Source organism: Oryctolagus cuniculus, chromosome 5 (assembly GCF_964237555.1).
Source record: "Oryctolagus cuniculus chromosome 5, mOryCun1.1, whole genome shotgun sequence".
NCBI classification, from domain to species: Eukaryota; Metazoa; Chordata; class Mammalia; order Lagomorpha; family Leporidae; genus Oryctolagus; species Oryctolagus cuniculus.
The window spans coordinates 111,438,597-111,510,685 of NC_091436.1; the positions used below are offsets into that span (position 1 = coordinate 111,438,597).

At 38.6% G+C, this 72,089-nt stretch overlaps 1 long non-coding RNA gene across 1 annotated transcript; it reads right to left on the reverse strand.

Annotated features, from left to right (window-relative positions):
- Positions 1-15,560: 15,560 nt before the first annotated feature.
- Positions 15,561-53,492, reverse strand: LOC138849745 (uncharacterized). The gene is made up of 2 exons (XR_011388874.1): positions 53,183-53,492; positions 15,561-15,718 (listed from the first exon to the last, which is right to left on the reverse strand). It is a non-coding gene; the product is annotated as an uncharacterized lncRNA (long non-coding RNA).
- Between the last annotated feature and the right edge of the window lie 18,597 nt (positions 53,493-72,089).

The window sequence follows — 72,089 nt, forward strand, 5'->3', positions numbered from 1 at the left end:
TGGTATGTTGTGCTGTTATCCTCATTTACTTCCAGAAAGTTTTTGATTTCTCTTTTGATTTCTTCTATGACCCATTGTTCATTCAGGAGCATGTTGTTCAATCTCCATGTGTTTGTGTATGCTCTAGGGATTCCTGAGTTGCTAATTTCCAACTTCATTCCTTTATGGTCTGAGAAGCTGCATGGTATGATTCTAATTCTTTTGAATTTGCTGAGACTTGCTTTATGGCCTAGTATGTGGTCAATCCTAGAGAAGCTTCCATGTACTGCTGAGAAGAATGTAAAATCTTTAGCTGTAGGATTGAAAGTTCTGTATATATCTGTTAGATCCATTTGGGCTATAGTGTCGTTTAAATCTACTGTATCCTTGTTGATCTTCTGTCCTATTGATCTGTCTATTTCTGAGAGTGGAGTATTGAAGTCCCCCAGTACTACTGTATTGGGGTCTAAGTCTCCCTTTAAGTCCGTTAATAAATCTTTTAGATAAACTGGTGCCCTGTAGTTAGGTGCATATACATTGATAATTGTTATATCTTCCTGTTGAATTGATCCCTTAATCATGATATAGTGTCCCTCTTTGTCTCTCTTAACAGTTTTTGTGGTAAAGTTTATGTTGTCCGATATTAAGATGGCTACGCCCGCTCTTTTTTCATTTCTGTTGGCATGGTATATCTTTTTCCAGCCTTTCACTTTCAGTCTGTATGCATCTTTGTTGGAAAGATGTGTTTCTTGTAAGCAGCAAATAGATGGGTTTTGTTCCTTAACCCAATCAGCCAATCGGTGTCTTTTAACTGGACAGTTCAGGCCATTCACGTTCAAAGTGACTAATGATAAGTGGTAACTTTGCCCTGCCATTTGCCAAAGATAAGTTCTAATATATGCTTTGAATTCCCTGTGATCTTTTGCTGTGAGGTTTCCTTCCTTGGTTTCCTTCCTTTACCTTCTTTCATATTGATGACCGTGTTTCTGTGTTTCTGTGTGTAACACATCTTTAAGCATCTTTTGCAGGGCTGGACGAGTGGCAACAAATTCTTTCAATTTCTGTTTGCAATGAAAAGTCTTTATTTCACCTTCATTCACAAATGATAGCTTTGCAGGATATAATATTCTGGGCTGGCAGTTGTTCTCTCTTAGTACCTGGGCTATATCTCGCCATTCCCTCCTAGCTTTTAGAGTTTCTGCAACAGACTGCAGAAGAAAAACCATATGATTATCTCAATAGATGCCGAGAAAGCATTTGATAAAATACAACACCCTTTCATGATGAAAACTCTAAGCAAACTGGGTTTGGAAGGAACATTCCTCAATACAATCAAAGCAATCTATGAAAAACCCACAGCCAGCATCCTATTGAATGGGGAAAAGTTGGAAGCATTTCCACTGAGATCTGGAACCAGACAGGGATGCCCACTCTCACCACTGCTATTCAATATAGTTCTGGAGGTTCTAGCCAGAGCTATTAGGCAAGAAAAAGAAATGAAAGGGATACAAATTGGGAAGGAAGAACTCAAACTATCCCTCTTTGCAGATGACATGATTCTGTATCTAGGGGACCCAAAGAACTCTACTAAGAGACTATTGGAACTCATAGAAGAGTTTGGCAAAGTAGCAGGGTATAAAATCAATGCACAAAAATCAACAGCCTTTGTATACACAGACAATGCCATGGCTGAGGAAGAACTTCTAAGATCAATCCCATTCACAATAGCTACAAAAACAATCAAATACCTTGGAATAAACTTAACCAAAGACGTTAAAGATCTCTACGATGAAAATTACAAAACCTTAAAGAAAGAAATAGAAGAGGATACCAAGAAATGGAAAAATCTTCCATGCTCATGGATTGGAAGAATCAATATCATCAAAATGTCCATTCTCCCAAAAGCAATTTACAGATTCAATGCAATACCAATCAAGATACCGAAGACCTTCTTCTCAGATCTGGAAAAATTGGTGCTGAAATTTATATGGAGGCACAAGAGACCTCGAATAGCTAAAGCAATCTTGGACAACAAAAACAAAGCCGGAGGCATCACAATACCAGATTTCAGGACATACTACAGGGCAGTTGTAATCAAAACAGCATGATACTGGTACAGAAACAGATGGATAGACCAATGGAACAGAATTGAAACACCAGAAATCAACCCAAACATCTACAGCCAACTTATATTTGATCAAGGATCTAAAACTAATTCCTGGAGCAAGGACAGTCTATTCAATAAATGGTGCTGGGAAAATTGGATTTCCACGTGCAGAATCATGAAGCAAGACCCCTACCTTACACCTTACACAAAAATCCACTCAACATGGATTAAAGACCTAAATCTATGACCTGACACCAGCAAGTTATTAGAGAACATTGGAGAAACCCTTCAAGATATTGGCACAGGCAAAGAATTTCTGGAAAAGACCCGGGAGGCACAGGCAGTCAAAGCCAAAATCAACTATTGGGATTGCATCAAATTGAGAAGTTTCTGTACTTCAAAAGAAACAGTCAGGAGAGTGAAGAGACAACCGACAGAATGGGAAAAAATATTTGCAAACTATGCAACAGATAAAGGGTTAATAACCAGAATCTACAAAGAGATCAAGAAACTCCACAAAAACAAAACCAACAACCCACTTAAGAGATGGGCCAAGGACCTCAATAGACATTTTTCAAAAGAGGAAATCCAAATGGCCAACAGGCACATGAAAAAATGTTCAAGGTCATTAGCAATCAGGGAAATGCAAATCAAAACCACAATGAGGTTTCACCTCACCCCGGTTAGAATGGCTCACATGCAGAAATCTACCAACAACAGATGCTGGCGAGGATGTAGGGAAAAAGGGACACTAACCCACTGTTGGTGGGAATGCAAACTGGTCAAGCCACTATGGAAGTCAGTCTGGAGATTCCTCAGAAACCTGAAGATAACCCTGCCGTTCGACCCAGCCATCCCACTCCTTGGAATTTACCCAAAGGAATTTAAATTGGCAAATAAAAAAGAGGTCTGCACCCTAATGTTTATTGCAGCACAATTCACAATAGCTAAGACCTGGAACCAACCTAAATGCCCATCAACGATAGACTGGATAAAGAAATTATGGGATATGTACTCTTTAGAATACTATACCACAGTAAGAAACAACGAAATCCAGTCATTTGCAACAAAATGGAGGAATCTGGAACACATCATGCTGAGTGAAATAAGCCAGTCCCAAAGGGACAAATACCATATGTTCTCCCTGATCGGTGACGACTGACTGAACACCAAGAGGGAAACCTGTTGGAGTGAGGTGGACACTATGGGAAACGGTGACTTGATCAGCATAGCCCTGACTGTTAATGAACAACTTAATACATTATCCCTCTTAGTAGTTTTTTTATCTGTTCTACTTAATATGACTGGTTTAGATCTGTAATTGATGCACAGTTATTCTTAAGTGTTGAAAATTAACTGAAATGTGATCCCTGTTGAACATGGTGGTGGGAATGGGAGAGGGAAGAGATGTATAATTTGGGACATGCTCAGGCTGACTTGCCCCAAGTGGTGGAGTTGGAAGCATACCAGGGGATTCCAATTCAATCCCATCGAGGTGGCATGTACCAATGCCATCTCACTGTTCCAGGTGATCAGTTTCAGTTCACAGTTGGTCATGGTGAAGGGACTGGGAGTCAAAGGGAGCACATAGACAAGTCTAGTACCTGCTAACGCTAACTAATGGAGTAAATAAAGGGGAGAGTGATCCAACATGGGAAGTGAGATACTCAGCAGACTCATAGAATGGCAGATGTCCTAAATAGCACTCTGGCCTCAGAATCAGCCCTAAAGGCATTCGGAGCTGGCTGAAAAGCCCATGAGAGTATTTCAGGCATGGAAAGCCAAGACACTCTGGCAAAAGATCTCTGCGAGTGAGATCCCAGTGGAAAGAACAGGTCATCAAAGAAGGAGGTACCTTTCTCTGAAGGGAGGAGAGAACCTCCACTTTGACTATGACCTTGTCTAAACAAGATAAGAGTCGGAGAACTCAGAGGGCTTCCATAGCCTTGGAAACTCATGACTGGAGCATAGGGAGATTACTGATGCCATAGACAGGAGTGTCAATTGGTAAAGTCAACAACAGGAGTCACTGTGCACTTACTCCTCATGTAGGATCTCTATCCTTAATGTGCGGTACATTGAGATTTAATGCTATAACGAGTACTCAAACAATATATTTCACTTTGTGTTTCTATGGGGGTGCAAACTGTTGAAATCCTTACTTAATGCATACTAAACTGATCCTCTGTAAAAAAAAAAAAAAAAAAAAAAAAAAAAAAAAAAGAAATTATCAATTCCCAACTTGACTCTCACTGGGATTAAACATGACAATAGGTCTGCTCTGATTTAATCATCATTTAAAAAAAATCATCTATTATTTTTCACTTTATGTTTCTGTGTGGGAGCAAACTGTTGAAATCCATACTTAATGTACACTAAGCTGATCTTCTGTATATTAAGATAATCGAAAATGAATCTTGATGTGAATGGAAGGGGAGAGGGAGTGGGAAAGGGGAGGGTTGTGGGTGGGAGGGACGGTATGGGGAGGAAGCCATTGTAATCCATAAGTCGTACTTTGGAAAATTATATGCATTAAATAAAAGTTTAAAAAAAAATACTATACCTGACTTCAAATATACTACAAGCTACATTAATAAAAGCAGCATGGTACTGACATAAAAACAGACATTCAGACCAATGGAACAGAGTTAAGAATCCAGAAATAAATCTACATATATACATTTAACCAATTTTTTGGAAAGGTAATGAGAATATACACAGGAGAAAGCAAAAGCTCTTCAATAAATATTGCAGGGAAACTGGGGTGAAAACCAAGTGAAAATGGATCAATGACTTAAATGTAAAGCCTAAAACTAAGAAACTACTAGAAGACATAGAGGAAATGCTTCAGGACACTTGTCTGGGGCCTGTGCTGTTGCATAGCAGGTAAAACCACCACCTGCAGTGCTGGCATCCCATGTGAGTGTCGGTTCAAGTCCCGGCTGCTCCACTTCCAATCCAGCTCTCTGCTATGGCCTGGAAAAGCAGTAGAAGATGGCCCAACTCATTGGGCCCCTGCTCTTGCATGGGAAACCAGGAAGAAGCTGCTGGCTCCTGGCTTCAGATGAGCACAGCTCTGGCCATTGCAGGCAACTGGGAGTGAACCAGCAGATGGAAGACTTCTCTCTCTCTCTGCCTCTTCTTCTCTGTGTGGTTCTGACTTTCAAATAAATAAATCTTTATAAAATAAATAAATAAATCTTTATAAAAAGAATGGATACTAACAAAAGACAAAAATGAACACATGTTGCAAAGATGTAGAGAAAGGAGAAGTCTCATACACTCTTGAAAAGGATACAGAGATTCCTCAAAAATTAGAAATAAAATTACCAGATGATACAGTAATCCAACCAGAATACTAAACCATTCAAAGAAAAGTAAAGCACTATTTACTTTTTACTATTTACCAAAACATAGAATCAACCTAGGTTTCCATTGACAGTTGAATATAGAAAGAAATTATTTATTTACACAATGGAATATTGTTAAGACACCCCCAGTGATTGTCACCAACCACGGGAAGACAGGTGCAAGACTCCAGGGGGTGAAAAGGAGGGCAGAAACAAATATAAGACGTTGCCTTGGATCTCTGGGCTGGACCTGCCACAAAGATACTCAACACATGATTTGGACAGCCACCAGGCTGCAACCTGTGTTTCAGCCTCAGCCTGCGTCATCACCAGCTGTGTGCGTGCCTGGCATGCACCTCAGTCTGTGCAAGGCCCCTGTAGCTGTGTGTCTCTTGTGTGAGTTAGCTTAGTGTCAACCTGCACAGTCAAGGGATAGCATTCGCTACTGATCTCCCACCCTAAGGAGACAAAAAGAAGTGAGACTTTAATCACAGAAGAGAAGGGTGGCAATATGAGCTCAGGGCTTTCCCTTGTAACTCAGTGCTATTCCTGCTGTTCTTAGACCCAGCGTCAGAGCACGAAGTCTACGAAGCCCAGGCTACTACTTGTAGATGGAGCCTCTGGATGTGCCCTGGCATCAGGCACCTGTGTCCCATTAGGACAGACTCAAGTTTCAGCCTGTACTGCTATCAGCCTCATGTGGGCCTCACACCCATGAGATCACACAGAGCCCTGTGGTTGTAAAATTCAGGTGATACCCAGTTTAGTATTGGCCTAGGCATTCAAGGGACTGCCTTTACCATCCTCTCTTAACCTCAGTAATCAAATATACACCAAGATATATTATAACCCACCTCTCTGAGGCTAAATATAAAGAGATGAGTCTCAACATTTCAATAGAAAAGAAACAAATAACACAGAAGGATGGCCCAATTTTCCGGACTGCAGACAACTCATCAGAAAAATTACAGGTCAGGAGAGAGTGGGGGGGCTGGCACTGTGGTGCAGTGGGTTAACACCCTGGTCTGAAGCGTTGGCATCCCATATGGTCACCAGTTTGAGACCCAGCTGCTCCACTAGCCATCCAGCTCTCTGACATGGCCTGGGAAAGCAGTAGAAGATGACCCAAGTCCTTGGGCCCCTGCACCCACATGAGACCTGGAGAAGCGCCTGGCTCCTGGCTTCAGATCAATACAGCTCTGGCCATTACGGCCAGTTGGGGAGTGAACCAGCAGATGGAAGACCTGTCTCTCTCTCTCTCTCTCTCTCTCTCTCTCTGCCTCTCCTCTCTCAGTGTAACTCTGACTTTCAAATAAATCTTAACAAAAAAAAAGAGAGAGTGGAATGAGACTCTCACAGTATTGAAGGAATAAAACTGCTAGCCAAAAACACTGTACCCAACTAAATCATCTATATATATTAAACAGGGACAAACATGTCCAGTTAAGAAAACACTGAGGCCGGTGCCACGGCTCAGTAGGCTAATCCTTCACCTGCGGCACCGGCACACCAGGTTCTAGTCCCAGTCGGGGCACTGGATTCTGTCCCAGTTGCTCCTCTTCCAGTACAGCTCTCTGCTGTGGCCCTGGAGGATGGCCCAAGTGCTTGGGCCCTGCACCCACATGGGAGACCAGGAGAAGCACCTGGCTCCTGGCTTTGGATAGGTGTGGTGTGCAACACGCTGGCCGCAGCGGCCATTGGAGGGTGAACCAATGGCAAAAGGAAGACCTTTCTCTCTCTCTCTCTCACAGTCCACTCTGCCTGTCAAAAAAAAGGGAAGGGAAGGGAAGGGAAGGGAAGGGAAGGGAAGGGAAGGGAAGGGAAGGGAAGGGAAGGGAAGGGAAGGGAAGGGAAGGCTGAGAGAATTTATCACCACTAGACCTGTCCTACAACAATCCTAAACACAGTACTTCTAATTGAAATAAACAGATGCTAATGAGTATGAAGATGATATTAAGAGTTAGGAAATTCCCTGGAATACAAATACAGAACTCTAATATTGTAAACACGGCAAACAGACCATTCATACCTTTAGCACGAAGATTAAAAACAATTTTAAATAATAACTACATTAATATGTTAAGGGGCAGGTAGTATAGAAAGAGATAAAAGGGGACATCAAAAATTTAAATGTGGAGAGGAACAGAGTACAAGTATAGGGTTTGTTTTTTTAACCATTGTTTGCTTTTTTGCTTCTTTTCCTAATTATATAACCAATTTTGTTATGATCATTTCCAAATGACTTGTTATAATGAAAAACAGGTATTTTGTAAACCTCTTAGTAACTACAAAAAAATACCTGATTCCCAATATCAAAGTACCTAAATGTGTAAATATTAATATAATCAATATGTCTCCCAACAAAATAATAATAGGGTACTATAATATTTCATGTTCAGCACAGACAGATCACTCAGTCAGAAAAAAAAAAAAAAAAAACAAAAAAAAAAACAAAAAAAGAAGCATCAAAGTTAAACTGAAACCCTAGACTAGCTGCATCCAACAGGCATCCACAGAACATTTCATCCAACAGCTGCAAAATACACATCTTCTCAACAGCATCTGGAATGAGTTCCTGTCTCCTGGCTTCCAGCTGGCTCAACCAAAGCTGATACAGACATTTGAAAAGTTAACTAGTGGATGGGAGATCTCTCTCTCCCTCTCTCAGCTTTCAAATAAAATAAAATAAAATAAATAAAAATTAAACTAAGTAAATCCTAAATGATGATACAATATTCACAAATTATATGTATTTGCTATTATAATTTTCTAAAATATATCTTAATTTCATATGAAATTTTCTTAGCTTTTTAAATAAATGGACAAAAGCTAACATAGCTAAGTGATTAACAAATTTTCTCCACAGGTAAAGAAAAAAATTATTTTTAAATTCCACTTTCCTTGAAAAGAGCAAAAAGCTTAAAGATTTACCTATTAACTTTTCACAAAAGTTACTCCTATTATCTCTCTTTAATAATCATATAGGAGTTTTCTTATTTTGAATCTACAATAAATGATCTTGCTTGCTGCCAAAAAAGCAAAACCTAAGCAAATAAGACACTCCTGCAACAATATTTTTTCTAAAATTTCCAAAATTTTACAGGACCTGGGAAAGGGTTTTCTTCTCATGTCTCTTAATTCAAAATTGTCAATACCTGGGCATAGCAGATAAAGCTGCCTGCAGTGCCAGCATCCCATATGGATGCCAGTTCAAGTCCAGGCTGCTCCACTTCCCATCCAGCTCTCTGCTGCGGCCTGGGAAAGCAGTAGAAGATGGCCCAAGGACTTGGCACCCATCTGGGAGACACGGAAGAAGTTCCTGGCTCCTTTTGGATCGGCACAGCTCCGGCTGTTGCGACCTTTGGGGAGTGAACCAGCAGATGGAAGACTTTTCTTTCTCTCTGCCTCTGCCTCTCCTTCTCTCTCTGTGTAACTCTGACTTTCAAATAAATAAATAAAGCTTTAAAATAAAATCGTCAATACCTAAGAAATGTCATATTTGTATGAGTATGTGTTACAACATACATTACATTTGTTTATGGAATCTTTTTTAAAAGGTTTAAATTATTTTCAAACTCATACATGCTTTTATACATTATTAATAAAAACAATTGATATTTAAGAAAAAATATTTTGTGCATTATAGTATCTTCCAAAAAATATCAAAATATGATTTGTGATGTACAGTGAAAGGGAGATGTTCTCATTGCACGAACTGTAAGCTGGGGATCCTGATTTAGGAATGTAAAAGGTGGACAGGAGAGAAAATACAGAAACAAAAATTACAAAAGGAAATATCTCTTGTAATCTGCTTCTGTTTTCAGATATGTGTGTGTGTGTGCATGCGCATGTATGTAAGAGAGAGTGTGAGTTGATACTGACATTGTCAGAGATTGAAAACAAAAAATGATCACAACAGTTCACAATGGCTTCTTCCATGAGATGTAGAATCTATTTCCTTTCTCCTGAAGCTGTGCATATTCATATGACTTCTTTGGTCAACAAACTTTAGCAAGCATGAGATCTATAAAGGATTTCATTATAGAAAGAACTTTGTTGAAAAGTCACACTAAGAAAACCAAAAGGAAAGGTGAGCATCACACCAAAGTTACACACAACACCTAAGAAACAGAATTACATTCAACCAGCAGCCTTTTTACTCTGCATTAACTATTTGAAGCTAAAGCAAATTTGAGAGCACAGGGAGGGAGTAAAAGCAAAGATGAGGGAATCAGAGATTCTATACTCTATATTCCATACCATAGAAAAGTAAGCAAAGACTATTAATTCCAGGAAACTCCTTCAGGAAGTTTTTTTGGCCTTTTGTGTTATTCTTAACTTAGGCTGTTCCTTTTTTCTCCCCACCAAGAGGTTTAATTTTTCAATTTGAAGCACTATTGGTATAAAACATGCCTCATTAGCTTGTGGGAGGTAGCTGGTATTCATTAATTCAGTTCTCACTTCATTTGCTTTGCACACAGTCATAATTAGTTTCCAAATAACTTAGGTAACTTCAATAGATTTATGACTATAATTTTACTCTACATTTGCTTTTTTATTTCTTTTTTTTTTTTTACTTTTCTGATATTCTATAAAGGTTAAATTTTAAAAGGACAAAGTTTCTTTGGGGAGTGACTTAATGTTAAAAATTTCTTGAATTCAATTGTCATATGACTAATGCAAAGAGATTTTGACATTTTAGTAATTCCCTTACCTTACAAACTGATAAACAAACAATTGAATTCTTAAATTTGTTGAAATATATTGTAAATAAAATTCAAACAAAGAGTTTATCCAGCATTGTTGTGCCATTTCAGTGGCCTGTATTTATTGCATAAACCTATATAGAACATGCCTATGTTACATTTTTGAACTACAGTTTTCACATGAGAATTATCAACAAAAATCAAGGTCACGAGTTGATACTGATATTGTGGTAGTTTGAAAACAAACTAAACAAAACGAAAAATAATCACAAGAGTTTGCCAGTGTTCCTTCTAGGTAACAATAGAATCTATATCTCTTTCTTCTGAATCTCAGCTTAACCGGGTATCTTCTTTGACCAAGACCACAGTAAACATGGGATGGGCAAAGAAAGTCACGAAAGAAGCTTACCTATTGGAGTTTTAGCTTTACTTGTTACCCTCAGAACCCTGTAAAGAAGCCTGGGCTAGCTTGGGAGATATTTGACCCAGAAACCATGGTCATGCAAGCCAAATTCCACACTTAAGAATAAAACCATCTAGAATCAACCAGATAAAGCTGACACGTCAATTGACTGCATTCACAAGTATGAACCCAGTTGAGACCATAAGAACTGTCCAGTTAACTAAGTCTAGCCCAAACTATGGACTACCAGATTTGTAAGAAGCTAATGTTTTAACAGCGATGATTTAGGTTATTTGTAGCACAGTAAATCTTCTTGATACAGTTAATATTTTTTAAAGTATCAAAATAAATAAATGTAAAGGCCTTTTCTTCATAATAGTGAGATTTTAGAATCAATGAAAACAAAAACTGATTAAAAGAACCCTAGGAAAATATAGAAAGTTCCCTGTGATATAACTTAAAATGAATCTACCAAAAGAAAATTTAATATATTCATTAGTTATCTACTATATATTCAATATGGTAAATACAGTAAGACACACAGAGGACAGATAAACAACCAAATTGGCTAGAATTTTACACTGAAGAACTGACTTCCTCAGAAAGATACCATGAAGAAATTTTACCTACCTCCATAAGTAAATAAAGAAAAGAAAAGTAAGCAATATGTGTGACATCTGGAACTCCACAAAATAAAGTTTCTACTATCTACCCATAAATGAGCCTCCTATGTCTTCACAGAGGCATATTTAGTCTAACTTTAAGTAGAACTTAACAAGTTGGATTAATTGGTTTCCAAGAAAAATCATATTAAAGCATCAAATGAAAAAGAAAATCATTTACACACATGCATACTGATACCAAAGAGCTGCTATGAAAAAAATTAATAGAAAAAATTCACACAATAAATTCAAGAAACATCTGAAACCCCTGGAAAGCCCTGTCTTCTTCAAGGATTCCCAGTGCAACATACATACCGTGCATTAGTTCATATTCCCTGTGATGATTTAGGTCTTCAGACACCTGTTAAACGATGTCTGGCTATATTTTACTTAAAAGATCAGGGATTCTCAACAAGAAAAAAGCATTCGAATTCAAAATGGACACAGGACTTGAATAAATATCTCTCCAAAGAAGCTAAATAGTAACCAGGAAGCACTTTAAAATATGCTCAACATCGGCATTATTCAGGGAAATGCAAATCCAGAACTCAATGAGACACCACTTCACACTCATTAGGATGATTACTTTCCAAACACAGCAAAAAATAACAAATATTGGCACAGATACAGAGAAATCAGAACTCTTGCGTATTGCTGCTGTAAAGATAAAATGGTGAAGATAGAATGATGTTTTCTCAAAAAATATAGAATTAGCATGTGACCTACAATTCCACTTACGTATATATACACAAAAGAATCAAAAGCAAGGACTGCGACAGATACCTGTGTACAGCACCACTGGTCACAACAGCCAAAAGGTGGAAACAACACAAAAGTCCATCAATAGATGAATGGATAAACAAAACGTAGTCAACACATATGCTGAAATATTATTTAGTTTTAAAAATGAATAAATTTTTTATTACTTACAAATTTTTATTAATGTATTAAGTATGCATTAGTATAGGGTACAATGCAATATTTCACCATATTTATACAGAATAAACCAATTAAACTAAGCAACTGATTTTACTTCTTTTTCTTCCTGTTTGGAATTTACCAGAGCTTCTCTTCCATTTCTTCATACAGTATATAATTCATTATTGTGAACTATAGTCACCCCACTGTACTATAGAACACTAAAATGTTCCTTCTGAAAGGAAAGGTCACCACAAAACACACCAAACACAGGAGTAAAGGAAAAGGTTTACTGTTGGGTGGGGAAACCCAACAGGCTGCCTCCCCATGTACAAGAGCACAGCAGCCTATGCTGGGAGAACAGGTCTTATACAGCTTTGCAGAGGTAAGGAAGTGGGAGCAGCAAATCCCATTAGGGTGGGGGTAGAGCTGACACTTGTGATTGGGCCATTTAGTCACCTGACTTCTAGTAAGCCAGGCCTGGCTTAGGAAGATGGTACCATTTTACTAACAATTTGTTGAATGTGTTTTAGTATGCAGGGTCTTAGTCCACCTGACCGAGGATGGACTGGGTCTGAAGAAAGGTAAGTGCGCTGCTCACCCATTCCTCAGTCCCCGATCCCGGAGACAGTCAGACGCAGTGGGGAATCAAGTCAAGTAAGCAAGAACTCATTTATTGCATGCCTAGAAAAGCCTTTTAAAGCACAAGACCGCAGGATTACTGGGGCAGGGCATAAGGACTAACCAATTACTTAAAAGGTCATTTTACAGGGCGATTTTTTACAGGTCCAGCCATATGTCTGTACACTCGTCATCAGTTGTCGTCACTTCCCTTGATGCTGCATGGCCAATCGGCTTTGGTGGTAAACAACTCTGGGTACCACCCACCTTACTTCCTTTGGGCGCCATCTTTGAATTGCCTTGTGTGCCTAATTTCCCCTCAAGTACCATTATCCCTTATGCTCTATTCCTCCTCCCCTTTGAGGATGTACATGGGCCAGTAGGGAGTTATGTTGGGACCATGTCTCAGAAGCTACGTTTAGCAAGATAAAAGTGCCAGGAAATAGTGACTCCACCCTTCTGAGTTTTTAATTTATAATGAGAATAGAAAGCAGTTAGCAAACCACAGGCTTCTGGTCTTTTGATGGGTTTGTCCCCACCCTCTGATTGTTAGATGCTGTTCTGTTTTTTTCCCCCAAATTATGCTTACAAGACAGTTTCTTGGGTCTGCCTCTCTAGGAGCCCCCTTCCGGCTGTCTGCTGCAGCAGGAGGTTTCTGACTTAAATGAATCTTGCTTTGCTCATTGCCTTCGTCCTCATGGACATTCTTCCTGTACCAAGGTCACACTTTTTCACTGCCCACAACACCAGGATTACTGGGTAACACACAGCAGGTTTCCCTGACACTAGACTCCCCCCATCCACTTGGTGTACATTAATGTGAGGAATCAGATGGATTAATAGGCAGTCAGGGTGGTCCCAGTGGAATTTGGGGTGTAGAATGCTTGTTTCCCCCAAAAAGTTTATCTTTAGCAAAAACAAAATGCCTGCCCTCCTTCCTTAAGAATCTCCAAATTTACCATGACAATAGCAAGGGAGTGAAGATCCCATCCATCAGAGCTCAAAGTTTATTGTCAGAGCAAGTTACCTATTGACCTATCCCACCCTCCTGGATGGTTTTTTGTTTTAGCTCCAGTAAGCCAGATAGGATAAAGGATTGTAAATCAGGTCTTTTGATTGGTTTTGTCCCTGCCTTGTAATAACTGAATGTTAATCTGATTGTCAAGTTTTTTTTCTTCAAAACTGTACTTAAAAACCCCAATGCAACAGGGTCCTTTGGGTATTTTCCTATCTTAGAAGGCCCCCTCCATGCTGCTCTGGCTAGATGTCATTGACTCTAATAAATCTTGCTTTTAAATCTGCTGATCCACTTGGAAATTCTTCTTCCATATGAGACAAAGAACTGAGCTAATAATTTATTTGCCACTGTTTTTCCAAAACATTATGTTACTGAAGGACCCCCAAAGCGGTGCCCTTTTGTGACGACCCCAGAAACACAGACTCCAGGCCAGGCGATGTAAAAAGCAAGAGGCAGTTTTATTTCATTTGCGCAAATGGGCCCTCTGCTGGCTGCTGCAAGCAGCAAGAAAGAGAGGAGCCCCGAGCAGTTATCTCACACAGCTTTTAAGGGGAAAAACCACAAAATTAACATACCATAGGGTGGCGAAGGTTCATTGGGCAACTACAAGGGGAGGAGGTCGTTGAGGAGGAGGAGAAACGGGTGGCTACGTGCCCTACGTGCCTCGCGGTTTCTTTGTTAAGCTTGAGCAAGCACAGGGGAGGGGGCTTATGTGCATACCAGGATGTTTTGTCGCCCTTATCTCTGGGTAGTAGCTATCTGCTTTCTCTGTGAACTAGTTTACTCCCCATTTTCCCAGGACTGTTTCTGGAATTGCTTGTCTCAGTTCCTGTTCTTTTTATTTTATTAAGGCCATTTTTATGGCGGCTCTCGGCCACTCCCTTCATTACTAAAATTATTTTCTTTTTAAAAATATTTATTTTCAAAAGGTAGCATTACAAAGCAAAAGAGAGAAAGGCAGAGGCAGGCAGAGATCTTCTATCTACTGGGTCATGCCTCAAATGGCTGCAATGAGTAGAGCTGGGCTAATCCAAAGCCAGGAGCCAGGAGCTTCATCCGGGTCTTCCATGTGGGTGCAAAGGCCCAAGGACTTGGGCCATCCTCCACTGCTTTCCCAGCACGTTAGCAGGCACTTGTATCAGAAGAGAAGTAGCCAAGTCTCAAACCAGTGTCCACATGGGATACCAGTGCCATAGGCAGCAGCTTTACTCACTACTCTGAAGTAGGTAGGCATATAGGTCAAAAATCCATTAGGTTTGTGAACTGAAAGACCAGCTTTTGCCACACCCCTGTGTGACCTCACACCCTACCTGATACCTTCACCACACCCCTGTGTGACCTCATGCTCCTACCTTGCCACATCTGGGTGCCCACCAGCCAATCAGGTTAATTAGCCACTCCCCTTTGGAAGTGGGTTAAAAGCCTAGGACATGGTGTGTCCGCCCCTCTCTTCTTTTCCCTGGCCTCTTGCCAGGAGGGGGTTTGCTGTAGCCCTGTGCCCCTAGGCTTCCTGGCCTAGATGCTCTTCCACCTGGCTGGCTCCTGGTGCTCGATATGAACCCAGATTTATGCCTCTCTCTCTTCGATAAAGCTCTCACTTTCCTATGCATCTTTCGCACTAAATCCTAAAATTCATGTGGAAGCACAAATGACCCTGAATAGCCAAAGCAATCTTGAACAGAAAGAGCAAAGTTGGAAGCATGGCAGTAACTTTCAATATATACTTTGGAGCAATTTTAACCAAAACAGTGTGATATTGGCATAAAAACAGACACACAGACCAATGGAACATAATGGAGACTTCAAAAGTTAATCCATTTATTTATAGCCAACCAATCTTTGACAAAGATGCCAAGGACATTCACCAAAGAAAGGCAGTCTTTGCAATAAACAGTGCTTGGAAAATTGGATTTCCATACGTAGAAGACTGCAATTCAACTTCGTACTTCTTATCCTATACAAAAATGAATTCAAGATTAATAAATATCTAAATGAAACTACTGAAATAAAACATTCATGATAGCTTAGGCAACATTTTTTTTAATAAGACCCCTAAAGCAGAGGCAACAAAAACAAAAATAGAAAAATGAGATTATATCAGACTAAGAACCCTCTAAACTACAAAGGAACAATCATCAGAGTAAAGATAAACCCACAGAATGGGAGAAAATATTTATAAACTATGCATATGACAAAGGATTAATATCCAGAATATATAAGGAACTGAAAGGATTCAACAAGAACAAAAACAATCCAGTTAAGAAATAGACAAAAGTTCTGAATTGACATATCTAAGAAACACAGATGGCCTATAAATGCATGACAACTGTTTCAATATCTCTAGCCGTCATGGAAATGCAAGTTAAAATCTCAGTCTAATTAGAATGGCTATAATAAAAAAAATTGCTGGTAAAAATGAAAAATGTCAGGAAAAGGGACCTTTATATTGTTGGTGGGAATATAATTAGTAAAGGCATTATGGAGAACATTATGGAGGTTCCTCAAAAAATAAAAAACAGACCTATTATATGAGCCTGGTATCCCAATTATGAGTACTTATAAAGAAAGTGAAATCACCATGTCAAATTCTACACTCCTGTATTCACTTCAGCTTTATTCACAATAGCCAAGGTATGGAATCAACACTGGTACCCATTAATGGATTAATGGATAAAGAAAATATAGTGTACATGCACAGTAGAATATTACTGTCATAACAGGAATCAAATTCTGATATTTATCCAAAATGGATGGAACTGGAGATTTTTATGTTAATTGAAAAAGACCAGACACAGAAAGACAAATAGTGAATTTTCTAATATATGGAAATTTTAAAGACAGTTGACCTGAATTAGAATAGTGATGACTAAAGGTTACAAAGCGTGGGGGTGTTACAGGGAAAATGGAGGCAAAGACAATGATCTTGGTTCTTGCCTCAAGTAGAAGAATCTCCATACAGACAAGGCAGTGAGCAAATCAAGATTTACTTAAGTCAGAATTTTCTGCCTTAGCAACCAGAAGGGGGGCTCCAAGAAAGTAAGACCCAAGAAACTGATGATGGAGTCTTTTAAGCATAATTTTGGGGAAAAAACAATCAGAGGATGGGGACAAAACCCTGAATCAAAAGGCTGGAATTGTAATCCTGTCAAGCTTGCTCATGAAAAAACAAAGTCAGCAGTAGGGAATGACTGGGAAATTCTCCTTTCTATGGTCATGATAAACTCAGAAGGGTAGAATCACTACTTCCTTGTTATTATAAAACCAAAAACTCAGAGTAGGATTGACACGTTTGTCCTGCTAAAGGCAGTTTCTGAGGAGAAGCATGTATTTTGTATCCTCTTAAAAAGACTTTCTCTTTCCTAGCCCAACCTAACTGGACCTATCTACTTCATCACAGTGTCAGGAGAACACTAAGAACCCAAACTAGAATTATGATGTTGTGAAGGAAATAGAGATGAAGAGCATAAAAGACATTTCAAAATAAAATAATGAACTCTGAGATTTACTGAAGTCAGAAATAAATATATTTTATCCAACATCATACGCACGCTATTTGGGTCTAGAGTTAAGACTATGTAATTATAAGCCTGGAACACTGTGTACAGAAAAGACCACAAACTAAAATTTAAAGACGGCTGGCGCCGTGGCTCAATAGGCTAATCCTCCACCTATTGGCAACAGCACACTGGGTTCTAGTCCTGGTCAGGGCGCCGGATTCTGTCCCGGTTGCCCCTCTTCCAGGCCAGCTCTCTGCTGTGGCCCGGGAGTGCAGTGGAGGATGGCCTAAGTGCTTGGGCCCTGCACCACATGGGAGACCAGGAGAAGCACCTGGCTCCTGCCTTTGGATTGGTGCGGTGTGCCGGCTGCAGCGCGCCAGCCGTGGCGGCCATTGGAGGGTGAACCAACGGCAAAAGGAAGACCTTTCTGTCTGTCTCTCTCTCACTATCCACTCTGCCTGTAAAAAAAAAAAAAAAAAAAAAAAAAAAAAAAAAAAAAAAAAAAAAAATTAAAGACAAGATTGTTGTTATAAAACTGTATTACAATAAGGAAGTTAGTGAATGCTTAATAACCAGGTGCTGGGAACCAATCAATATTAGTGCTTCTTTATTCTCCATTTTACAAATGACAAAACTAAGGCTGTGAAAAAAATAAATGACTTGATCAACATCCCTCAGTCTTTAAGTAAAGAAGCATGCAGTTATTTTAATAGTAAAATAATGTATATAAAAAAAGTTTTTACTGTTCAAGAAAGAAAAATTTTTCAGTTACTACAATTCCAAATAACTACAATATAGAACAGAAGCATAAACTCAATATTAAAGAGATTAATATTGACTGATAGCATCCCATGGAGTATTGCCTAGAGTTTCCCAATCTGAGATGGTGTTCAACTTTTTAAAGAGTTACTTTATTTATTTGAAAGGCTGAGTGACAAAGAGAGAATGAGAGATAGTGAGAAAGAGATCATCCACCCGCTAGTTCACCCCCCAAAATGGCTGCCACTCCCCAGGGCTAGACCAGGCTGCAACCAGGAGCCAGGAATTCCATCCCGGTCTCCTATGTGGTTGGCAGGGACCCAAGAACTCAGGCCATTATCTGCTGCCTTCTCAGGCACATTAGCAAGGAACTAGATCAAGCCAAGCAGGCAGGACTCAAACAAGCACTCTGAATATGGGATACCAGTGTCACAGTTGGCAGTTTAACCAGCTACACCAAAATTCCAGCCTCAGTTTTTAAATATAACATATTATAGTACAGGGTGTACTGAAAACTAGCCATGGTCCAACCAATGTATCTCCAAGTTTCAGCTTAGCATACTAAAATAAAATGTGCTTTAGTTTACAGTAGCATGTTCTAACATTAAATAAAAACAGAATAGTAATCCTAATATTACAACCAAAATATGTTATCTGGTCATTTAATATAGAATAAAATTCTGAAGTTAAGGAGGTAAAGTTCTAAGAAATACAGATAGAATTTATAGGCTGTGTTCCAAGAATGTTGGCTACTTGCTTCTGAACTACAGTGGTTTCTTCATTCTCACCTAATTATTAAAACCATTCATATTCACAAAGACAATTCAGAAGTTTTCTACCCAGACTATGGAAACAAAACTGTATTTGTAATTATTAGTTGGGTGTTGTTTCCATTTTTAATAATTTATTTTTAATTAGATATACCCCTCTCCTAAAAGGGTTACTCACAATGATTTTGAATCTCTATAGAGAAAAATAATTTGGATCCCTCCAGAACTCATCAGCCGTGGAAACAGAGGAAGCCAAATTAACTTCCAAAATTCACTTTTTCTACTTGCTCTTGGAAGGAGGACAATAATTCCAGAAAGTTTCCTGCCCAGGTATTTCCGGGAATCCCTGAAACAGGAAGAGTAAATCGCCTATATTATGTGACCCTAATTTCTACTGGAGATGCTTTCCTGCAGGAAAATTCTCAGTTACTGACATAGCTTCCCGTGACCTTCTCTGAAACCCCTGTGCCTATGTCAAGATACTGCCTCTGTAGTCCCAAAATCAGAGGATTCAGAACTATGCCCATCGCTACCTGAGATCTGAAATGTACTGCACATACCCTGTGCAGTCCTCTGTCATAGCCCCTGCAGCAGACCAGCTTGTTCTACAGTGTCATGGCATTTCTCATCAAAGCAGCTCTTTCATTGTTCTCCCCTAACTCTATCAGACCTGAAGAATCAAAACACTATACCCATTCTTCTTCCTTCATTTTTCATATCACCATCCCATCCCCAGTTGCTCCCATAATTGCAAACAAAGGCCTTTCTGCTCTAACTAAAACAAAATCTCAATTGCATAATAATGTATATATATTCTTATGGGTAACCAGCATACTAAGCAAAAAGCATTACTCAGCAAAAAGTAAAACCTTAAATTTGATCTCATCTAGGATCTACATGAAATGATTATGGACTGATATTATTTTCATAACTTAAACATTACAAAACAAATACCTGAACCATACATAGAAGCATAGACATAAACCACACGGATACATCACAGCATTAAAGGATTAAATACTAGTCAAAAATACTTCTCTACTTTACCTAAAGAAAAATGAATGACCTAAAGGAGGGCCACTGGCTATTTCAGAAGCATAGTGTGGAAACTGAAGAGCTGATATATTTCAATAAGCTTTTTTTGTTTTTCTCTGAACTTGGGATTTACTCCCTGCTTGGTTAGTTGGTCTCCTATAAATCCTCTTTTCTTTGGATTTACTTTCTGAATAAATTCTTGTTATATTGTGTGTGAATCCTAAAGCTTCTGGATGTACTTTGGATATAAAATACAAAAAAAGTCATTATTTCCCTTATATCCTTTTTTAAAAGACCAAAGTAATGTGTCTGAAATAGAAGTATCTTACTCTGAAGCAAACTGTGAAATTATAGAAGTGAGTTCCTATATAACTATACATATATGCATGTATGGAAATAACCCAAACAAGTAAAAGCTTCAAATATAAATTGTCTAAAAGCATTGATAGCTTTGTCTATGAGGGCACTTCAAATCGTTCAAGGGAAAACAGAAATAAAAGATCAGTTTATTTTGGCATAATAAGTTTTTGAAATGTGAGGGAACTTTAAAAAGCTTATGGAACTGTGCATTATGAAGAAAACTATATGTGGATTTCACTTTTTTGCACCAAAATAAACTTATATTTAACTCCATTTCCATAAACTTTTTGAAATCCCCTCACAGATGTACATGTGTATGCATGTAAAACAGAAAAATAGATATACAGATGTAAATGGGTATATGTATAATCCATACATGTGTTTTTCATGCAAACAATAAGAATCTGCTTTTTTTTCTAACACTGAATGATTTTTACCACATTTGCACATATATTTGAGACAGTTTAAGTTTCAGTCCATATGAATAAAAGAAATAACTTTCTTTCAAATTCACTCCTAAGAGTAATTTTTAAAGAAGTTTACATATGATTCCAAAATTAAATTCAAATAAGCAGAATTTTTCTATTAATTTGGTTCATTCAAGTATCTAAATATTCATTTGCTGCAATAGTTTAATAATCTATCCTGAAAATGAAAAAAGGGGAAAAAACATAGCTGGAAAATAGCTACAGGCTTTTTCTGGGGAAAAAAGAGGCAGCTATTTTTAAGGAAAAAGATTAATACGATTAAGGATATTAATCAAATAGTAGAAGTAGACTGTGGTCAAATTTTGAGATGTATCTCAAGGTAACATAAGAAAGTGACATGATTTGTCAAGTCCAAAATGGAGTTTGTGGTCATGGATTAATCAAAACTAAAAGTATTTATCTGAAAGTAAAAACATAGTATTTTAATTTAATAGTTGATTATAGAGTTTATTTGAAGTAGAATTAGATTCACTGAGGCATCAGATGAGACATTAGATAATATAACGAATTCTGTGGTTAAGAAAATATTTTAAAACTACAGATCTAAATATGATTTGGAGGATAGCACTATGGTGTAGTAGGTTAAGCCTCCTCCTGTGGTGCTGGTATCCTATATGTGCACCAGTTCATGTCCATGTTGCTCCTTTTCTGAGCTAGCTCTATGCTATGGCCTGGGAAATCAATAGAGGCTGGACCAAGTACTTGGGACCTGCACCCACGTGGGAGACCTGGAGGAGGTTCCAGGATCCTGGCTTTGACCTTGCCTAGCCCTGACTGTTGCAGCTATTTAGGGAGTGCACCAGCAGCTGGAAGACCTTTCTCTCTCTGTCTCTTCCTATCACTGTCTGTAATTTTACCTCTGAAATAGATAAATAAAATATTTTTCAAAATATATGGTTTGAAAATACAGATTCTCCCGAAAATCCTGAGCTAAAAGAAGATAAAGCATTTGCATAAAGTAATAAGATGTTCCATTTCTCCTCTGCCAGAATAGAGAGATGACATACTGAGGAGCTGTATAGAACAGAGCTGATAAACAAACTTGGGTCCCTGTATAATAAAAAATTTCTGGACTAGGGCACAAATAATTACTCCCATTCTACCTGGAAAAACTAATTAAGGTAAGTTCAACAAACAAAAATTAGTTAAAAGTATGCCAATCTCTACTTAGTATCTTAAGAAAGGACCAAAGAATAATAAAATCTCCAAACTCACAGCCAAACATCTTTAAAATACTGCCCATTCAGACTCCCTGGTATAATGCTCCCCTTTTCCTACTCTAAGCTTCTAATCCAACAACGTCCCCAAAGCATTGTTACCACCTCACTTTGTTACTGCTGATTCGAACCCTGGGGACTTGTTCTGTCAACAACAAAGTAAGTAGCCGATAAATGAGCAAACAAGAAAGCATCCTAGCATCACTCATTGGAAAAAGTGAAGAGACAGAAATTCCTACACCTGATAGGCCAGGCGGGCATCTCAGTAAAATACTGCATTCAGCCTGGGGTTTTTATGGACATGAGTAAGAGTTCTCCATTTCTTCTCCCCTCCTCCCTCTTCTGGGAAAGTGTTTGTGGGAGAGTTTCTGATGAGGAATTCCCCTTAAACAAACCCTTCTGGGCAATACTGGCCATCAGGGTTCTTATCTATTGGAGAAGCAAATGACTCCTTCAGTCCGGTGATTATGACCTTGTTGGACCAGCTGTATTTCTCCCTCGATTCAGTGAATTCCTTTTTAGAAAGGACAGCAAGGATACCTTTGGCTAGCAGACAGACAAGAAGTTATTACCTACCGTGGCTGCCTTAACCATTCCTGTTCATCCTTGTATCCTCACACCACATTATCTGCTTCCAAGAGATGACCACAGGGCTTTTCTACTGCTGCCTGCTAGGAGAAAGCTTCCAAAGAAATCTGGAAGTCTTCTTACCTCCACAATTTCTCATCCCTTGTCTGGGAGATAGAGTTGTTCTCTTTCTGTGAGTCTCATGAAGAATTTGTGTATATTAAATTTATCATGTCAGAATTAGCCTTCTAATAATGTACTGGGAGTAAAAGGAATGTGCAAAAGAAATCAACATTTGGTTGCGGGGCATACATTACTCTTCTCTCCTCCATTTTCTTATATGGCTGATGATGTTTAAAGATGAGGAAGGCAGAGTTTTTCTTTCAAAAATTAAAAAGCAGTGTGCATATGCTTAGTTTACTGAAGCTGATTCAAAGACTAGCAAACAGCATTCATGACAGGTATCAGGACTTTACGTACTTTTATAGGGTAGAGTAGAGGGGGAGGGGAAAGTATGAGACCAGAAAGCCCAAGTATATTGTATTCTTACAATGAAGTAATGTCTGTACTAAAGTGGAATGGAATCCAGAAAATAGATTAATGGAAAGGAGAAAACAATCTTTGCAGGATTCGTAACTGAATCTAGGAAACTCCATGTCACCTAGAACCTACCTAGAAAAAAACGCTGTGTCAAGAGTTTCCTGTTATATTCAGCTGGAGATCCATGCAATCTATTTGGAAGGTTTATGAAAATTTGATTTTAATTTTTAAATAGTAAAAATATTGTTTAGGAAGAAATTAATAAAAGTATCACTGAACCTGCATATACATACACATCCACACACAGTTTTTAATCAAGTCTTAATCTCTACAAGCCTGAGGCTTAGGGGTAAGGGATGAGGGAGCCATGTAAATACCCAGATGAAGTTATAATAACAAGCTGGGGTTGAGAAAGAGACAAACTGTCACAAAAGCTAGCCATAAAGTTCATAGTAACTAAATGAACACAGATGTACCCTTCAGGATTGTTCCATGAGCATAGGATATTCTTTTATATTATCAGTATAATTCTATCTTTCTTGTACCAAAAGCATACTATTGAACACATAAAAGGTACAGTTCTTAATATATAGAATATTCCAACAAAAATGAGTCATGCTTCTGAATATTATTTCAAGTTAGTGACAGCCATCTAAATAACTCTTGTATTCATAGTGCTTTTCAACACTGGGTGATTTTGCCCCACAGGAGACATTTGGCCAATTCTGGGAACATTTTGTTTGAGATAGGAAGGGTGTTAGTAGCATCCAGCAAGCATGCTGCTAAATGCCCTGCAATACGCAGAACACTGCACTACAAGAAAGTTATTCAGCCCAAAATGTCAAAGATTTTTAATCTGGAAGCCCTGTACTAATCAATTAAAAACACTTGTTAATTTGGGGAAATTCTTTCCCCTCTGCTTTCTAGTCTTTCTATCCCCTACTCCAAATCCATTCAGTAATCTTCATTCAGAATGTTATAGTCTACAAGGTTTAATATGATTGCTTTTGCAGGATTTCAGTTCCTAAATAAACAAGTTCATCTTAAAAAAAAAAAAAAAAGAAATCTTGGGGGAGGGGAAGTCTGGGGTTGTGGTATGGCTGGTTAAGCCATCACCTGGGACACCAGCATCTCATATGGGCACCAGTTCAAGTCCCAGCTGCTCCACTTCTGATACAGTTCCCTGCTAATGTGTCTATGAAAGCAATGAGCCCCTGCACCCATGTGGGAGTCCCAGAATAATCTCCTGGCTCTTGGCTTCAGCCTTGCTCAGGTTTGGCAACTATGGCCATTTGTGGGTGAACTAGCAGAAGGAAGTTCATTCTGTCTCTCCCTCTTTCTCTGCAACTCTTTCAAATAAATAAATCTTTTAAAAAAATCTTGGAGTGGATATTTGGCGTAGCCATTAAAGTTGCCAGTGGGGATGCATGAGTCCCATTTCAGAGTACCCGGGTTTAATACTGGCCCCAAGGCAAAGGGGATGGCTTAAGTAGTTGAGTTCTTGCCACACATTTCCTGGCTTTATCCCCTTGGTCTTTGAATGCATTTCAGGAATGAATCAGTGGATAAAGGGTGTGGGGTATCTGTCTCTCTTTCTTTAAGTAACTTTTTTTTTAATCTTAAAGCTATTGCCTCTTGGTGAAGCATTTAAATGAGTCAAGAAGAGTCTTAAGCCTATAACAACTACAATAACCTTTTAGGAATTGCCTTTTCCTGAACATTCTTTCTCTACAATGCACAGGCTAACAATGCAACTCTTGATGTGCCTGAAGCCAGGTGTCCTCCTCAGCCATTGTTTGTAAGCCAAACCTTTTCTACCTGGGGTGCCTTGATTTGTGGAAACCACTTATTCTCTTTTAAATGTTAGAAGCTCAGCAGGTCAAAATATAAACATTTTTTTTTTCAGTGGGGTTCAAAGAACATGAAAAGGACATAATCAAATGCCATCCAAATTGCAAAGCCATAGGTTCCAGACCTCACCAGATTTCAGTTTTGTGACTATTTTATCAAGCATTGGAACAATAGAGAGCAGCTGACCTGCTTGGCTTAGTTATCAAAGGAATCTGTTGTTATCCTGTAAGGATGAAAGTGGGTCTGTGTGACAATTTAACAGCAAAAGCCATTTCTTTCAATTTTATACTTTAAAAACTGCCAGGTAATTAGCTTCACAGCAGTTTTGTTGGCAAAGTAATACTACAGATAAAATGAAACATTCATTAATAATTGACTGTGAAAACTGTAGTTAAATACAGTTGAGCTAATGTAATCACTAACAGAAGAATAAAGAACAGAATGACTGTCAGGTGTTGGAAACCAGAAGCAATCACACAGAACTCTGAAGGACTGAAAAATGAAAGAAAGTGGGAGATCAAAAACAATAGATTAAAAGCATTATTTACATTATATATACATGGTAAAGATATATGTATATATTTGTATATTTATGGACTAAGCAATTGATTATAGTATGTAAAATACTTATTCAAAAAGTCCTTGATTTACATGAAGACTCAAATAGGTAAAAGAACACACAAAGGTGATAAATAAACAAAGCCCATCACAGCATAGGATAAATACACAGTTAGGCCAGTGATAACTCTGCATCAAAGCAGCCACTTTCAGTTTTAGGTCTAAACCTTGTCCATTTTACAATCCTGTAACTATGACTGTTAATGACTCTACTGACCCATTAAAATGTGACTGTTGTTTTTTTCTGCAATATACAGTCTGCTAAATAATTTTGGACCAAAAAATGGTACCAAGTGAAAGAAATCCCTGGATAAATAAACCCATCATCTGCAAAATATTTGCAATTCCTTTTATGTAGAAAACAAAATAAAAAAGCAAAGGAAATATTACCCTCTCCCTCAAATGGATGCTGTTTGTATATCTCAGCTTTAATATCTAGGTTACCCATGAATACTGAGAAAAAAATCAGAAACAGAAATGGAGGAGATGAACCCCGCACTAAAGATAATTTCTTAGCTTTGTCACTTGTACGCAGTTAAAAAATGATACATGTTTAAATTGCTTTGATCTGAGAATCACTAAATAGAATCAAGACTTTGTTACAGATAATTAAGTGTCTTTGAGGATAAATAGTAATTAATTTTCTATTTTTTGTAATGGGGAGACTCAGATACTTAACTTGGTGCAAAATTGCTATAGGCAAAACTCAGAAACAGTATCTGGAATTTCATTATCCTATTCTAAGCATCAGATCACAATATATCCTTAGGAATTATATTTATTAAATTCTATTAAAAGAGAATGCTATGAAGTTGCAGAAAAACGATATAGCCCAGGGATATAAGTCATTAGAAAAAAACACTTTGCAGAATATTTTTGATGCACCTATGGTGACATTAGAGCATCAACAATTTAGTTTAAACTGGTCCATAATTTCTGGTGCAATTTAAGAATAACTGCTAATGTGTTTTTTAGATTGCAATTTTAGAGTCATTAAACCTTAAAATTCACTATTGAAATATTGAAGCTCTTCATTTTTTTTAATGATTTATTTATTTATTTATTTGGAAATCAGAGTTATACAGAGAGAGAAGGAAAGACAGAGAGAGAGAGAAGTCTTCCATCCACCAGTTCACTCCCCAATTGACCACAATGGCCGGAGCTATGCCAATCCGAAGCCAGGAGCCAGGAGCCAGGAGCCAGGAGCTTCTTCTGGGTCTCTCACATGGGTGCAGGGGCCCAAGGACTTGGGCCATCTTCTACTACTTTCCCAAGCTATAGCAGAAAGCTGGATAGGAAGTGGAGCAGCCAGGACTCGAACCAGCGCTTTTTTGGGATGCCAGCACTGCAGGCGACGGCTTTACCTGCTATACATAGCACCGGACCCTTCATTTTAAAATGTGAGAAAGGAAATGCCTAATGTCTTTTCTGTACTTTTATTTTTAAAATTTATTTATTTATTTATTCAAAAATCAGAGTTACAAAGAGAGAAGGAGATATGGACAAAGAGAGAGAGAGAGAGAATCTTCCATCTTCAAATTCACTCCCCAAATGGCCTCAACAACCAGGGCTGGACGGGCCAAAGCAATGAGATAGGAGCTTGTTCCATGTCTTTGAAGTTGGCAGGGGCCCAAGGACTTCTGCTGCTTTCCCAGGCATTAGCAGGGAACCAGATAGGAAGCAGAGCAAGGGGGGACTAGGACTGGCACCAGTTGGGATGACAGTGATACAGGCAGTTGCCTAACTGAATATACAACAGTGCTGGCCCCTTCATGTTCTTGATCAATGACAAAGAGCTCTCCAGATCTATAAGAGGAAGCTATGATTTGGTTCATCACATTCAGAATGGAGGGAGGGGAAAAAAAGAAAAGTAAAAAATCAAACAGCGTGAGTTTTTGACTGTTCCAGTTTTCAAATTTATACACATAACAAATGCCTTTCTGATTTAAATATCTTATTCACTCTAGATTCCAAGGTTCATCCTGGATTCCAAGGCATGAACAATGTAGAACTGACCACATTTAATTACTAGTGGATTGTTATATACAAATTTATCTTTTATTTAATGAATATAAATTTCCAAAGTACAGCTTATGGATTACAATGGCTTCCCCCCCATAACGTCCCTCCCACCCGCAACCCTCCCCTTTCCCACTCCCTCTCCCCTTCCATTCACATCAAGATTCATTTTTGATTCTTTTTATATACAGAAGATAAGTTTAGCATACATTAAGTAAAGATTTCAACAATTTGCTCCCACACAGAAACATAAAATGAAAAATAATAGATGATTTTTTAAATGATGATGAAATCAGATCAGACCTATTGTCATGTTTAATCCCAGTGAGAGTCAAGTTGGGAATTAATAATTTTTTTTTTACAGAAGTTCAGTTTAGTATACATTCAGGAAAGATTTCAACAGTTTGCACCCCCATAGAAACACAAAGTGAAATATACTGTTTGAGTATTCCTTATAGCATTAAATCTCAATGTACAGCACATTAAGGACAAGATCCTACATGAGGAGTAAGTGCACTGTGACTCCTGTTGTTGACTTAACAAATTGACACTCCTGTCTATGGCATCAGTAATCTCCCTATGCTCCAGTCATGAGTTGCCAAGGCTATGGAAGCCTTTTGAGTCCTCCGACTCTTATCTTGTTTAGACACGGTCATAGTCAAAGTGGAGGTTCTCTCCTCCCTTCAGAGAAAGGTACCTCCTTCTTTGAAGACCTGTTCTTTCCACTGGGATCTCACTCACAGAGATCTTTAATTTATGGTTTTTTTTTTTTTTTTTTTTTTTTTTTCCCCAGAGTGTCTTGGCTTTCCATGCCTGAAATACTCTCATGGGCTTTTCAGCCAGATCCGAATGCCTTTAAGGCTGATTCTGAGGCCAGAGTGCTATTTAGGACATCTGCCATTCTATGAGTCTGCTGAGTATCTCGCTTCCCATGTTGGATCACTCTCCCCTTTATTTATTCTATCGGTTAGTATTAGGAGGTACTAGACTTGTTTATGTGCTCCCTTTGACTCTTAGTCCTTTTATTATGATCAATTGTGAACAGAAATTGATCACTTGGAATAGTGAGATGGCATTGGTACATGCCACCTTGATGGGATTGAATTGGAGTCCCCTGGTATGTTTCTAACTCTACCATTTGGGGCAAGTCAGCTTGAGCATGTCCCAAATTGTACATCTCTTCCCTCTCTTATTCCCACTCTTATGTTTAACAGGGATCACATTCCAGTTAAATTTCAACACTTAAGAATAACTGTGTATTAATTACAGAATTAAACCAGTCATATTAAGTGGAACAGACAAAAAAAATACTAAGAGGGATAATGTATTAAGTTGTTCATTAACAGTCAGTGCTATGCTGATCAAGTCACCGTTTCTCATAGTGTCCATTTCACTTCAACAGGTTTCCTTTTTGGTGTTCAGTCAGTTGTCACTGATCAGGGAGAACATATGATATTTGTCCCTTTGGGACTGGCTAATTTCACTCAGCAAGATGTGTTCCAGATTCCTCCATTTTGTTGCAAATGACTGGATTTCATTGTTTCTTACTGCGGTATAGTATTCTAAAGAGTACATATCCCATAATTTCTTTATCCAGTCTACCATTGATGGGTATTTAGGTTGGTTCCAGGTCTTGGCTATTGTGAATTGTGCTGCAATAAACATTAGGGTGCAGACCGCTTTTTTGTTTGCCCATTTAAATTCCTTTGTTTTGCCCATTTAAATTCCAAGGAGTGGGATGGCTGGGTTAAATGGTAGGGTTATCTTCAGGTTTCTGAGGAATCTCCAGACTGACTTCCATAGTGGCTTGACCAGTTTGCATTCCCACCAACAGTGGGTTAGTGTCCCTTTTCCCCCACATCCTCGCCAGCATCTGTTGTTGGTAGATTTCTGTATGTGAGCCATTCTAACCGGGGTGAGGTGAAACCTCATTGTGGTTTTGATTTGCATTTCCCTGATTGCTAGTGATCTTGAACATTTTTTCATGTGCCTGTTGGCCATTTGGATTTCCTCTTTTGAAAAATGTCTATTGAGGTCCTTGGCTCATCTCTTAAGTGGGTTGTTGGTTTTGTTTTTGTGGAGTTTCTTGATTTCTTTGTAGATTCTGGTTATTAACCCTTTATCTGTTGCATAGTTGCAAATATTTTTTCCCATCCTGTAGGTTGCCTCTTCACTTTCCTGACTGTTTCTTTTGAAGTACAGAAACTTCTCAATTTGATGCAATCCCAATAGTTGATTTTGGCTTTGACTGCCTGTGCCTCCCGGGTCTTTTCCAGAAACTCTTTGCCTGTGCCAATATCTTGAAGGGTTTCTCCAATGTTCTCTAATAACTTGCTGGTGTCAGGTCATAGATTTAGGTCTTTAATCCATGTTGAGTGGATTTTTGTGTAAGGTGTGAGGTAGGGGTCTTGCTTCATGATTCTGCATGTGGAAATCCAGTTTTCCCAACACCATTTATTGAATAGACTGTCCTTGCTCCAGGAATTGGTTTTAGATCCTTGATCAAATATAAGTTGGCTGTAGATGTTTGGGTTGATTTCTGGTGTTTCAATTCTGTTCCATTGGTCTATCCATCTGTTTCTGTACCAGTACCATGCTGTTTTGATTACAACTGCCCTGTAGTATGTCCTGAAATCTGGTATTGTGATGCCTCTGGCTTTGTTTTTGTTATACAAATTGCTTTAGCTATTCGAGGTCTCTTGTGTCTCCATAAGAATTTCAGCATCATTTTTTCTAGATCTGAGAAGAAGGTCTTTGGTATCCTGATTGGAATTGCATTGAATCTGTAAATTGCTTTTGGGAGAATGGACATTTTGATGATATTGATTCTTCCAATCCATGAGCATGGAAGATTTTTCCATTTTTTGGTATCCTCTTCTATTTCTTTCTTTAAGATTTTGTAATTCTCATCGTAGAGATCTTTAACTTCCTTGGTTAAGTTTATTCCAAGGTATTTGATTGTTTTTGTAGCTATTGTGAATGGGATTGATCTTAGCAGTTCTTTCTCAGTCATGGCATTGCTTGTGTATACAAAGGCTGTTGATTTTTGTGCATTGATTTTATATCCTGCCACTTTGCCAAACTCCTCTAAGAGTTCCAATAGTCTCTTAGTAGAGTTCTTTGGATCCTCTAAGTAAAGAATCATATCGTCTGCAAAGAGGGATAGTTTGACTTTTTCCTTCTCAATTTGTATTCCTTTAATTTCCTTTTCTTGTCTGATTGCTCTGGCTAAAACTTCCAGAACTATGTTAAATAGCAGTGGTGAGAGTGGGTATCCCTGTCTGGTGCCACATCTCAGTGGAAATGCTTCCAACTTTTCCCCATTCAATAGGATGTTGGCCGTGGGTTTTTCATAAATTGCTTTGATTATATTGAGGAATGTTCCTTCTTTACCCAATTTGCTTAGAGTTTTCATCATGAAAGGGTGTTGAATTTTATCGAATGCTTTCTCTGCATCTATTGAGATAATCATATGGTTTTTCTTTTGAAGTCTGTTAATGTGATGAATCACATTGATTGGTTTGCAAATGTTGAACCATCCCTGCATACTAGACTTTCTAATGTGTTTGTCATTTGATCTATTGAGCTCTTCATTTCATTTTGATTTCTCTTTACTATCACACTTTCCTGTTCTACTAGTTTCTGCGTTTCATTTTGATTCTTCCTTAAAAGTTCATTTTCACGAGAGAGATTTTCAATCCTGTCCAATAAGGATTTCTGTAGTTCAAGGATTTGCTTTTGAAAACTTCTAAATGTTCTTATCATAAATTTTTTGAAATCTGTATCTTGCATTTCTTCTATTTTATCATCTTCATAATCTTGGCTTGGGGTGTTTTGTTTATTTGGAGGCATCATAGTGTCATCGTTAATCTTGTTCCCTTGATTTTTGAGTTTGTTGCTTGGCATAGTTAATTCTTCTTCCCTCACTGTGCGTTTTTTTTTTAATTTTTTTATTTTATACTATGTCTGTGTTAAGTGAACTGCCTGCTGTTGGAGGAGCCTTGGAGGCTTGAGATGTGTGTGGCCTGAGAGCTCTGCTTGGTTCTTCTGGGTTACGGGTGTGCAAAGGTGACACCCTCAGGTTATGCGTGGTAAAGCTCTATTTATTTATTTATTTATTTATTTTATTTTATTTATTTATTCAGGAGGTAAGTAATACCGCACCACACAGCTGTGCAGAATTGATGGTATTTAGCTTCCGATCTCTGGCTTCTACCCAAAGAGTTTGTGCAGGCTCTGTTTCTCCTCTGGACTCCCACTGTGTTGCCTAGGCTACTGAATTGTAGTGACTCAGTTCCTTAGCTCTCCCCTGTTGTTATGTAAATCCAGAGGTGGGCCTGCTCTTTGTCTCTTGCTTGCCTTTGCAAGGTTGGCAGAGAGAGTAACTCGTCTGTACCAGTACCCCCCCACCTTTTTTCCTTCTCTCCTATAGTCAGTCTGGTGAACTTTCCCGCTCCCCTCTGATTCTGACCACCGTTTCCCTGCCAATGTCTCGGGTTACTGAGCTCACCTCCCCTTCCAGCGCTGATGTGTGGACTTGGAGCCCTGGGCATCCCTGCTCTCCCCGCTGGTGTCTGTGTGACATCCACTCCCCTTCCTGCACTGGCGGGCAGACCCTGCGGCTCCCGCTGCTCGGCTTCCGCGTGGTGGGCGACCTTGTTCTCCCAGTAGGTCCTCCGAGTCACAGCCACTAGATCCGGAAGAGTTTCCTCTGCAATTTTTTCCTGATCCTTTTTCTGAGGCTACTGTAACTCCACTTTTATTAAACTAAATTTTCCCAGAGTATCGGTGCATGCCCTCACTACTCCGCCATCTTGGCTCTGCCCCCTGGATTGTTATATACAAATTAAACTTTCATTTAAATAAAAATAACCCAATTATTTGTCTTCAAGTGAGATAAATCATCTCATTTTATAAACCAAACATAATTTAGTTATGAAGAAAGATGGATGGCTTATTGCTCAAATCCATGCATTTCATAAATACAACATTAGGAACATAGTGATTCTTCCTACTGTATCTGCCCTCCCACCCATGCTGCCATCTTTCTTCCTCCTTCCTCTCCTATACCCATTATTTTTTATTAAGATCTATTTTCAATTAACTTTATTCACATATGATTAACCCATAGTAAATAAAGAGTTCAACAAATAGTATGGAAAAAAAAAAAACCTTTTCCTCAATGGTAGAGAAAAGGGCTATTCAAAGTCACTGCATCTCAAAGTGTCAATTTCACTTCTATAGATTATCTTTAAGGTACTCAGTTACCACAGATTATGGAGAACATATGATATTTTTCCCTTTGGGACTGGATTATTTCACTAAGTATGATGTTCTCCAGATTCATCCATTTTGTTGCAAACAACAGTATTCAATTTTTTTTTACCAGTGTGTAGCATTCTGTGGTGTACATATCCCATACTTTCTTTAGCCAGTTTTCAGTTGACAGACATTTGGGTTGATTCCATATGTTAGCTATTGTGAATTGAGCTGAAAAAAACATGGGATACAGATAGCTCTTTCATATGCTGATTTAACTTCTTTTGGGTAAATTCCCAGGAGTGGACAGCTGGATCCATATGGTAGGTCTATATTCAGATTTCTAAGGTAACTCCAAACTAAGTGTTTCTTTTGCAGTGCAGAAGCTTCTCAATTTGATGTAATCCAATTTGTCAATTTGGCTTTGATTGCCTGTGCCAATATCTTGCAAGGTTTCCCCCATGTTCTCTAATAATTTGATGGAATAAGTTCATAGATTTAGGTCTTTGATCCATTTTGGGTAGATTTTTGTGTAAGGGGTGTAGGGATCTTGCTTCATACTTAGGCATGCAGAGATCCAGTTTTCCAAGTATCATTTGTTGAAGATACTCTTCTTACTCCAGGGATTGATTTTAGCTCCTTTGTCAAAGATAAGTTGGTTGCAGATGTGAGGGTTGATTTCTGGAGTTTCTATTTTGTTCCATTGGTCTATCCACCTGTTTTGTACCAGTACCAGGATGTTTTGATTATAACTGCCCTGTAAGACAAATCTGGTATTGAGATACTACTTGCTTTTGTTGTATAAAGCTGCTTTATCTATTCAGGGTCTCATGTGTTTCCATATGAATTTCAGCAGTTTTTTTTTTTTCCTATATCTGAGAAGAATATCCTTGGTCTTTTTATTGGGATTGCAGTTAATCTGTAATCTGCTTTTGGTAGTTTGGGCATTTTGATGATATTGATTCTTCCAATCCATGAAAATGGAAGATTTTTCCATTTTTTAATGTCTTATTCTATTTTCTTTCTTTAATGTTTTGTAATTTTCATCATAGAGATCTTTGATATCCTTGATTAAATACAAGATATTTGATTTTTTGTAGCTATTGTGAGTGGGATTCCTTTAAAACTTCTTTCTCAGCCTTCACAATATCTGTGTATACAAAGGCTATTGATTTTTGTGTGCTGACTTTATATCTTGCTACTTTACCAAACTCTTTTATGAGTTCCAATAGCCTTTTCGTGGAGGCTTTTTGTTCCCCTATATAAAGCATCATGTCATCTGCAAATAGGGATTGTTTGACTTCTTCCTTTCCAATTTGTATGCCTTCGATTTCCTTTTTTGCTGAATGGCTCTAGCTGAAACTTCCAGGACTATATTCAATAGCAATGGTCAGAGCATGAATCCTTCTTTGGTTCCAGATATTAGTGGAAATGCTTTCAACTTTTCCCCTTTTAATAGGATGCTAGCTGTCGGTTTGTCATAAATTGTCTTAATTGTGTTGAGGAATGTTTCTTCTACCCCAAAATTTGCTTAAAGTTTTCATCATGAAAGGATGTTGTATTTTATCAAATACTTTCTCTGCATCTACTGAGGTAATCATATGGTTTTTGTTTTCAGTTTGTTCACACGATGTATCACCTTCACGGATGTGAATGTTGAACCATCCCTGCATACCAGGAATAAATCTCACTTGGTCCCACTGAATGATCTTTCTGAAGTGTTGCTGGATTTGATTGGCTAGTATTTTTTGAGGATTTTTGCATCTATGTTCATCAGGAAAATTGGTCTGTAGTTCTCTTCCTCTGTTGAATCTTTTTCAGGTTAATTAGGTAATTAAGGATTCCTGCCCTTTCAATTGTTTTGGAGAAGAATTAGAGTTGGTTCTTCCTAAATGTCTTGTAGAATTCATCAGCGAAGCCATCAATCCTGGGCTTTACTTTTGGGAGGGTCTTTATTGATGATTCAATTTTGGTCTTGGTTATTGGTCTGCTTAGGTTTTCTCTGTCTTTGTGCTTCAATTTAGGTAAGTTGTATGTGTCCAGATATCTGTCCATTTCTTCTAGGCTTCCCAGTTTATTGGCATACAGTTATTTTTCATAATTTCTGATGATTCTTTTTATTTCTGCGGTGTCAGTTGTTAATTTTCTTTTACATCTCTAATTTTATTGATTTGGGCCTCCTCCTTCTTTCTGGTTAGCTGGGCCAATGGTGTGTCAATTTTGCTTATGTTTTCAAAAAACAAGCTCTTTGTTTTGATGATCTTTTGTATTTTTTGTTTTAACTATTTTTATTTCTTCTCTAATTTTTTTTTTTTTTTTTTTTTTGACAGGCAGAGTGGATAGTGAGAGAGAGAGACAGAGAGAAAGGTCTTCCTTTGCCGTTGGTTCACCCTCCAATGGCCGCCGCTGCAGCCGGCGCACCGCGCTGATCCGATGGCAGGAGCCAGAATCCAGGTGCTTTTCCTGGTCTCCCATGGGGTGCAGGGCCCAAGCACCTGGGCCATCCTCCACTGCACTCCCTGGCCATAGCAGAGAGCTGGCCTGGAAGAGGGGCAACCGGGACAGAATCCGGCGCCCCGACCGGGACTAGAACCCGGTGTGCCGGCGCCGCAAGGTGGAGGATTAGCCTATTGAGCCACGGCGCCGGCCCTCTTCTCTAATTTTGGTTATTCTTTTATCCTACTAATTTTGGGTTTGGTTTGCTATTTTTCTAGGTCCTTGAGATGCATTGATAGTTCATTTATTTGGTGCCTTTTCAATTTCTTGATGTAGGCATCAATCAAAATAAACTTTTCTCTTAACACTGCCACTACCATGTCCCATAAGTTTGATATGTTCTGTTGTCATCTTCATTCATCTCCAGAATTTTTTTGACTTCTCTTTTCATTTCTTCTATGACCCATTGTTCATTCAGGATCTTGTTGTTCAGTCTCCATGTGTTTGCATATGTTCTCAAACAGTTTGTGTGTGTGTATGTGTCTGAGTGTGCAAATTGCTAAAATATTTACTTAGTATATATATAGAGTTGGTCTTCTGTGTATAAAGTTAATTGAAAATGAATCTTAATGGAGAATGGGAGAGAGAGTGGGGGGGGGGTGGGAGTGGAGGTAGGAATGTGGTTATAGTGGGAAGAATCACTATATTCCTAAAGTTGTACTTATGAAATTTGTACTCATTAAATAAAAGGTTTCTTTGACAAAAAAATATGAAGCTGGAGGAAAAACAGAATAAATCATAGCTTCTCAAAGAAAAAAAAATGTGACAGCCAGAAAATATCAATGTATTTGTTTGAATAGATCACCATACTTCTAGTGTACAAAAAATAGAATGCAGTACATCCTATTTAACTAAATAATTATTTTTATGTAAATTACCATTATATGTATATAATATGAATACAAAAGTAATTGAAAAATCCACGCCAAAATGCTTATTGTAACTACTTTTGATTATTTTCTTCACTATACTGTCATAAAATTTCCAGCATTATTATAATAAGTATGCATTAACCAAACATATTAGTGTTCTGTAGAGAAACAGAGCCAGTAGGATATGAACTGTGTAGAACTACGTGTTTATGTGTGGAGAGAGAGGAAAGAAAACAATAAAGACAAAATATAATTCCTTATATAAATATCAACAGATGAAAAATATATATAATATAAATGAAGATTTATTATGGGAATTGACTCATGCAATTATGGCAGCTGAGAATTCCCACCATCTGTTGTCTGCAAGCCAGAGAATCAGGGAAGCCAGCAGTATGATTCAATTTCTCAAAGGCCTGAGAAACCCGGGGGGCTGCTGACATAAGACCCAGAGATCAAAGGCCAGAGAACAGGTATCTAAAGTCCAAGGTCAGACTTTTTCTTTGCCCTTTAGACCAATTTATTTTATATCCACTGAAGCTATCACCCCACAAAGGACAATCAAAGTTTACAGCTGGTACAGGTATGCATAACTCAAGACACTTATAGTCCATCGTGCCCCATGCATAACAACTTTGCAGCTGAAATTTTTTAAAATTTACCAAACTAAAACAAAACATTCAATGATACAAAATGAGACATTGGTGTAACTGTAAGTTGACTTTTTTAAAAATGGAAACATCCTGTTTTCAAAGATCAGTAAGATGAAAGGGGGGGAATACACCCTTCCTCTACCTTTTTGTGAAATAATCTCCCTCTTTAATAAAAAACCTTTTGGAGAACCTGAGCCTGGATCAAGGTGAACCTATTTTAGACTAGGCCCCCATCTTATTTTATTTTCTTTTCAACTTTTATTTAATAAATATAAATTTCCAAAGTACAACTTGGATTATAGCGCTTTTCCCCCCATAACCTCCCTCCCACCCACAAACACCCCATCTCCTGCTACCTCTCTCACCCCACTCTTCATCAAGATTCATTTTCAATTATCTTTATATACAGAAGATCAATTTAGTGTATACTAAGTAAAGATTTCAACAGTTTACACCCACACAGATATACAAAGTATAGAGTACTATTTGAGTAGTAGTTTTACCATTAATTCGCATAGTACAACACATGAAGAACAGAGGTTCTACATGAGGAGTAGGTGCACAGTGACTCTCATTGTTAATTTACAATTGACACTCTTATTTATGATGTCAGTAATCACCCGAGGCTCTTGTCATGAGCTGCCAAGGCTATGGAAGCCTCTTGAGTTCACAAACTCTGATCTTATTTAGACAAGGCCATATTCAAAGTGGAAGTTCTCTCCTCCCTTCAGAGAAAGGTACCTCCTTCTTTGATGGCCCGTTCTTTCTGCTGGGATCTCACTCACAGAGATCTTTCATTTAGGTCATTCTTTTTGCCACAGTGTCTTGGCTTTCCATGCCTGAGAAACTCTCATGGACTTTTTAGCCAGATCCAAATGCCTTAAGGGCTGATTCTAAATAGGCCCCCATCTTGTAACTCAGGCCTGACTGGGCCCTGAACCCTAAGCCAAAAGATCGAAAAAAAAAAAAAAGGCATCAACTCCAAAAGCCATCCTTTACTATGTCCACTCCCACCACTGGATGTACTAATCAATTTTAAGAGATGTTCTTTGAATTTCCCACGAAATGAGATGATTTGCTGACTGATGCTATAATGTATAGAATGTCTCTGAAAACCCTATATAAAACCCGCAAAGAAAACAGGAGGGGTCCCCATCAGAAAACCGCTGGGATGGTTGGAGGCGTGGACTCTAGCCTCTAGCCCGGGCTAGAACAATAAACCTCTTTGCTTTTGCATCACCAAGTCTCTCACTGGGCTAATTGAGTCTGATCTGAGTCCAGTCTAACACTTTAGTGAAAAGTAGCTCATCAAGTCTGAAGACAGCCAGTGCTACCACAAATATCAATGAATACCTATTTGTATTAAACCATATGACATTTAGAGATTTTCCTTCTTAAATAGAATTATCACATCATATACAAGAATTGTTGGTACTCAGTGTTTAAAATTATTAGAATTTTCAAGGGCCTGGATGCCAGCTCATTCACTGGAATATTTCCAGGACAGAGCACACACCTTTGGCTCATGACACAAGAGAGTATTCAGTCAATGTTATTTTAATAGAACTGATCTACTGGACTAAATATATTGCAGTCATATGATAGTAGAGGAGCTAATTACATAAATTATCACTTTAAGGAAAAGATATAGAGCTTTCATTATAAGAAATTCTTAAAGTTAACAACCACAGATCAGGAGAGAATAGAAAGAGATGAATTTCTCTACCTCCCGTGAACAGCTCGGCATCCTTAAAACTCATGGCTCCTCTGTGCTAAAACCATTTCTTCACTGTACATAAACTATCTATTTTCAAAGTATAAGCCTGCAATTCTATTATTCATGTGTGTTCTGCAGGTTGTAATGCAACTTCCTCGGCAGAACTGGCATAAAATAGTTAGTTTTACAGAGCAAGGAAGATCTAGCATAAAAATTATATGGTGGTAATAATAATTATCATAGTGATCACAAAAGCAAGCATATATCAGACACAACATGCAACATAAAACGAGCTTCTACCTTGACAGATTTATCTGATCTTCACAGTCAAGACAAATGAAACAGTAAAGAAAAACTATAAGGAGAACTGAATATCCATCAAGAAAAAAATATCTGAAAATAGGTACATGTGGTTAAAATATGCAGATAATGGTTTTTGGTACCACAAAACATCCCTTATCTCTCTCATCCATGCGCCTGTACTATTACATCAAAACTGATAATAATCTGTGGTCTCCCATCCAAGGTTGATGCCTGAACTTACTGTACTCCTACCCTACAGACACTGAAGGAAGTGAAGGAATGTCAGACAGGATGGATGTGTTTGTCAAGGGAGAACAAAAAATCCCACTTTCTATCTCCAGAATTTTAAAGTGGATTTCTTTATTCATCTTGCTTGTGATAGTATGATTTTACATACAGAATAATGTTACAGTGTGAATGCTTACAGATAAGCTCTTAACCAGCACATAGTCTCTAACCGCAGTTGATCACATGCAAATACACACAATATTTGTAAATAATAATCAAAATGGCACGTTGTGTGCGTGTATATGCAAAAATTGAAAACATTTACATTAATTTCTCTACTATAAATTCTAAATTGTGATCCTTTACTGAGAGAACACAGAATGTAAAACTTGTGAAAAATATATTTTAAAATAAATGCATATAAACAATGTGATTTTATTTTCTATAGGTATAATTGATGTTACTCTCCATTAAAATGTCATTAATTTTTAGATAAAAATTTAATATCATTGTAATATATTATCCTTTTTGTGCACCCTAAATAAACTGCAATTTCAAAGTAAACTATTGGTTAACAAAAGAAGTTTTGTATTTGAAAGAAATTTTTGCAATTATAATCTTAAAACCACTAGGATTTCAACAATATAATATACAAAAATAAAACAAATATATATTTAATTAAAAACAGAAAATATCTCTCCAACTCAATATGTAAAAGTAATGTAATTACATTTAATTTGTTCATGTTTTCAAATCTTATTTGCTGTCACTATTTTGTGATTAGAAATAATAATAATAATTCATATAGATTTGGACAATGCAGGAGAGAGAAAATAGGTAGAGACCCCAATAATAAATTTCACCTGCCTCAAACAAAAAGTTTCAACTTTGGTACCGTACAATCTGAAAGTGTTTTAACAAATTCAGCAATTCAGAAAACAGAAATGAGTGGTATAATTACTAGAAAGGTAAATTCTTGGGGCCAGAGCTGTGGCTTAGAAGGTAAAGCCATGATCTGCAGTGCCGGCATCCCATACGGGTGCTGCTTCACATCCCGGCTGCTCTACTTCCGATCCAGCTCTCTGCTATGGCCTGGGAAAGCAGTGGAAGATGGCCCAAGTCCTTGGGCCCCTGCACCCACATGGGAGACCTGGAAGAAGCTCCTGGCTCCTGGCTTCAGAAAGGCTCCTCTCTGGCTGTTGCGGCCAATTGGGGAGTGAACCAGCAGATGGAAGACACCTCTCTCTCTCTCTCTCTCTCTCTCTCTCTCTGCCTCTCCTTCTCTCTCTGTGTAACTCTGACTTTCAAATAAATAAACAAATCTTTTTTTTTAAAGGCAAATTCTTTTATATTTAAAGACTTCTTGTTCTTTTTAAAGATTTATTTATCTATTTGAATAAGAGTTACAGGGGAGGGGATGGTGGGAGATGGGGGTAGGGTGACTTCCATCTGCTGGTTCACTCCACAAATAGCCACAACAGTTGGGAAGCCAGGAGCTTCTTCCCAGTCTCCCAAGTGGGTGCAGGGGCCTGAGGACTTAGGCCATCCTCTGCTGCTCTCCCAGGCAGCAGAAGTAGACCAGATGGGACTTGAACCAGTGCTCATATTAGACTGCTGACATCCAAAGTGATGGCTTACTGCAGTAGTACATTGCCTGCCCCAAGAGTTTATTTCTTTGAAAGGCAAAATTTCAGAGAGAGAAAAAGAGAGAGAGAGAGAGAGAAAATATTTTTGACCTGATGGTTCACTCTCCAAATGGCTGCGATGGTCAGGGCTGGGCCAAACCAAAGCTACAGTCATCCTCTGGGCCTCCCATGTGAGTGGCAGGATGCCAAGCACTTGGACCATCCTCTGCTGCTTTCCCCAACGGCATTAGTAGGGGGAAGCCAGTACTTGAACTGGCATCCGCGTGGGATGACAGTTTCACAGGTGGTGGCTTAATCTGCTGCACCACAACACAGGCCCTGCAAATTCTTATGTTAATTGTAACAGAACTCCTACACAACAAAGCAGAAAACTCTGTTCTGAATATAATCAAATAATTATTTTATAATATTGTTCTTTCTCCATTATGCTTGATGAAATAAGCCAGTCACAAAATGACAACTATCTTCTGTTTTTTTTTTTTTTTCTGACATGTGGCAGTTAATATAGAATACAAAACAATGTACAGGAATGAAACAGACATCTTCTAATTGTTCTTTTTAGCCCTCATTTATATTCCTGTGGAATTGTGGTCTTCCTATGTCTTACTTGTTGAGTATTATGGTTAGTGGTGAATTAATTCTGTGATTATAGAGTAGATTAAAAATACATCTTTACAAAAATAAAAGAAAAAAGGAGAAGGGAAGGAAAGGAGGAGAGAGGGAGGGAAGCAGGATTGTCTTCTTAGAACTGCACCTGTGAAATACATGAAATCTGTTCTCTTAAAAATTTTAAAAAATAGGGACCAGCGCTGTGGTTCACTTGGTTAATCCTCCACCTGCGGCGCCAACATCCCATATGGGCTCTGGGTTCTAGTCCCAGTTGCTCCTCTTCCAGTCCAGCTCTCTGCTGTGGCCTGGGAAGGCGGTGAAGGATGGCCCAAGTGCTTGGGTCCTGCACCTGCATGGGAGACCAGGAGGAAGCACCGGGCTCCTGGCTTCGGATCGGAGCAGCTCCGGCGGTGGCGGCCATTTGGGGGTGAACCAGTGGAAGGAAGACCTTTCTCTCTATCTCTCACTAACTCTGTCAAAGAAAGAAAAAAAAATTAAAAAATAGAATATCTTGGTTTCCACCTGGGTAACAAATATGTGAGAATTAAATTATATGTTAAAGTTATACTTTATTTTTTCTTTTTTATACTACATTATTGTGGGGTACACTATGATACTTCAATATATATATAAAGTACATAATAGTTGGATCTGGGAAATTAGCATTTCTATCTCCTTAAATATCCTTCTCAAATCTTTAATTAACACATAATAATTATATGTATGTGAGCTCTTTAATAAGTTTATAAAAATTCATATTATAAAAATTACACATGAATTCCAAAATTTTTCACACCAGAATTAACACCTTTTAATTCCATTTTCCCACACACTGACTAAAGTACTGTCATATTTCTGGCATACAATGCGGTATTTCAGTACATGTATAATATGTTCCGATCAAATCAGGGTAATGAATATTTACATATCTTTATCATTACTTTATGTTTGGAGCCTTCAAGTTCCTCTCTTCCATTTGATCCTGAAATATATAACATAACAGAGTATTGTGAATTATACTCATTCTACTGTGCTGTAGAACATCAGAACTTATTCCTTCTATCTTCTACAGTACAATTAAAAATGCTTCTACTGTATTTTAGTACCTATTAGTACCCATTTAGTACCTCCCTCCACCCTCTCTGTTTCTATGACCCTTCCCAGTCTCTACTATTGTACATTCAGATCAACTTATCATTTCTAAGGTTTAATACATGATAGAGAACATGTCATATCTATCTGGGAATGATTACACTTAATATAATGTCCTCCAGACCCATCTATTTCACTACAAATGATACACTGTCCTTTTTTATTACTGAATAATATTCTATTGTGTATATATACCACATTTTCTTTATCAATTCATCTCATGATGGACATCAAGTCTGAGTTCACATCTTAGCTACTGTGAATAGTGAAGTTATAAACATACATATATATCTTTTATATGCTGATTTAATTTTCTTTCAATATATACCCATAAATTGGTTCAACGGATCACATGATAGATACATACAGTTCTCCAGAGTTCTGTATAAATTTATATTCCTAACAAGAGTGTAAAAGATTTTCTTTCCTCTAATCCTATTGATATTTTTATGTTTTTTTTTTTTTTATAATAGTCATCTTAACTGGGGTGAAGCTCACTTGCTTTTTCTCTGCCATTGTCTCTCTATAACTCAGCCTTTCAAATAAATAAATAAATCTTTAAAAATGTATTTTTTTGTTTCTTTACACATGTCTGTTTAAATCTATCTTACTTTGATTCTTGATTTCTAATTAAGTTGTTTTAAAATGCAGGAAGGGACTGGTGGTATAGCACATTAGGTTAAGCTTCCACCTACAGTACAGACATGCCATTTCAGAATTTAAATTCCCACATAATGTGCATGGCAAAATATCAGAAGAGGCTCAAGTACTTGGACCCCTGACACCCACTTGGGAGATCTGGATGGATTTTCAGGCTCCTGACTTCGGCCTGTCCCAGTTGCAGCCATTAGGGGAATGAGCCAGTAGATGAAAGATTTGTCGGTGTTTCCCTCTCTCCATCACTCTGTTTTTCAAATAAGTAAAATAAATATTTAAAATAAACAAAACAAGAGTAAATCTTCCATATGGCACCTCTTGTTTTGAAATTTGTTGAGACTATTTATTTCTTTTTTTTTAACTTTTATTTAGTAAATATAAATTTCTTTTTTTTAATTTTTATTTAATGAATATAAATTTCCAAAGTACGGCTTATGGATTACAATGGTTTCCCCCCCATAACATCCCTCCCACCTAAAACCCTCCCCTTTCCCACTCCCTCTCCCCTTCCATTCACATCAAGATTCATTTTCGATTCTCTTTATATACAGAAGATCAGTTTAGCATACATTAAGTAAAGATTTCAACAGTTTGCTCCCACACAAAACATAAAGTGAAAAATACTGTTTGAGTACTAGTTATAGCATTAAATCTCAATGTACAGCACACTAAGGACAAAGATCCTACATGAGGAGTAAGTGCACAGTGATTCCTGTTGTTGACTTTACAAATTGACACTTCTGTTTATGGCATCAGTAATCTCCCTATGCACCAGTCATGAGTTTCCAAGGCAATGGAAGACCCTTGAGTTCTCCAACTCTTATCTTGTTTAGACAAGGTCATAGTCAAAGTGCAGGTTCTCTCCTCCCTTCAGAGATAGGTACCTCCTTCTTTGAAGACCTCTTCTTTCCACTGGGATCTCACTCACAGAGATCTTTCATTTATGGTTTTTTTGTTTTTTTTTTTTTTGCCAGAGTGTCTTGGCTTTCCATGCCTGAAATACTCTCATGGGCTTTTCAGCCAGCTCTGAATAACTTTAGGGCTGATTCTGAGGCCAGAGTGCTGTGTAGGACATCCGCCATTCTATGAGTCTGCTGAGTATCTCGCTTCCCATGTTGGATCACTCTCCCTTTTATTTATTCTATCAGTTAGTATTAGCAGGTACTAGAATTGTTTATGTGCTCCCTTTGACTCTTAGTCCTTTCATTATGATCAATTGTGAACTGAAATTGATCACTTGGAATAGTGAGATGGCATTGGTACATGCCACCTTGATGGGATTAAATTGGAGTCCCCTGGTATGTTTCTAACTCTACCATTTGGGGCAAGTCAGCTTGAGCATGTCCCAAATTGTACATCTCTTCCCTCTCTTATTCCCACTCTTATGTTTAACAGGGATCACATTCCAGTTAAATTTCAACACTTAAGAATAACTGTGTATTAATTACAGAATTAAACCAGTCATATTAAGTAGAACAGACAAAAAAAACTACTAAGAGGGATAATGTATTAAGTTGTTCATTAACAGTCAGGGCTATGCTGATCAAGTCACTGTTTCTCATAGTGTCGATTTCACTTCAACAGGTTTCCTTTTTGGTGTTCAGTCAGTTGTCACCGATCAAAGTACAGTTTATGGATTACAATGGCTTTCCCCCCATAACTTCCCTCCTACTCGCACCCCTCCCATCTCCTGCTCCCTCTCCCATTCCATTCACATCAAGATTCATTTTCAATTATTTTTATATACAGAAGATCGATTCAGTATATATTAAGTAAAGATTTCATCAGTTCGCACCCACACAGAAACACAAAGTGTAAAATACTGATACAGTACTAGTTATAGTATTACTTCACATTGGACAACACATTAAGGACAGATCCCACATGAAAAGTAAGTACACAGTGACTCCTGTTGTTGACTTAACAAATTGACATTCTTGTTTATGGCATCAGTAATCACCCTAGGCTCTTGTCATGAGTTGCCAAGCCTATGGAGGCCTTTTGAGTTTACTGGCTGATTATATTTAGACAAGCTCATAGTCAAAGTGGAAGTTCTCTTCTCCCTTCAGAGAAGGGTACCTCCTTCTTTGATGACCTGTTCTTTCCACTGGGATCTCACTCGAGAGATCTTTCATTTAGGTGGTGTTTTTTTTTGTTGTTGTTTTTGTTTTGTTTTGTTTTGTTTTTGCCAGAGTGTCTTGGCTTTCCATGCCCATAATGCTCTGATGGGTTCTTCAGCCAGATCCAAATGCCTTAAGGGCTGATTCTGAGGCCAGAGTGCTACTTAGGACATCTGCCATTCTATGAGTCTGTTGTGTATCCACTTCCCATGATGGATCATTCGCTCCCTTTTTTATTCTATCAGCTAGTATTTACAGACACTAGTCTTCTTTGTGTGATCCCTTTGATTCTTAGTCCTATCATTATGATCAATTGTGAACAGAAATTGATCACTTGGACTAGTGAGATGGCATCCGTACCTGCCACCTTGATGGGATTGAATTAGAATCCCCTGGCACATTTCTAACTCTACCATTTGGGGCAAGTCTGATTGACCATGTCCCAAATTATATATCTCCTCCCTCTCTTATTCCCACTCTTATATTTAACAGCGATCACTTTTCAGTTAAATTTAAACACCTAAGAATAATTGTGTGTTAATTACAGAGTTCAACCAATAGTACTAGAACAAAAAAAATACTAAAAGGGATAAAGTATTACATTGTACATCAACAGTCAGGACAAGAGCTGATCAAGTCACTGTTTCTCATAGTGTCCTTTTTACTTCAACAGGTTTCCCCTTTGGTGCTCAGTTAGTTGTCGCCAATCAGGGAGAACATATGATATTTGTCCCTTTGGGACTGGCTTAATTCACTCAGCATAATGTTTTCCAGATTCCTCCATCTTGTTGTAAATGACCAGATTTCATTGTTTTTGACTCCTGTATAGTATTCTATAGAGTACATGTCCCATAATTTCTTTATCCAGTCTACTGTTGATGGGCATTTGAGTTGGTTCCAGGTCTTAGCTATTGTGAATTGAGCTGCAATAAACATTAATGTGCAAACAGCTTTTTTGTTTGCCAATTTAATTTCCTTTGGGTAAATTCCAAGGAGTGGGATGGCTGGTTCTTGTGGTAGTGTTATATTCAGGTTTCTGAGGAATCTCCAGACTGACTTCCATAGTGGCTTAACCATTTTGCATTCCCACTAGCAGTGGGTTAGTGTCCCTTTTCCCCCACATCCTCGCCGGTATCTATTGTTGGTAAATTTCTGAATGTGAGCCATTCTAAGTGGGGTGAGGTGAAACCTCATTGTGGTTTTGATTTGCTAGTGATGCTGAAATTCGTATGGAGACACAAGAGATCTAGAATAGCTAAAACAATCTTGTACAACAAAAACAAAGTCAGAGGCATCACAATACCAGATTTCAGGACATACTACAGCGCAGTTGTTATCAAAACAGCATGGTACTGGTACAGAAACAGATAGATAGAGCAATGGAACAGAATAGAAACACCAGAAATCATTCCAAACATCTTCAGCCAACTTATATTTGATCAAGGATCCAAAACCAATCCCTGGAGTAAGGTTAATCATCCTTCATTATATCAGTAAAGATGAGTAAGAATAGGCTACTGAAATTTCCAAATCCAGACAGAAGATTCAAGAGAGCAAATAGAAAAATCCAGTGTTTGCTTCCTCCTCTACTAAGGTACCACAAAGCAGCTACGTCTTCAGGTCAGTGCCTGAGGAAGAGCACAAGATGCAGTGGAAGAGAAACAGGAGCACAGTGGGACACTGATATCAGGCATTGCAGCTTAGAGAGAGGAGAAAGAGGAATGAGGTGGTATCTGAGGCCCCAGGGCCAGGATTCACTGTTGTAGGAGAGAGGGTGAACAGGAAAGCATAGGTGGAGCTCATCTGCACACACTTCTCACCTAGGTGACCACCCCAGAGAGGGATCCTGCTGTCATAGACCAGCAACTCAATCAAGAGTCCTCCTTGTGGGGCCGGCGCTGTGGCCCAGTGGGTTGACGCCCTGGCCTGAAGCTCCGGCATCCCATGTGGGCACGGGTTCTAGATTCAACTGTTCCACTTCCAATCCAGCTTTTCTGCTATGTCCTGGGAGAACAGTGGAGGATGGCCCAAGTCTTTGGGCCCCTGCACCTATGTGGGAGACCCGGAGGAAGCTCCTGGCCCATGGCTTCGGATTGGTGCAGCTCTGGCCCTTGTAGCCAATTGGGGAGCGAACCATCGGATGGAAGAACTCTTTGTCTCTCTCTGCCTCTCCCCTTTCTGTGTAACTCTGACTTTCAAATAGATAAATAAATCTTTAAAAAAAAAAAAAAAGAGTGCTCCTTGGGGCCCAGAGACATTCCTGTATTCTACTGGGGCTGACTGAGCCCCATGGGTCCAGTTGGACTCAGCAAGAAAACAGCAACTCCAGAGCCCAGGCCCACACAGTGCTCTGTGCTGCAAAGTTAGTGGGGGCAGGCAGCTGGGGTAACCTCTAGTACTCAGGAAACAAGAAGGAAAGACCCATTGGAATTGACAGACATACTCTTTCTCATTGCCTCTTCTCCTCTAAACATTTAACTCACAGGCTACTGCTGGGCTCCCATGCTCCCACCCAAGCTGAAATGGAGACTCTGAACTTCCTGAACACTGGGAATGGATCTCACAGTGTGGTTGGGGGACACACTACAGAGTGTGATGGTGGCCTGAACAGTATACATATTTGCACCAAGAGCTCTACATAAGCAGTGAATCATCTAGTTTACACTGGCACAGAAATTAGCTGAGATTTCGAAAACACAACAGTCAGCTAAAACATCCCCTCTCTCTACTGATATGCAGAGGTGCTCCACAATTCCCATCTTGGGTGTTACTCTGAACTCTTGCTCCCTCCCCCACAAATGGCACCTGAGCTTCATGGCCCCACCTAGCACACACCCTGGAACTCAAATGTAATCCTTAGACATTCCTCAGAGCCCCAGAGGCATATCTCTAGGAATAAAGCCTTTAATTTAAAAAAAAAAAAAAAAGATCCTCCAGAAGTGACCAAAACAAGAGATCTCCCACATGTGCAAAAATCAACATAGAAACACAAACAAGAGAAGTGATATAGCTCTCCAAAAGGAACTCAATAATGCATTAATATTAGACTATGAAGAAAAGGACACTGACAAAAGGCCTAGAAAGAATTCAAAAGTATGATTGTAAGGTTACTTAAAAATACTTAGAAGCAGTTAAATAAAATTACCAAATCAGTACATGACATGGATGAGCAATTCAGCAGAAATAGAGATACTGAAAAAGAACCAAACAGAAATATTAGAAATGAAATATTCAATAAATATTCAAATATTCAAATAAAAATAGAGTGGAAAGCCTTAACAATGGATTTGATGATGCAGAAGAAAGAAAATTGGTCAAGAAGACAGGTGTTTTGAAAAAGCTCAGTCAAAACAAAAGAAGCAGGGAGAGGAGAGGAGGAGAAAACATTAGAATGAAACCAGTGCTCAGGATCAATTGGATACCATCAAAAGAACAAATATGTGAGTCTAAGGAGTTCCTGAAGGAATAGAAAAAAAAAATAATGGCTTATAAAACTATTAATGAAATAACAGTAGAAAATTTCCCCAACTTGGAGAACAATACGAACACCCAAATAACAGAAGTGAACAGAATCCCAAGGAAGCTGGTAGCTCTGGGATCCACATGGAAGGAAGGCCTATACTTCCAGGAATGGAGAAGTCCCTACCTGTACTTCTTGGGAAGAAAAGTCCTTGTCAAGGTCCCCATGGGTGCCTAAAGATCAACCAATGAGGATCAGACCCACCTCAACCTTTAACCCCCACGCCCTAAATCTATTAAAGGAGCCCTCCCAATCTCTGACGCGCGACTTCCCAGGCCCCTGCTCTGTTGGGACAGGGGAACCTTGCCAGGGAGCGGAACCCCGATAAAAGCCTGTGAATTAATTGATTCGTCTGCCTGGGAAGATTTGTTATATGCCAGACACTTTGCAGAAGCATGACTAGAAATCAGAGAAGATCCTCACCAAGACACATTATAGTCAAACTTTCAAATTAGACATAAGGAGAATATTCTAAAGTTTATGAGAGAGAAATGACAGTTCACTTTAAAAGGATCCCCAATCAAATTACAGCAGACTTATTAAAACAAACACTACAGGCCAGTAGAGAATGGTGAGATACATCCAAGCTCTAAAAAGAAAAAAAAAACTGCCAACCCAGAATACTTTAGACAGTGAAGCTCTCATTTGTAAATGAAGTTGAAATAAAGATCTTCCAGAAGAAGCAGAATTGAAAGGACCCATCTCTACTTGGCCAGCCTTACAAATGATACTTAACTGTACATACAGAAGGAGAAAGATAATCAGCATCAGGAAAGAATGTGAAGGCAGAAAACCTCCACAATGGCTCAGTAGGTTAAAGTTGCAGCCTGCAGCACCAGCATTCCATATAGGTGCTGGTTCAAGTCCCAGCTGCTTCATTTCTGATTCAGCTCTCTGGTAATGCGCCTGGGAAAACAGTGGAAGATGGTTCAAGTGCTTGGGCCCCTGCCATCCATGTGGGAGACCTAATCAAAGCTCTTGGCTCTTAGCTTCAGCATGGCACAGCTCTGGCTGTTGCAACCATTTGGGGAGTAAACCAGTGAATGGAAGGTCTCTCTCTCTCTCTCTCTGTCTGTGCGTGTGTGTCTCTCCTTTTCTCTCTTTGTGACTCTACCTTTAAAATAAATAAGTAAATATTTTTTTAAAAAATGAAAACCTCCAAGTAAAAGAACAAAGAAAATTCAAGACAAGCAAAAGGAATAACATGGAAAAATGGCACGACTAAAGTCATAACTTTTCAATAATAACCTTGAATGCAAATAGCTTAAATTCTCCAATTAAATGATACAGATTGCCTGAATGATAAAAAACACAACACTTATATATATGCTGCCTATAAGAAACACACAACAAATATACCCACAAACTTAAAGTGAAAAGGATGGAAAAAGATATTCCATGCAAATGGAAATCAGTGAGTAGCAGTAGCTATACTCACATCAGACACAAGAGATTTTCAAATCAAAACTGTTAAAAGACACAAACAAAGTTAATATGGAATGATTAAAAGATCAGGTTCCATCATTGTGGCATAGCAGATAAAGCCACTGTCTGCAATGTGGGCATCAAATGTTAAGTGCTGTTTCAAGTTGTGGCTGCTCCATTTCTGATCCAGTTCCCTGCAAATGGCTTGGAAAAATCAGTGGAAGATGGCCCAAGTACTTGGGCCCCTGTCATCCACATGGGAGACCAGAATAGAGCTCCTGGCTTCAGCCCTCACCCAGCACTGGCTGCTGTGGCCATCAGGGACGTGAACAAGTAGATAGATTCTCTCTCTCTCTCTCTCTCTCTGCCTTTCAAATAAATAAATATTTTTTAAAAAAGATCAAGGAATGAAGAGCTGCTTTTTTTAAAAAAAATAAATGTAACTGATAAACCACTGGCCCAACTAACCAAAAAAAGGGGGAGAATGAGACCCAAATTAACAAAATCAGATATGAAAAAATGAGATGTCAAAACTGAAACCACAGAAATACAATGAATCATTAGAAATTATTACAACAAGCTATATGCCAAAAATAGGAAAATCTTGAAGAAATGGATAGATTTCTGGATACATGTAATTTATCAAAATTCAGGCACAAAGAAAACCTGAATAGATCATTAATCAAAGCTGAGATTGAATCAATAATAAAGAGCCTCCCAACAAGCACTTGGGTCATCTGCTGCCTTCACAGGCACTTTTTTTTTATTTTATTTAATGAACATAAATTTCCAAAGTACAGCTTATGGATTACAATAGCTTCCCCCCTCCCCGTAACTTCCCTCCCACCCACAACACTCCCCTCTCCCACTCCCTCTCCCCTCCCATTCACATCAAGATTCATTTTCTAGTACCACTGGTTGAACTCTGTAATTAACACACAATTATTCTTAGGTGTTTAAATTTTAACTGAAAAGTGATCCCTGTTAGGAATTTGGAAAACATTATGCTGAGTGAAATAAGCCAATCCCAAAGGGACAAATACCACTGTTCTAATTGATAGGTGACAACTAACTGAGCACCAAAAAGGAAACCTGTTAAAGTGAAATGAACACTAGGAGAAACGGTGACTTGATCAGCCCTCACCCTGACTGATGATGAGCAACTTAATATGTTATCCCTCTTAGTATTTTTTTTGTTTGTTCTACTTAACACTTTTGGTTGAATACTATAATCAATACACAATTCTTCTTAAGTGTTGAAACTTAACTGAAAAGTGATCACTGTTAAATATAAGAGTGGGAATAAGAGAGGGAAGAGATGTGCAATTAGGAACATGATCAAGCTGACTTATCTCAAATGGTAGAGTTAGAAACATACCAGGGGATTCAAATTCAATCCCATCGAGGTTGCATGTACCAATGCCATCTCACTAATCCCAGTGATCAATTTCTGTTCACAATTGATCATAATGATAGGACTAAGAACCAAAGGGATCCGGCCGGCGCCGTGGCTCACTAGGCTAATCCTCCACCTAGCGGCGCCGGCACACCGGGTTCTAGTCCTGGTCGGGGCGCCGGATTCTGTCCCGGTTGCCTCTCTTCCAGGCCAACTCTCTGCTGTGGCCAGGGAGTGCAGTGGAGGATGGCCCAGGTGCTTGGGCCTTGCACCCCATGGGAGACCAGGAAAAGCACCTGGCTCCTGGCTCCTGGCTCCTGCCATCGGATCAGCGCGGTGCGCCGGCCGCAGCGCGCCAGCCGCGGCGACTATTGGAGGGTGAACCAACAGCAAAAGGAAGACCTTTCTCTCTGTCTCTCTCTCTCACTGTCCACTCTGCCTGTCAAAAAAAAAGAACCAAAGGGATCACATAAACAAGAATAGTGTCTGCAAATACTAGCTGATAGAATAAAAAAGGGAGAGAATGATCCAACATGGGAAGTGAGATACACAGCAGATCCATAGAATGGCAGATGTCCTAAACAGCACTCTGGCCTCAGAATCAGCCATTAAAGCATGCGGATCTGGCTGAAAAGCCCATGAGAGTATTTCAGGCATGGAAAGCCAATACACTCTGGGGAAAAAAAAAAAAAAACCTAAATGAAAGATCACTGCGAGTGAGATCCCAGTGGAAAGAACGGGTCATCAAAGAAGGAGGTACCTTTCTCTGAAGGGAGGAGAGAACTTCCACTTTGACCATGGCCTTGTCTAAATATGATCAGAGTTAGTGAACTCAGGGGGCTTCCATAGCCTTGGCAGCTCATGACAAGAGCCTAGGGTGATTACTGAGGCCATAAACAAGAGTGTCAATTTGTTAAGTCAACAACAGGAGTCACTGTGCATTTACTCCTCATGTAGAATCTTTGTCCTTAGTGTGCTGTACATTGAGATTTAATGCTATAACTAGTACTCAAACAGTATTTTTCACTTTATGTTCTGTGTGGCAGCAAACTGTTGAAATCTTTACTTAATGTATGCTAAACTGATCTTCTGTATATAAAGAGAATCGAAAATGAATCTTGATGTGAATGGAAGGGGAGAGGGACTGGGAAAGGGGAGGGTTTTAGGTGGGCGGGACGTTATGGGGGAAGCCATTGTAATCCATAAGCTGTACTTTGGAAATTTATATTGATTAATAAAAGTTAAAAAAAAGATTCATTTTCAATTATCTTTATATACAGAAGATCAATTTAGCATATATTCAGTAAAGATTTCAACAGTTTGCACCCACACAGAAACACAAAGTGTAAAATACTATTTGAGTACTAGTTATAGCATTAATTAAACACCTAAGAGTAATTGTGTATTAATTACAGAGTTCAACCAATAGTTTTAAGTAGAACATAAAAAATACTAAATGAGTAAAGTATTACATTCTTTTTTTGTTTGTTATATAGTTATTTTTTTATTTAATAAATGTGAATTTACAAAGTGCAACTTTTGTATTGTTGTGGCTTCCCCCCCCAACCTCCCTCCCTCCCGTGGCCCTCCCCTCTCCTACTCCCTCTCCCATCCCGCCCTTCATCGAGTTTCATTTTCAATTACCTTCATATACTGAAGATCAACTTAGTATATACTAAGCAAGGATTTCAACAGGCTGCCCTCACACAACCGCACAAGGTATAGGGTATTGTTCGACTAGTAGTGTTGTTTTTAAGTTTCATAGTAAAACACATTAAGGACAGAGATCCTACATGGGGAGTATGTACCCAGTGACTCCCATTGTTGATTTAACAATTGGCACTCTTATTTATGATGTCAGCAATCACCCGAGACTCTTGCTATGAGCTGTCTAGGCTATGGAAGCCCCTTGAGTTCACCAACTCTGAACTTGTTTAGTCAAGGCTGTATCACAGTGGAGGTTCCTTCCTCCCTTCAGAGAAAGGCGCCTCTCTCCTTGATGGCCACAGGCACGTTAGCAGGAAGCTAGATGGAAGGCAGAACAGCTGGGTCTTGAATGCTGGCACCCCAAAAAGACACTCCCTAATGAGATAAAGGCAGCACAAGTGGTAGCTTATCTAGCTGAGCCACAACACAGGCCACATACATAGACCACATGATTTTAAGTTTCACCCACATCTATCACATGTTATTTCAAGCATGCCAGAACTTTGATCTAAGCCTTTATTGGTCCTTTTTTTCTGGAATGAAAATCTCGACTTACCTCTTCCATGATCTAATACAAAATTACCTCCTTATAGTCTTTCCATACTTTCTTTTAAATCCTAAGTACCTCTCAATAAGTGACTGAGGCCGGCGCCGCGGCTCACTAGGCTAATCCTCGGCGCCGGCACACCGGGTTCTAGTCCCGGTTGGGGCGCCGGATTCTGTCCCGGTTGCCCCTCTTCCAGGCCAGCTCTCTGCTGTGGCCAGGGAGTGCAGTGGAGGATGGCCCAGGTGCTTGGGCCCTGCACCCCATGGGAGACCAGGAAAAGCACCTGGCTCCTGGCTCCTGCCATCGGATCAGCGCGGTGCACCGGCCGCAGCACGCCGGCCGCAGCGCACCGGCCTCGGCAGCCATTGGAGGGTGAACCAACGGCAAAGGAAGACCTTTCTCTCTGTCTCTCTCTCTCACTGTCCACTCTGCCTGTCAAAAAATAAAAAATAAAAAATAAATAAGTGACTGAATAAAATAAATGCTCAATTATAGATAAAGTAGAATATTATACATTCAATAAAATAAATAGCTTAACTTATGTAATGAACAAATTTAAAAACTAACATTAAGAATAAAGCAAAGCAAATTATTTTAAACATATTTCAACAGCACCCAGACAACAGTATCTATTTCGTTAAGGGTTATATGCATATGTAAGTAGAAAACATGCATAGGAATGATACACATAAGCTTTAGAAGTGTGGTGATCCTAGGGTAAAATGAATGAATCAGAGATAATGGGCAACACTTTAGCTTTTGTTACAAAAAATTTTAAGAGGGGGAGAGATGAAGGAAAGAAAAAGACAATTGTTAATAGATATTTAATTTCTGCGGTATATACATGAGTATTTATATTATTTCTACATTTCATGATGTAAACATTCTTCTTTAATGTTTTAATTTAAAGGGTCATATAATTTTACTCCCTCTATTAAATTTAAAAAAAAAGTCCTTATTGGTTCCACCTACTGATTCATTCCCCAAATGCCTAGGAGACAGTAATTCAATCCAGGTTTCCCAAGTGGGTGGCAGGGACTTAACTACCTCAGCTATCCCCTGCTCCCTCCCTGGATGTGCAATGTCAGGAAGCTAGATTAGAAGTGAATCTGATACATACAATTGGTGTCCCAAGCACTGTCCCAATCACCTGCCCCAAATATACTTTTTAAAGTATACCTCATATTATTATTTTATGATTTATTGATTATTTATTTGAAAGGCAAAGTTATAAAGCAAAAGGGAAAGACAGACACAGAGAGATCTTCCATCTACTCGTTCACTCCCCAGCATCCGCTGGTTCATTGCCCAAATGGCTGCAATGGCCAGGGCTGGGCCAGGCCAAAGTCCTGGTCTTCCATATGGTGGCAGGTGTCCAAGCACTGAGTCATCTTTTGCTGCTTTCCCAGGTGCATTAGCAGGGACTGGACTGGAAGTGGAACAACCAGGATATGACAAGAACCCATATGGCATACCAGTATCACAGGCAGCAGCTTAACCTAGTGTGCTACAATGCTGGCTCCAACATTTCAAATTATTAAGAAAAAAATTGACTCCTTACAACAGTGTGTTTCAGCCACCCATTTCATCTTTAACTTACTAAAACATCTTACCAATGCAGCTATGGTTTAGATAAATTTTTAATGCCTTCTAAGGGTTCTTTTATTGAAATATAACCCATACCATGAGCTATTAAAGAGGGTGAGAACTTAATAAAACTATGATACTCAGATGTGGGGGCTTCAGGATGTGCTTAGGGTTACTACATAAGGACATAATGCATTTCATTATAACAACAAAAAATACACTAATACAAATGCTTACTATCAACTTGTATTACTGAATAATTTTATGTAAATCATTCAGTGTAAAAGTTAACTCTACTCCTGTCACTTAAGGCAGATTTATTCTACTCTAGGTTTATGTTCTTTTGGGAAAATATGTTTCTCAATGTGTTTCACTGAAAAGATTTACTTACTCATCTTGACTAGTGGTGTACTAAAAGAGAAGGATAGTATTTCTAAATATTTTTATGTACTCTATTAACAGGGTCTCTGAATGATGATAACTAATTTCCATCAAAATAAACTAAATAGGCTGACTAAGCATTTATTCAGGAATTATTCAACAAGCAACTGCTAAACACTATTTCCTGTGTTACACTGAACTAAAAGAAAAGTGAAACCAATCCTTGACCTAGAGAAGTTGGCTGTCACTTTGACCAGCCAAAATGAACAGAATTTCCTCTTTTATCTTCAAACTAGAGGCTAGTAATGAAGTTAAATGGATAATTGAATTCCCTATAATGATACCAATACAAATAACTTCAGCTTCAGAAAATTTTCTACACCACAGTAACTCAGCTTTAGCTGCACATTGTAATCACTGTGGAGCTTTAAAATACATATAAAATGCATGGCTCCTACCCTCAGAAATTCCGATTTAATTAGTCTTGGATATAACCTGGCATTGGAATAAAAAATTCTTACTTGATTACATATGCAAAATTGAGTGAGAAACACCAATAGGACTCAATGTCCCAGTAGCATTTGATCTTGCATGAGACCACAGACCCTCCATGACAATGGAGCTAAAAGCAAAGAGTGTTAGGAAAACATTAAGAAATGAGGATATTTACTAGGTATAATATGTTAAGCGCTTTCTTTTTTCAAACTAACTCTGAAGTTAATGTTAGTCTTTTTATTTTTAATCCTCACTCAGATACAATGCTAATTCTAATATGCATTGACAGTCACATGGTTGTCCTTTGATTGGCTTACCCAGTCAATCCAACAAAATAAAAACCTGGAATCTCTAGAAAGAATTCAGCATTTTTCCTTCTTTCCTCAGGTGATCTGGAAAGCTATAAAATGATTTCTTCCTTTAGTATTTCCATTAGACAAAATGGGCAGGAGTAAGATGGTACAAGTTTCAAATGACCTCTAGCTCAAGGGGACAAAATAAAATTGGGCTCTTATGAACTTGAAGGACTTGGAGAATTCACACAATAGGTCACAGTCTTTGATTTCCAGCTTCCACTCTAGAAATGAATATTAGGTACCATAATAAGCATGTCAAGGTCATGTATGCATAATTCTGATGAAGTAAAGTATAAATCTAAAAGGTTAACTATCTGCAGAGATTGAGTGGATTTTTTTTCAGAAGCCAAGTAATTAAAATGGAAAAAATGTGTTTAGTGGTAAAAGAAACTGAAGTGTTACTATATTAGATAAGGGAGCAGTCCATGACCACATAATGTCATTAAAGTGATCGGAAATTATGTGGTCTTTTAAATTGCTTTATTTCCCTCAGCAGAATATTAATTTCAGGTGAGTAATTTAAATTGCATTAGCAGCAGACTCCTTAAGATGACACTTCATTTAGTTTTGAAAGTTGCTGCTGTTTAAGATATCCCCCCAGTCTGCCATTTCACACTGGTGCTAACTTGCGCCAGATTGCATATTGTTTTTCAAAAATACCATGGGGGTGTCAAATGTTTTATTGCAAACCTGCTGCTTTATGGAAAAAAAAATCAATGTAAATAAACCAGAGAGACACTTCTGTAAATTGCCCTATTTTAGACAGAAAATGTTTCAATTAGATGTCTGATATCAACTGACAGTTTAATGAACCAAATCATTTTGGAAATATCCTTCACATACACAAGATATCATCGTATTTTCAGAGACCATATGGTATGAAGTAGATCCACAAGATCTTCAAGGACAGGCATGCGCACTCTGTATGATTCTTGACGCCAGTGCCTGTGCCTTTTTCACTAACAACCATGCAGGTAAGACAACTTTCAAAGCTGCTGATGTGGTGGAAAGAAAGCACCAAGACAATTTTTAAAAAGATATTACCATGGTTATTTTCCTTTTAAGAACATTATAAACTCACAACCCCTACTCTTTCATGGACCATCAATAGAGTAACCCAAAAAGAGATTGATCGTTTGAGCCTGGTCCAAATGGGTGGCAAGGGCTACAAGGTTAAGGACATATTTGTATAATCAATGTTTTGTTAGGAGTCTGAAACACCATCCATAACACAGATAATAATTTGCAGGAGAATAACAGCTTCATGGATGACTGCATGAGATTATTAAGTGATTCAAGAAACTTTAAACTAGCAGAAACATATTGTACAATTTGAATTTACTTTTGACCTCCCAAGTCTTTTAAAATAAAATGAAGTATATATTCTTAATTGGATGATAAAGTAATTGCTTCAATCCCCTTCTATTTATCAAATAACTGTTCTTCCTTTTCTATCTCCTCTTTTCTATGGTTATAGTTGGTTTACAAGTACCTGCACAGAGACATAGTGATCTTTTTGGTTGTTGTTGTTACCAATACAGGGATTTTGGTTTCTCAACCATGCAGTCCTGCAACTTGCTTTCATTTCCCCCTATAAACTCTGCTCTAATCTGTAACACTTCTGTCTTATCTGTCTTGTGTACCCCCTCAATTTGCTTTCTGGCTGCTGCTTTCCTGTATTGCCCCCGTACTTCCATCCAAGCTATTCCCATGGTGTTCAACTTAGCTGCTATGACATAGCTCTGTCCCTGTTAACTGCCTCCCAAATCATGCTCACACATTCCAGAGCCATATTTCCAGCAAGGAAGTTTCTGGCTACGGACTCCACCTCAGCCAACCACTGACTTGATTCAACACATTTTTATTCTTTTTTTTTTTTAAGTTAATATCACTTCTTTAAAAAAAAAAAGTAAAAATTCTTTTTTTCTTTTCGAGAAACTTAACTTTAAAGAAGAACCCAAGAATGATACATCTTTTGTGAGCATTTAGACATAACTATAACTTATGAGACATAAGAATATCCTACACTTAATACACTAAAACAAAGTAAATCTTTGGGGGCTGGTGCGGTGGTGTAGCAAGTAAAGCCTCACCTGCAGTGCTGGTATCCCAAATGGGCACTGGTTCAAGACCTGGCTGCTCTACTTCTGATCCAACTCTCTGCTTTGGTCTGGGAAAGCAGTAGAAGATGGGCCCAGTCCTTGGGCCCCTGCACCCATGTGGGAGACCCAGAAGAAGCTTCTGGCTCTGGCTGTTGCACCCATCTGGGGAGTGAACCAGCAGATGGTTTTCTCTCTCTCTCTCTCTGCCTCCTCTCCTCTCCTCTTCTTCTCTGTAACTCTGCCTTTCAAATAAATATTTTTTTTAAAAAAGTAAATATTTGAAAACAAGTTTTACTATTACGTCTCATAACACAACTCTTGAGGACAGAAGTCCTGCATGGGAAGTTAATGCACAGTGACTCCTGTTGTTAATTTAACAATTGATTAGCACATCTTTCTAATTATCATTTATTACGGGAGAAAACAGATTCTCCAAAAATCCTATATTTTGGAAAGAAAGAAAAGCCCAGTCTTCCCAGAAGACAACCAGCAGGAGCAATATTCCCACACCCTAAATTTACACTCATAGTGCTTTCTGTTTTCTTTTTCAGGATTATCACTGCCAAACCTGTGAAACCACTCAACCACATGAAGTAGCAAAGCTGCCTGCCGCCCAAGGGGTAGCAAGGGAGAAGTATGCCTTACCTAACATACTCATAAGGAGGGATTTGAAAATCCTCCAGAAAACGAAGACAATAAAGGTTCTAAAGTACAAAACAAGAGCCTGATATCCAAGCAAAGAACATACAGCTCTATGGGATGCTGGGAACACATATTTCTTAAATTATCAGTAAACCAAAGTTGGTCTCTGTTAAAAAAGAAGAAAATGTATTCCCTTTCACATACAAATCACAAATACAATCATACATTTTGTCCTTTAGCAGAAATTGGCAAAAAGCTCCAGAAACTTGTCTTTTTTTTTTTTGTATTTATAAAATGATGCAAGGAATTCAAGTAAATGCAGACAGTTCTAAGACTCTTGGCTGTGGCAAGTCCACTACATTTCATTCCATTATGTATGTTGCTTTCAGGATGCATCTTTTAGGTTATAGAACGAGAAAGCCTTTAGCCTCAACCCCTGATAAATATCATCTGGGTCATCTGTTCCTGTTTCCATTGACATGCTGTGTAATACAAACAGGACCCAAAATACTGACCCTGAACTCATCCAGGCTGAGCAGTGGACAGAAATAACACCACTTAGTCACTGTCGGTAACTAACAGCAATTTTTGAAGGCTTTTAAAATTTTAGTCTATCTCCAAATGGCACTATAAATTTGTAAGAGAGCAGATATTGTCATCATAGCATGACAAATATGGAAACCAAAACTTCTGACCATGCGAATGAAGCCATTTTCAGGTCTAGCAATCAGGAATTCAGCCACGCAGCAGACCAGAAGAGGAAAGGTTGCTGCTCTAAGATGTGCCAAGGTTGGCAGGGTGAACTGCTGAGTGAATCTCCATTTCAGCAAGAATCTCCCTCTCTAGTCCTCAGCATATAATGTAAACGACTTTTACCTGAAATGGCACCTAACGTGCTCTGTGCTCACCTCTTCACATATGATCAGTCCTATAACCTAGCCTTTCATCAAATTCATTTCTCAAAGGAATCCAGCTCATTTCCCCAGAGCGTCTTCTAATTATCACAAAACTCTTCAATGTAGACATAAAAATTTCTTCCTCTTAGGGATTTTATGTGATACATGGGATTTTTCTATGTTTTTATTGTCATAAAATATATATAACAAAGAAGTTGGCATTGTAGCACAGCAGGTTAAGCCACTGCTGGTGATGTCAGCATCCAATATTGGAATGCTGGTTCAAGTTCCAGCTACTCCACTCTGATCCATCCTACTGATGTACCTGGGAAGACAGCATGAGATAGCCCAAGTACTTAGGACCCTGCCACTCATGTGGGAGACCAGGATAGTGTTCCTGGCCCCTGACTTCCGCCTGACCTAGACCCAGCTATTGCAGTTATTTGGGAGTAAACCAACAAGTGAAAGGTCCTTGTGTCTCTCTCTATCTCTCTCTGTCTCTGTCTCTTTGTCTCTCTCTCTTTCCTCCATGTGTGTGTGTGTGTCCCCCTCCCTCTGACATTCTTTCTTTCAAATAAATATCTTTTTTTAAAAAATATTTATTTATTTTACTTGAAAGTCACAGTCACACACACACACACATGCACGCACGCACGCACATACACACAGAGGTGTCCTCCATCCGCTGGTTCACCCCCCTGATGGCCGCAACAGCCAGAGCTATGCCAATCTAAAGCCAGGAGCCAGCACCTTCTTCCAGGTCTCCCACATGGGTGCAGAGGCCCAAGGACTTGGGCAGTCTTCTACTACTTTCCCAGGCCACAGCAGAGAGCGGGATCAGAAGTGAAGCAGCAGGGTCTCGAACCGGCACCCATATGGGATGCTGGCACTGCAGGCAGCAGCTTTACCCGCTATGCCACAGTGCCAGCCCCCAAATAAATATATCTTTAAAAAAAATCACATAACACGAAATTGATTAATCATTTTAAGTATGCTGCTTGAGTGTCATTAGCTATACTCACAAGTAAACAATTATTACCACTACCCATCTCCAGAAATTTTTCATATTGCCAAAAAGGACTCTGTACCCATTAAACAGTAACTCCTTATTCTCTTCCCCTCAGCCCAAAATAAACACTATACTACTGAAAGGGATCAGATAAGGCCACTATTATTTAGCTTTGTAGGGAAGGCATTTGACCAAGAAGTTAAACTTCCATTTGGTATGCTCATATCACAGTTTCTTGATTCCAGTCCCAGCACTGCTCCCAGTATTCACTTCTTGCTGGTGCACACCCTGGGAGGCAGGTGACAGCTCAAGTAGTTGGGTCCCTGCCTCTCACAAGGTAAAACTGTATTGAGTTCCATCTCCTCCCTGGTCTAGACTAGGTTGTTGCAGGCATTTGAGGAGTGAACAAGTGGACAGGAGAGCTTGCATTATCTCTATCTCTCTGCCTCTCTAACTAATTAATTAACTAAAAACATAGATATATCTCACATTAACATAAGGATTACTTTGAGCTGAAGAAAAATGAGAAATAAGGATCACAGAAAGAGCTCTCTAAAAAAGAAGACATTAATTTCCCTTGGTGACTTAAGTTTCCATGTACACAGGTGTTCACTTATACTGTTTCAGAAGATCAGCAATAGCACCTAGATTACATTGCATAACAATTTACTAAATGATTCTCATCTAACATACATTTCCTAATTATCTTCCAACAATTTACCCTCCCCAAAGCCCTAACTCCTTTTCTTGTCCTAGTTAGTTCTCCAGAATTTGTCTCCATTTGTTAAAATGGTATATAAGTCTTTAAGTCTAAATAGTTCTTTGTGTTTTCATTTCTCTTCTGTGAAGCTCATGCGCATATCAAAATATTAAAATGTGTATGCATTTCTCCATTAATACTTTTTGTCAATCTAATTCTCATGTGTCAGATAGAGAACTTAAGAGGCTATGCAGAAAATTTTTTCTCCACCACACTTATTTCTTTGTCTACAAATTTGACTATTACAGGTAACACTTTAAATGGAAACATACAGTATTTGTCTTTTGTATCTGGCTTATTTCATTTAACAAAATGTTCTCAGGGTTTCTCTATGTTGTAGCATGTGTCAGAATTTCATTCCTTTGAAAGACTTAATAATATTTCAATGTATGTATTGACCACAGTATGTTTACCCATTCATACTTCAATGGACTTTTGGGTTGCTACTATGTCTTAGTTACTGTAAATAATGCTGTTATGAATACCAGTATACATATGTGTGTTCAAAGTCCCTTCTTTCCATTCTTTTGTGTGTATACTCCAAAGCAGAATGATTAGATCATGTGGTAATTCTATGTTTGATTTATTGAATAAACATGCTGTTTTTCATAGTAACTGCGACACTTTCTGGCTAATTTATTGTTTTACTTTTAGCATCATTCTTACAGCGTTACTGAAGTATAATGTACATAAAGTACATATGTGTAAACCATACAATTTGATTAAGTTTCATAAGTATGCACTTTAGGTGGTTGTGCTTGGTGAAAGTAGTGAGGGGCTAGGGCTCAAGCCTGAAGCTTCTTCTCCTATTGCCTGATTCTCCTGGTGAGAAACACTGTCGCCCCCATATTCATGCAAAATTCTTGTGATCTAGAGTTTGAAATGAGCTTACAAAAATCTGCTTCAAAACCTCCAAAAGTTAAAGACAAAGAGAATCTTAAAGATAGGAGGAGAAAAGTATTCAATTACATATAAAATACCACCAATTAGACTAATAGCAAACTTCTCAATAGATGCCCTACAGGCCAGAAGAGAATGAGATTATATATTCAAAGTCTTGAAACAAACAAACAAAAAACAACTTTCAACCGAAAATATTATACCCAGGGGCCAACGCTGTGGCATAGCATGTAAAGCCGCCACCTACAGTGCTGGCATCCCATATGGGCGTCAGTTCGAGTCCCGGCGCTCCACTTCCCATCCAGCTCTCTGCCATGGCCTGGGAAAGCAGTAAAAGATGCCCCAAGTCCTTGGGCCCCTGCACTCACATGGGAGACCCAGAAGAAGCTCCTAGTTCTTGGCTTTGGATCGGCACAGCTCTGGCCGTTATAGCCAACTGGGCAGTGAACTAATGGATGGAAGACCTCTCTCTCTCTCTCTCTCTCTCTCTCTCTCACTGTATAACTCTGATTTTCAAATAAGTAAATAATTTTTTTTTTGACAGGCAGAGTGGACAGTGAGAGAGACAGAGAGAGAAAGGTCTTCCTTTGCTGTTGGTTCACCCTCCAATGGCCACCACGGCCGGCGCGCTGCGGCCAGCACACCGCGCTGATCCGATGGAAGGAGCCAGGTATTTATCCTGGTCTCCCATGGGATGCAGGGCCCAAGTACCTGGGCCATCCTCCACTGCACTCCCTGGCCACAGCAGAGAACTGGCCTGGAAGCCGACCGGGACTAGAACCCGGTGTGCCAGTGCCGCAAGGCGGAGGATTAGCCTAGTGAGCCGCGGCGCCAGCCAAATAAGTAAATAAATCTTTAAAAAATATTATATCCAGCAAAACTGTCCTTTAGAAGTGAATTAGAAATAAGATATTTCCCAGTTCAGTGAAAACAGAGGATTTACCACCACCAGATAAATTTTAAAAGAATTTCTGAAGGGAATGCTTATTATAAATAAACGTCATGAAAACAAAAGCACTTGATAGTACCACATTCACTAACAGAGCAGGTACAAATGCAACCAATCAACAAATTGACAGGTGTTAGTGCTTATCTATCGATATTAACCTTGAACATAAATGGATTAAGTTCCCAAGCCAAGAGACTTAGGTTGGCTGAATGTACACAAAATTAAGACCCAATTATATGATGCCTACAAGAAACTCACTTCAAAAATACACACACATACTGAAAAATGAAGGACTGGAAAAAGATATACTAGGTAAATGGGGAAAAAAATTAACAAGTATACTCATATCAGATAAAAGACTTTAAATGAAAAACTGTAAAAAGAGATAAAGGACATTATATATTGATAAAAGTATAAATTTAGCAAGAAAATGTAACAATCATAAATACATATACACCCAAGACAAGACCCAGATATGTACAACAAACATTATTAGTCCTAAAGAGATAAACTCCAATTCAATTATAGTGGGGAACTTCAACACCCCACTCACATCAATGTGCAAATCATCCAGACAGAAAATCAACAAAGATACACTGGAATTGAATCAAACAATTAAGGAAATGGACCTAATAGACATTACAGAGCATTTCACCCAACAGCTACAGAATAACACACTCTTTTTTTTTTTTTAAGATTTATTCATTTATTTGAAAGTCAGAGTTATACAGAGAGAGGAGAGGCACAGAGAGAGGTCTTCTATCTGCTGGTTCATTCCCCAGATGGTTGCAATGGCTGGAGCTGCGCCAATCCAAAGCCAAAAGCCAGGAGCTTCTTCAAGGTCTCCCATGCGGGTACAGGGGCCCAAGGACTTGGACCATCTTCTACTGCTTTCCCAGGCCACAGCAGAGAGCTGGATCAGAAGAGGAGCAGCGGGACTAGAACCAGCGCCCATATGGGATGCCGGCGCTTCAGGCCAAGGCATTAACCTGCTGCGCCATAGCGCCAGCCCCAACACATTCTTTTTATCAGTACATGAAACATTCCATAGGATAGACCATAATTAGGCCACAAAGCCTCAGTAAATTTAAAAAGACTGAAATCATACAATATATTTTCTGGACCACAGAGGAGTAAAACTGGAAATTCACAATAAAAGGAACAATAAAATATTTACAGGTATGGACATTAAACAACATGCTACTGAATAACCAATAAGTCACTGAAATAATCAAAAAAGGAAATAAAAAATTTTCTTGAGAAGAATCCAAGATGGCTAAGTAGGATATTTTCACACAAACTTAAGCTGCTCTGGGATATGAAAAGAACAATGGAAATAATACATTTCCAGGGGTCTTGCTGATGGAAATTTTCAGCAAAGAAGAGAAAAGGAACAATAACACAGACTCCAAGGATACGAGAAGACAGAGACACAGCTGCAGCCAGCCATGCAGTGCAGCCAGCTGCTGGTCATGAGCCACCATCTTACCACCTCAAGAAGGAATAGCCATGTGCCCTGCCATTCACAATTTTAGCTGAGAGGGAGTTCCACAGTCACCCACTAACTTTTATTTCAGCCTGGAGAGCTGACTGGGGTCTTAGCAGTTGCTGGGCATGAAGCAAGAAGGGCATTGCTTTCTTTTCCTCCCTTCCCCCACCTACACAGAGCACCAAATTTGACAGGAAAAAGGTATGTATCACCCCTTCAAATTCTGCTCCTACCATCATCGTAGTCAGTCATGGCAACATGTGGGGCAAAGGACAGAACCCCTGTATCCTGCAACTGTGGAAGCTTTTGGGCATTAGCCCTGGAGCTATGCTCACACACTCTACATGAGCCAGGGAGATTCGCATAAGCTTCTGGGGGCTAACACCTACCCTGGAGATTGGGGTAATGGTACCACTATACCATGCAACACCAGGACTGTAACTGTTCTAAATTTCTCAGTTCCACTGGAATCTACCTGTGGACATAGGGAAGAATCTATCTGCAGTCCACATCTGGTCTCACACCCTCCAGATTAAAATCTCCTGTATACCTTTTAGTCATCCTGTAGGACTGGAACAGGGTTCACTTCACATCCTCTAGTCCTAGGACTAGGGCTGTTGGTTTATAAGCTACAGAACCAGTTGGACTGTCTTAGCAGAAAGTGAGGAATGGTCCATCCACATCATACAGTCCTAGAGCCATAGCAGTTGATGCCACAAGCCTGGCATCACTCAAGCTTGCTATAGGACAAGGAGGCAACCAATCTTTTGTCCCTCAGCACCAAGAAACAAGGCCCTGGCTATCACATTTGCCATGGAATCTAAAATGGAACTCAATGTGGGTCAAAGATACACAATCAAGGAAACCTTCATTCATTTCAAAGCCACACTTCTATCATGAACAGCAGCAGACTAGAACACTGTGTCATTTATAGACACAGCTGACACTGATCAAGACAAAAGAAATAACTCAGAGACTATAGTTCTTGACTCACCTAAAACAAGCCAAAACTACAAGCCAAGTGCTACTCTGCATTCCAGCTAAACTATAAACTCTTTTCAAATAAAACTTACTTCATAAAGGAGAAAGGACAAGTATACCTGATGGACAGAAATCAATGTAAGGACAGAGGAGACATGAATAATTAAGGTAGAATGACACCTCCAAAATAACACAATACTCATCCAGAATTAGATCCCAAACTGAAAGAAGTCTATGGAATGAGATATATAGAATCCATAATAATGATTGTAAGGAAACTCAATGAGATGCAAGAGAATACAGATTAAAGAAGTGAGGAAATCAGTGAGTGACATGAATGAAATATTACTAAAGAGACAGAACTCATTAAGAATAAACAACTAGGAATTTTGGAGATGAAACCTTCAATCAGTGAAATAAAAATCAATTGACTAAGAGCTTTAACAGCAGAGTAGACCATGTGGAAGAAAGAATTTCTGACACTGAAGACAAGAATTTTGAAATGACTCAATCAGACAAAAATAAAAAGAAATGAAAACAAAGAAGAAAGTCTAAGCTAAATATGGGATATGATTACACAACCAAATATTTGTATTACAGATATTCTTGAAGGAGAAGAAATGGAAAATGACATTGAAAACCTATTAAATGAAATAATAGTAGAAAATTTCCCAGATCTTGAAAGAGACATGGAAATCCAGATACAAGAAACTCAAAAAACCCAAGCAGATTCAACAATAAAAAAGGTCTTCTCCAAGGCATATTGTCACCAAACTGTCGAAAATTAAAGACAAGGAAAGAAACCTAAACACAGTAAAGAAAAGTGTCAAGTTACATATAAAGGAAAACCAATTACATTAACATCAGACTTCTCAGTGGAAACCCTACAGGCCAGAAGAGAGTGAGATGACAAATGGGATTAAACAAACTTGGAAGCTTCTGGACAGAAAAGGAAACAATCAATAGAATAAGGAGATAGCTGACAGAATAGAAAAAAATATTTGCCAATTTACTTATCTAACAAAAGATAACTACCAGATACAGATTGGTAGAATGGATTAAAAAACAAGACCCATCTATTTGCTGTGTATAAGGAACACATATCACCTACAAAGATATATATGGACTGAAACTGAAAGGATGGAAAAGATATTCCATGTCATTGGAAAGCAAAAATGAGCAGGGGTAGCCATCCTAATAATACCAGACAAAATAGATGTTAATTAAAAAACTGTTAAAAGAGACAAAGTAGGGCACAAGATTAAGGGGTCAATTCAACAGGAAGATGTGACTAAAATAAATGTATAAACACCCAATGCTAGGGTGCCTGGCTCTTTAAAACAAGTAATAATGAATGTAAAGGGAGACAAGGACTCCAATATAAAAGTAATCAGGGACTTCAATACCCTACTTTCATCAATGGATAAATCAAGTAGTCAGAAAATCAACAAAGAAACAACAGAGCTCATCAACACTATGGACCAAATGGACCTAACTTATGTCTACAGAATTTTTCATCCCACAGTTGCAGAACACACATTCCTTTCATTAGTGCATGGGACTTTCTATAAAATAGCCAACATGCTAGTCCATAAAGCAAGTCTCAACAGATTAAAAAAAGAGAAGCTGGAAATCAACAACTCAAGAATCTCTAGAGTATAGGCAAACACATGCAGACTAAACAACATGCTCCTGAATGAATAATGGGTCATAGAAAAAATCAAAAGGGAAACGAAAATATTTCTGGAAATGAACGAAGGTGACAATACAACATATCAAAACTTATGGGGTATATCAAAAGCAGTATTAAGAGTAAAGTTTATAGCAACTGGTGACCACATCAAGAAATTGGAAAGGCATCAAATAAATGAACTATCAATGCATCTTAAGGACCTATAAAGACAACAAACCAAACCCAAAATTAGCAAGAGGAAAGGAATAATTAAAATTAGAGAAGAACAAAATTGAAGCAAAAAAATACAAAAGTTCAGTGAAATGAAGAGCTGGTTTTTTGAAAAAATAAACAAAATAGATACACCACTGGCCCAACTAACAAAAATAAAGATGGAGAAGTCACAAATTAGTAAAATCAGAGATGAAAAAGGAGATGTAACAATGGATACTGCATAAATAAAAAGAATCATCAGGTATTACTACAAAGAGCCATAAGCCAACAAATTGAAAAATCTAAAAGAAATGGACTGATTCCTAGACACACACAATCTACCAAAATTTAGTCATAAGGACATAGGAAACTGAAACAGACCAATAACCAAGACAGATTGGATCAGTTTTAAAGACCCTCCCAACAAAGAAAAGCCCAGGACTGGATGGCTTCACTGCTGATTTCTACCAGACTTTTAAAGAAGAACTTACTCCAACTTTTGTCAAGCTTTCCAAAAATTACTGAAAGTAAGAGAATCCTCCAAAACTGCTTCTATGAGTCCAGTATCACCTAAATCCTAAGCCAGAAAAGGATCCAACAGAGAAAGAGAACTATACACCAATATCCCTAAAGAATATAGATGCAAAAATCCTCCTCAAAATATTATCTAATCAAATCCAACACACGTCAGGAAGATCATTTACTTAAACCAAGTGGGATTTATCCCTGGTATGCAAGGATGGTTCAACACACACAAATCAATAAATATGATTCTTATCTCAATAGATGCAGAAAAGCACCTGATAAAATATCACATCCTTTCATGATGAAAACCTTAAGCAAACTGGGTACAAAAAGGATCATTCCTTAACAAACCACTGCAACAAATGGTTCTGGGAAAATTGGATCTACACATACACAATTATGAAACAACACCCCTACCTCACACCACAAAAATCAACTCTAAATGGATCAAGGATCTAAATTTACAACCTGATAACCATCAAATTACTACAAGAGAGTATTGAGGAAACTATGCAAGGCATTGGCATACATAGACTTCTTGGAAAACACCCCAGATGCAAGGCAATCAAAGCCAAAATTGACAAAAGGGATTATATCAAACTGAGAAGCTTCTGCACTGCAAAGGAAACACAATAAAATGAAGAGGTAACCATCATAATGGAAGAAAATATCTGCAAACTATGAAACTGATAAAGGAATAATATCCAGAATCTATAAAGAGCTCAAGAAACTGAACAACAATAAAAAAACACAATCCAATTAAGAAATGGACAAAGGACTGAACAGGCATTTTTCAAAAGAGGAAATGCAAATGGCAACAGACACATGAACAAGTGCTCAGGATTACTAGCCATCAGGGAGATGCAAAAAAAAAAAAAAAACAAAACCACAATGAGGTTTCACCTCACCCTAGTTATAATGGCCCTCATTCCAAAATCAGCAAACAATAAATGCTGGCAAGGATGTGGAAGAAAAAATAGTCTAATCCTCTGTTGGTAAACTAGTACAGCCATTATGAAGGACACTATGGGAATATCTCATAAAATGAAAATAGATATAGAATATGACCCAGCAATTCAACTCCTGTAAATTTATTCAAAGGAAATGAAATCAATATATCAAAGAGTGGTTTGTACCCCCATGTTTGTTGCAGTTCAATTCACAATAGATAAGATATGGAATTAAACCAGATGTCCATCAGCTGAAGACTGGTTTAAGAAATTACGGTGTGGATTTGCAAAAAAATGGCAGATTAGGGAGTGGCATGCTTCACAGGGCTATGAATAAACCGTGAGAACAGTGTTGGAGGTACACTCTCGTTAGAAAATTGGAGAGAAAACCACCCAGGAAGTCCCATAAGAGAAAGTGAAACCGCATGAATCTGCTGGGTGAGTGCCAATGTGCAGTTGAGGGGGTGGAGAGCTGGAGACAAGGGCATTTTTGAGATGGAGGGGAGGATGGACTGCACCAATCCTTGAGAATAGAGCTGGAGAGAGAGCATGGCATGAGTCTGGACTGGAGCCCAAGGAGTTGGTGATTGCTGGCGGTCACCTGTGGTCCTAGTGGAAGTATACGGATGTTCAAATATGAGAAGAGGCAATAACTATGAAAGTCTGCAAGCATGCACATGATAACTCACTGAGATGGGCAACCTGAACACAATGTAGGTGGCAGCAGACGTTAAGCCAGTGACTCTAGTGTGCATGTGTGATCCAGAGCTTTGAGCAGAGGGAACAGCCCACGGCTCCCACTGACCCAGAGCTTGCCTGGGAAGTGGCTGGGCAGTTACAAGAGATAGAGGGTCGCCTGTGCCAGTAGCACCCTCTGGACTCAGCGACTGTGGGAGCCTTATGTACTGAGACCTTAGGGCCTCAGTGACTACACAAAAAGTTGTAGGATGTAGCTTGGTGTTGAGTTCTGCCATGCCCAACTTGGGTGTTACCCTGGATACTCACCCCAATCTACAGCATTGACCAGAGCCCCTGGCCACATCCACCAAACACTTGCTGGTATTCACTGAAAGAGCAGACATTCTACTAAGTCACAGAATCACAGCCCCAAAGATAAAAGCCATCAGGAGAAAAAATTAAAAATCAACTCCACAAATGTTGAAAAATAAGAGCTTAAATTCAAGAAACAAGATTAATAAAATCACAATGACCTCCCCAGAGGAACACAACATTTCAATATTAAAATGCAAAAATGAAGAGATCAAAGAAATGCCAGAAATGGAATTTAGAAAATTAATCACACAGTTACTAAAAAAAAATCAGAAGTGAATCCATGAACTAAAGAAAACCATATATAGCATGAATGAAAGTTTTTCACAGGAAATTGAGAATTTAAAGAGAAATCAAAATGAAATTTTAGAAATGAAGAATTCAATGGATCAAATGAAAAATGAGGTGAAAAGCCTTAACAGCAGACTTGATGAGGCAGAAGAAAGAATACCTGAACTTGAAGACAAATCTTTGAAATCTTACAGTCAGATAAAAAAAATCAAGAAGAAACCAGAAAACTTAAAAATAGTGTTGGAGATCTATAGGACATTATTCAAAGACCCAACAGACAGGTCTTAGAAATTCCTGAAGGAGTAGAGAGAAGGGAACTGAAAGCATGTTTAGTGAAATAATTACAAAAAAGCTTCCCCAATCGGAGAAATAAAGGGATGTTTAAGTAAGGAAGCCCATAGAACTCCTAACAGACATAACCAGAAAATACTTTCACCACCATGTATTGCAGTCAGTTTTCCAAAATAAAACATAAAGAAAAGTTTCTAAAATGTGCATGAGAGAAATGCCAGATTATTTTGAGAGGACTGCCAATTAAACTCACAGCTGACTTCTCATCAGAAACCCTACAGGCTAGGAGAAATGGCAAGATATATTCCAAATCTTAAGAAAAAAAAAACTATCAACCCAGAATACTGTCCCCTGCAAAGTTCTCATTTAAGAATGAAGGTGAAATAAAGACCTCCTATAACAAACAGAAATTGAAAGAATTTGTCACCACCCATCTAGCCTTATGAAAGATTCTTAAGGATGTGGTACACAAAAGAACACAGAAAGATACTCATCATTATGAAAGAATGAGAAGGCAGAAAACCTCCCAGTAGAAGTACAAAAGATATCCAAAGTAAACAATAGGGATATTTACAGAAAAACGGCAGGGCCATGTCGTTACTTATCAATAGTCACCTTGAATGTACATAGTCTCAATTATGAAGTTAAAAGATACAGACTGGCTGAAAGGATTGAAAAACAAGAATCAACTTTTTGTTGCTTACAAGAAACACATCTCAGAGAGTGAAAGGATAGAGATAGATAGTTCATGCTAACAG